The 67570-nt window shown below is 40.8% G+C and overlaps 1 protein-coding gene and 1 long non-coding RNA gene across 2 annotated transcripts; both read right to left on the bottom strand.

The window, feature by feature from the left end:
* Positions 1–12981: 12981 nt before the first annotated feature.
* SEC61A1 (SEC61 translocon subunit alpha 1) lies at positions 12982–30894 on the bottom strand. Its single transcript, XM_028523764.2, has 12 exons — positions 30651–30894; positions 30335–30402; positions 27124–27189; positions 26953–27031; positions 25432–25563; positions 22044–22153; positions 21591–21744; positions 18360–18520; positions 16681–16878; positions 16217–16408; positions 15758–15834; positions 12982–15102 (listed from the first exon to the last, which is right to left on the bottom strand). Exons 1-12 carry the CDS (start codon positions 30655–30657, stop codon positions 14916–14918), a joined length of 1431 nt encoding a protein of 476 aa, XP_028379565.1. The 5' UTR covers positions 30658–30894; the 3' UTR covers positions 12982–14915.
* A 10461-nt stretch (positions 30895–41355) lies between these two features.
* LOC118496750 lies at positions 41356–48960 on the bottom strand. Its single transcript, XR_004899310.1, has 3 exons — positions 48855–48960; positions 48174–48180; positions 41356–41367 (listed from the first exon to the last, which is right to left on the bottom strand). It is a non-coding gene; the product is annotated as an uncharacterized LOC118496750 (long non-coding RNA).
* Between the last annotated feature and the right edge of the window lie 18610 nt (positions 48961–67570).

The raw sequence follows: 67570 nt of genomic DNA, 5'->3' as shown, positions 1-67570 counted from the left end.
ATTGGGAGTTCTTTTCGTTGGCTTCTGTATCTCTCGACATGTCCCTATCACTGGTACTACATTTCTTTGTGAGTTCAGTGAAGTGGGGCTTTCAGCCATTTGAGAGGAAAGAGAAATGGCAGTGCCTGACAGATGCCATACTGAAACATTCTCGCCTGGTAGGATGAGCACCATGTTCTTTCTACCAGGCTGGTTCCTGTCTGCTAGCTCTGTGCTGCCTGAGGCAGGGCTTAGCCACAGAAGCAGTGCCTTGGTACAGGCTAGTTGTTTTGGTTCTCTGCCCTCATGGGCAGGATCTCATACTCTTATATGTGCAAAAAAGGGGACTAACCAAGACAGCCATTTTGATCTAGTCATTGTTCTAAGTCAAGTTAACCATGAAGTCCTTTAGGGGGTAAGTATAACTGTTCTCCCATTAGTGATGATCATCTGAGCGTGTCCAGGAGACTGCAGGACAGGAGGGCTGAGATAATGCTGTGGGAGTCCATCCAGACTTCTCAGAGTCTTCAGGCCCTGAGGAGGACCCAGCTAGTCCCTGCTGCTAGAATGGACCTTCTCCCGGCCTGGCACCTAAAGGAAATCCCAGCGTGGGGTGGGATACTTCCTAAAGTCGTGGCTGAGCTCTGGCTTGTCCTGGCTACTCATATCTTGTGTCTCTGGCCTCCCAACATAAGCAACATTAGAAAAAACAGAATAGTGATACCTCTGATACTAATGTAGCAAGAGCTGATTGTGGGCAAGAGCCTGTGTTAATGCTTCATATTTTTTTTTTCACATTGTCACAGCACCCCTATGATATTGGTGCCAGTTAGGTCACTTGTGCAGCTGGTAAGAGATGGAACAAGGAAGATTTGGAATCAGAGTGGTTGGAATCTATGCATATAACATTTCCCTCAGTGTGCTGAGTTGTTGCATGGGGGGAATCTTCAAGATCTGACTTCCATCCCAGGCAGGTGATGCAAACAGGGGCGGGTATTAGGAAAGTGACTTCACTAAGGTGATATCCCAGAGGAGAAGAACCAGACTCTGCCCACCTTAACCTCTTCTTCCAGCCCCCAAACCTTTCACAGTGTTTGAAGAGCAGTAGAGAAGCTGTGGTGATGGCAAACCTCTCAGTGCAGGTTGGGACAGAGTCCCTCCCACCTGCTCAGAGAACCCTGATGTCCAGAGGAGTCCTGGTGAGGAAGGGAGTGAGTGTGGTCACAGCCCCCTAGTCCTGTTCCTCAGGAATTCTGCTCCTTGGTGTTCAGGGCTATGGCTCACCTAACTGGAAGAGATGGTTCTGGGTAAGTGGGAAGGTAAGGTTATTTTAATTTTCCTCTTTTCCAGCAAGGCCTGTGGTTATTACATTAATCTTCTCGGTGAAGTTTTTATGACCGGTCCCCTCACTGACTATCAGAAGTTTTTCCATCCATTACCAAAAGGGAAACAGACCCTGTAGGGAGGAAAATATTTGTCATATCTTATCTGGCTGACACACAATCTACCAACAATTATAGCAGGCCCATTTTTTGTACTATTTCAGCTCTGGTGTGAAAAATTGTTGTAATATGAAAGTGAGGCAGGGTGGAAGTTGGTCATAGGAAATGGCTGATATTCCAAGCTCTGGGCACATGTTCTCCAGTGCCTACCCACAAACTGATTGAATGGGCTGGAGAAGAGAGTATTTGCATGTAAATCCCAGCTCCCTGTTCCTGTGCTAATGGCCTCACTATGAGAACAGGAAGGGTTCTTGAAAGATTTCCCTGGCCCTTGCTGAGAATCCACCCTATCCTTCCCTTTATTTTCTCAGTCCAAATACCTTCTCATTGCCACCTCTCCTTTGTTATACCCCCAGATGGCTTCATAGGATATTTTGGTTTTTAGGACTAAACAGAAGATGGTATCATACCAGAATTCTAGTGACTTGATTAGTAAACCTTTCTCAACCATTTTTCTAATAAAATGGAGCTGCACACTGGTGGGAGTCACACTTTCTGTTGGCCTCCATGTCTCAGACCCCAGGGCCAAAAGGCTTTTTACTGCCAGCAAAGCAGATGTTCATCATCTGGCATTCCTCATTCTCTCCCAGGGCCAGCTTGGAGGGACCTGAACAGTCCCTGATCTTGTGGGGATCCTAGGCAGAAGGTACAGGTGGGAAAGGAGAGCAACCAGGTTCCAGGGATATGGCAGTTAGGAATGTGGTTTCGACTGGTCCTTAGTCCTGAGCCTAGTCCCTTCTGGTCCTGAGCCTCCCTTTCCTCATCCATAAGATGAGATCAGTTCTATCCCATAGAGCCATGAAGGACATGGTGAGGTGACATGTGGCTGTATTGGGTACTCAAGATACTGAAATTTAATGAATAATTCCCAGTCCCTGTCCCTTTGGGGAGAAGAGGTTACTATTTGTCCAACAGGAGACAGGCTGGCTGGCTCCATCCTTTCCCATTCCAGACAGTCGGCCCTTGCAAAGGTTTAGAAAAGGCCTAAAGAGATCCGTGTTAGCTAGACCATTCCCTGTTAGGCCAAGGGACAGGCAGGCTTGAGAGCAAAGAGAAGAGCAGCTTTCGAAGGCATGGGTTGATGCTTCTTCCCAACCAAGCTTTTGATCTCTGGAAAAGAGGGCTGCTGAGAGGCAAAAGTGTCCACATCAGTCCACCTAGTCATCATCCTTCCATTCCCCACCCCTTTCCGCTCCTACAGTATGGGGCCACCCCCCCTCCCATTTATTCCTAGGACAGCAGGCCCCCTCGGGATAAGGGGTGGCCTGGTCAGGGTGACTGAACCCCTGGGGGTGAGGGGTCAGGGGAGACTCAGAGGACCGGAGAGTGGGGGAGGAATGGTTTAACCACAGATGCTGACCGTAAGCTGGCTGTCAGCAAACTGACCTTGTTGCCCCTCCCCGTCATTCGGCAGGCAAGTGCTGTGATTAATGGCCAGGCCTCTCCGCCCGTTCCGCCATCAGCACGCGTTTGGGCAGCGATGAATGTGGCTTGTCAGGCTGGCCCTGCCCACGGTGACCCTCGGCCCCTGTCGGACGCGATCAATGGGCAGCACACAGCAGGCAACGGCTGGGCCGGCGCGATAAGATGAGCCGATGTACGCCTGCTGATTGCCCGCTCCGTCACCCGCCATCACCGACAGGCCGCCAGAGCGCAGATCGGCGCCGTCTGCTCAGGCAGACGTGATTAATGGGGGCTCAGGCAAACAGTGGGAGGGCTTGGGAGCGCAGACCCCACACCAGTGGGGCGTGGGGGGTCGGGCACGGTTAGGTGTGTACTGGCCTGCGGGCGCGGACGTACGTCTGCTGGGCACAAGGAACACAGGGTCTGTGCAGGTCTGGGGCACACGCTTACGGCGCTTGTGCACGGGCCCTGGCAGTATCCAGGACTTAGGCGCAGGGTCTGGGTCATGGGATTGAACAGCGCTTAGCTTACAGAAAATGTCACTAAGGTGTGTCGGGAGTTAGTGTGCATTCACCAAGGGCCTGATTTAGGCTGACTGTGAACAGTGAGCCGCTAGGGTGGGGTGCGGGGGCAGCTAATGTGATCTCCCTACTCTGACCCCAGAAGCCCTGGCTTCTGCTCGCCAGTTGCAGGCTCCCTCACCACAGTCCCAGCCATCTTTGCAGAACCTCGATCTGACCCAGTCAGGCCCCTACCAAAAACCCTTTCCTAGGATCCTATGGCTAAATGGACAGATGGCAAGGCCCTAAGGGGAGAGTTTCACAGTCCCAGTCACCTGGCACTCACACTTCCTCGCCTACCTGGCTTGCGCCACTGTAGGCACTGCGAAGAAGAGATTGTGGGATCCGATGGCGTAAAGCACACAAACGCCCACCGAAGTGACCCCACTCCCAGACCTCTCCTTGGGAAAAGAGCCAGCCTCCAGCTCCACCACTGAAGACCTGCGCCAGGTGATAAAGGAGGGGCCCAAGAGAACTTCCCAGAGGAGGTGAGAGGAGCCCAGAGATGTTCGGCTGTTGTAGGACCGGTTGATGGGTCGCGGCGTAGACGAAGGGAAAGGTGAGGAGCAAGGCTGGGGCCTAAGCAGTGGGCCACTAGTATCAAATACTGCAGGAGCTGGGCCACTCCCTCTACTGTTCCAATCTGGGAGGTCTCTGGCAGCCTCTCCCCTTACAGATACCCCACCACCACCACTGCTAGCCAGCGGCTGGGGTGATTGCTAGGCCACCAGGTGCCCTTGGGCCTGCCCAACCACACCTCCCTTCCCTGGGGGCATGGCCAAACCTGGAGTGCAATCCTTGACCTTGCCACAGCCTTGGATCAATGCTGAGGCCACCTAGGGTAGGGAGGGAGCCAAAGTGCCCCAAGTGACTGTAGGAAAACAGCAGTCAGGGAACGCTTCCTGAGCTGGGGTTTTAATTTTAAAATGGAAAAAAAATTTTGTGAATAATTTACATCATGGTTCAAAATGTAAAAGTACAGTGAAGAATCGCCCTCTCCCTTACCTTCATCTTGTTCCCTTCTCCAGAAGCAAGCTGCATTATACTGGCAGGTGTACCTCTCCAGGGATGTCCTGTGAATATGCAAGCCAATACATAAATATTCCCAAGATTTATGAAAATTTTCAAAAGTAAGAGAAGTTACAGGAATTGCACAGGAACAATCTGTATACATATCACCCAGAACTATCCATCCTTCCCTTCCATCAGTCTATTTTTATCCAACATTTTTTTTCATTTCAAAGGTGCAGACAATAATATACTACATCTCTAAATAGTTTAGCATATACACAGTTATCAAGAGCTCACTATTTGTGGCATTTAAAAATATTGTTCAATTACAAGTATAATTTCATATTAGTTTCAGGTGTACATCAGAATGGTTAGACAATTACATAATTTACAGTGATCCCCTCCCAAATTCTAATACCCACCTGGCACCATACATGGTTATTACAATATTATTAACTATGTTACCTATAGTATATTGACTTTATATCCCCATGACTATTCTGTAATTAGTACTCAATCCCTTCACTTTTTTCACCCAAGACCTCAACCCTTCTCTCATCTAGCAATGCTCAGTTTGTTCTTTGTATCTATGAGGTTTTCTGTTTTGTTTTGTTCTTTGAATTCTACATATAAGTGAGATAATATGTTATTTGTCTTTGTCTGACTTATTTCATTTAGCATAATACTGTCTAGGTCCATCCATGTTGTCACAACTGTGAGATTTCACTTTTCTTATGGCTGAGTAATATTTTGTTGAATATATGTACCACTCCTTATCCAATTGTCTTTTGATGGGCACTTGGGTTGCTTCCATATCTTGACTATTGTATTGGGTTGGCCATTTAGCTTTTTCTGTAAAATAAAAGACACATTTTCTACTTTCACTAATAACTTTATTGATCTGGATATTTTGAGTATTTTGGCTATCCCTTGCATGGTATAATGTTGATTGTTCTCAATGTCTTCATTTGATCGCCATCAACTACAACTTATCTACCTGACCATAGAGCATTGTCCAGTGAGAAATCTCCAACACGAAACTTGGCAAACCACTCCTGACACATTCAATCAGTCACAGAACCTTCTCTATACATTGCACAACTCTTTTTTGCATTTCAGTTGCATTTTAACCTTTCTTGAAATAATAAAAAATAATATGCCAAAAATGTTGCACATTTTCTTCCATCTTTGATATTAAAATGGCTGCACAAATATTCACTAATTTGGTAAGTTTTTAAAAAATACATGTTGATATGATGACTGTCACCATACAATCTAACAAAATTGTTCTGAATGAATTTAAAGACAACTAAATGCTACTAGAGCCATTGTACAGATAAAAACAAAGTTTTTGGCCAACCCCCAAAATAATACTGCAGTGACAATAGGGGTCCAAATATCTCAACCAATTAGTCTTTTGGATTTCTTCAGATATATACCCAGAAGTGGAACTGGTCAGTCATAAGGTAGTTCTACTTTTAATTAATGAGGAACCTCCATACTGTTTTCACAATAGCTGCACCAATTTGCAATTCCACCAGCAGTGCACAAGTGTTCCCTGTTCTCCACATCCTTGCCAACACTTGTTTGTTGATTTATTTTTGATAGCCATTCTCTCATTATGGTTTTAATTTGCATTTCTCTGATAATTAGTGACCTTGAGCATTTTTTCATATTTCTATTGGCCATCTGTATGGCCTCTTTAGACAAGTGCCTATTCAGATCCTCTGTTCATTTTTAAAAAAGGATTGTTCATTTCTTTGGTGTTGTATGAGTTCTTTATAAATTTTGGATATTAACCCTTTATCAGATGTATCATTGGTGAATATGCTTTGCCTTCTGAGTAGGTTGTTTTTTTTGTGTTTTGTTTTGATGATGGTTTCCTTTGCCATACAAAACCTTTTTAGTTTTATGTAGTCTCATTTGTTTCTTTTTTCTTTTGTTTCCCTTTCCTTAGGAGCTATATCACAAAAAAATATTACTAAGAGCAATGTCACAGTTTCCTGCCTATGTTTTCTTCTAGGAATTTTATGGTTTCAAGTCTTACATTTAAGTCTCTAATCCATTTTTAGTTTATTCTTATATACAGTATAAGAAAGTGATCTAGTTTCAATTTTTTGCATGTGTCTGTCCAATTTTCCCAATGCCATTTACTGAAGAGACTATCTTTACTCAATTCTATATTCTTGCCTTCTTTATCAAATATTACTTGATGGGCCCTGGCTGGCGTAGCTCAGTGGATTGAGCGCAGGCTGGGAACCAAAGTGTCCCAGGTTCGATTCCCAGCCAGGGTACATGCCTGGGTTGCGGGCCATAACCCCCAGCAACCGCACATTGATGTTTCTCTCTCTCTCTCTCTCTCCCTCCCTTCCCTCTCTAAAAAAAAAAAAAAAAAAAAAAAAATTAAAAAAAAAATATTACTTGACTTAAGACATGGGTTTATTCCTGGCCTCTCTATTCTGTTCCATTGATCTCTGTGTCTCTTTTTGCCCTAGTACCATGTTTTCTTGGCTATAGTAATCAAGGCTATACAAGATTAATATAAGCTGGTATAATACCTCCAAATTTGTTCTTTTATCCCCCCCACCATTGCTTATGACTATTTGGAGTCTTCTGTGGTTCTATATAAATTTTTGGATTATTTGTTCTCGTGAAAAATGTCATTGGGACTTCCGGCCAAGATGGAGGCATAGGTAGACACACTGTGCCTCCTTGCACAACCAAAATAAGGACAACAATCTAGAAACAAAAACCAACCAGTACTGACAGAAAATTGAACTCCATGGAAGTCTGACAACCAAGGAGTTAAAGTAGACCCATTCATCCAGAATGGTAGGAGGTGCAGAGTTGGGTAGCCGGGCAGAGAGGGCATGTGGCAAAGCAGTGGCTGGAAGACCCTGGGCACACAAAGTGGCAGCGGGCAGACCCAGCAAGGTGCCAGCAAGGTGGCAGATTGTGGTGGGGCGCAGTGCACAAGGTGGCTGGCGGACCAGGCAGTTCCATATTTGCATGTAGATAAACTAGGCAAAACTGGGGAGCCAGACAGACCATGCAATCCAGGGTCTCAGCATGGGGAAATAAAGCCTCAAAACACTGATTGAAAACATCTGGGGGGGGGGGTTGAGGTGCCGGGAGAAACTCCCAGCCTCAGAAGAGTTCCTTGGAAAGACCCACAGGGTCCTAGAATGTACACAAACCCATCCACCTGGGAATCAGCACCAGAAGGACCCAATTTACTTGTGGGAAGCGAGGGAAGTGACTGAAATCTGGCAGGGAGCGGAGCAAGCACCATTGTTCCCTCTTGGAGCACTCCCCCACATACAACAGTGACATGGGTTGCCCCACCCTGATGAACACCTAAGGCTCTGCCCCTCAATAAATAACAGGTGTGTCAAAACAAAAAAAAATGGCCCAAATGAAAGAACAGATCAAAGTTCCAGAAAAAATACAACTAAGCGACCAAGAGATTGCTTAGCCAGCTATCAGATGCACAGTTCAAAACACTGGTGATCAGGATGCTTACAGAATTGGTTGAATTTGGTCGCAAATTAGATGAGAAAATGAAGGCTATGCTAAGTGAAATGAAGGAAAATGTACAGGGAACCAATAGTGATGGGAAGGAAACTGGGACTCAAATCAATGGAGTGGACCAGAAGAAAGAAACATTCAACCAGAGAAGGATGAGGAAACAAGAATTCAAAATAATGAGGAGAGGCACAGAAGCAGGGCACATCATAATTACATTACCCAAGATTAAAGAGAAGGAGAGAACCTGAAAAGTAGTAAGACAAAAGGAGAGAATTACATACAAAGGAGTGCCCACGAGACTGTCAGCTGATTTCTCAAAAGACACCTTGCAGGCAAGAAGGGCCTGGAAAGAAGCATTCCAAGTCATGAAAGGCAAGGACCTACATCCAAGATTGCTCTATCCAGAAAAGCTTTCATTTAGAATGGAAGGGCAGATAAAGTGCTTCTCAGATAAGGTCAGGTTAAAGGAGTTCATCATCACCAAGCCCTTATTTTATGAAATGTTAAAGGGACTTATCTAAGAAAAATAAAATAAAAAACATGTACAGTAAAATGACAGCAAACTCACATTCATTAACAACCACACCAAAAACAAAAACTAAGCAAACAACTAGAACAGGAGCAAAACTACAGAAATGTAGATCACATGGAGGGTTAGCAACAGGGGAGTGGGAGGAGGAGAGAGGGGAAAAAGGTACAGAGAATAAGTAGCATTGATAGTAGGTAGTAAATAGACAGGGGGAGGGTAAGAATAGTATGGGAAATGTAGAAGCTAAAGAACTTATGACACCTGGACATGAACTAAACGGGGAGAATGTGGGTGGGAAGGGGTTTTGCAGGGTAGAGGGGAGTGAAGGGAGGAAAATGGGACAACTGTAATAGTGTAATCAATAAAATATATTTTTAAAAATTGCCATTGGTATTTTGATAAGAATTGTACTGAGCCTATAGATTGTTTTGGGTAGTATGGAAATATTAACAATATTAATCTTCCTATCATGAGCATGATACATACTTACTTGTTTTGTATCTTCTTTAATTTCTTTCTTCAATGTTTTAACATTTTCTGAGAACAGGTCTTGTACCTCCTTGGTTAAATTTATTTCCAGGTAGTTTTTGATACAATTGTAAATGAGATTATTTTCTTTATTTCTGTTTCTGATAGTTCATTTTTGATATATAAAAATACAAGCAATATCTGAATATTAATTTTGTATTCTGCTACTTTACTGGAGTCATTTGTCAGTTCTAGTAAATTTTTTATGGAATCTTTAGGGTTCTGTCTACTTAGTATCATGTCATCTTCAAATTATGAGTTTTACTTCTTCCTTTCCAATTTGGATGCCTTTTATTTATTTTTCCTGTCTGATTTCAGTGGGTAGAACTTCCAATACTATGCATAATAAAAGTAGTTAGGTGAACAACTCTGATTCCTGATCTTGAAGAAAATGGTTTTAACTTCTAGCCAAGAGGGAGATTTAGATAGACTTGCTTTGCCTCCTTGCACAACCAGAAGAAGGATAACAACCAATTTAAAACAAAATACAACCAGAACTGCCAGAAAATTGAACTGTATGGAAGTCCAACAACCAAGAATTTAAAGAAACATTCATCCTGATGGGTAGGAGAGGTGGAGAGGATGTGCTGTGGCACAGCAAGGCAGTAGCCAGGCAGTGGTGGTGAGGCAAGAGCAGCCAGCTGTGGGTTGTGTGTGCCCTCCTGTTGTAGTTGAGCCTTGACTGCTACTGGCACATCAGTGGGTGGGATTGACCTTAGGCTGACTGGCTGTGAGGCTTGGCCATGACCACAGTGTATAAGCTGTGTTGGGACTAACCCCACACAGTGGGATTCTTCCATTTGGTTCTGGTACCTGCCAAGACCTCTCTTTGCATGGTCAACTTGTGGAGAAAATTGGGTGGTGCTCTGTTTTGGTCTGAAGTCACTCACCTGGTGTATTGGTTCTGAGGCCTCTTGGGATGAAGTCCAGTGTGGGTCAATGTCAGATGCTGCCTGTGACTGACCTGGGGCTATCTATTAGGAGTTACAAAGCAATCTGGGTTTGATAGCTACAGGTGCTGGGCCTGGATGCACATGGGAGGGGCTGTGTGTGTGTGTGTGTGTGTGTGTTTAACTTTACTTATTTTTTGAGAGGGGAAAGAAGGGAAAAAGTAGGGGAGAGAAACATCAATGTGTGGTTGCCTCTCATGCGCCACCTACTAGGGACTGGCCCACATCACAGGCATGTGCCGTAGACTGAGAACTGAACTGGCGACCCTTTGGTTCGCACTTTGGTTTGCAGCCTTAATTCATTGAGCCATACCAACCAGGGCTTGTGCTTTTTTTTTAAGGTTAAATTTATATACAGTCAAGTCCACTAAACTGAGTTTTGACCAGTGCAACTCAAACCTCTCAAGAATGTAACTGTCACCCAGAAAGTTTCCTTATGCCTCTTTCCAATCTTTACCACACTAGATGGAACAGTGTTCTGGTTTTTCTCCTTATAGATTAGCTGTGCCTGCTCTAGAATGTCATAAAAATGAAATCATGTGGTGTGTGCATACTCTGTTGTGATTTGTTTCAATCCACTTTGGACAGTGAGATTCATGCTCTCAAGATCAGACATGCTGATGTGTATCTTGCTTGTTCTTTTTAAAGTTACGTATGAAACGATTGTACGGCTGACCACCACTTTACTCATCCATTCACATGCTGTTCCCACTTCTCAGCTATTATGAATAAGCTGCAATGAACATTTAAAAATTTCTCTTGGGTAGGTGTATGTTCAGTTTCATAAGAAATTGTGAAATCTTTTCCTGATGCAGTCTATTTTTTTTTTTTATCTCTACTGCAGTCTATTTTAAAACACAAATAGTATATACTCTTCTGCTTCTTGCCTTTTAAATTTTTCCTCAACATCACATCTTGGAGATTCTTCTAACTCAGCATGTGAAGAATGTCCTACTAGTTCCTTTCCAAAAGAGGAAAGAGGTGCTGTAATTTAGCCAGCTGTCTTCTGGTGGAGCTTTGTATGTTTCTAAGCTCATTGAGCTGGGCTTTGCAGGACAGAGTAGGGAAACTGGGAAGGTCCAGATTCTTGGTGCATCCTACAGAACCCCTGTTGCAGGGACATAGGTTTCTGAGAGCAGCAGCATCTCCTGACCCATTTACTCCCAGTGGCTTTGTAATATGTATTGAATGGAAAGGAGTGGGTGATTGTGTGGATGTGCTGCCAGAAGGCTCTGCAGCAGAATGATGGGGTGTCCCAGAGGGTTTGAGGCAGGGGAATGAGTTGGGTAGTACCACTAAGGGGGTACCACTATGACTCTCCAGAACCAGGCAGTGGTAGGTGTTGAAGTTTTTTGCACTGGGGCTGTTGCTGACCCTCAGGTGGTGTCACATACCTACCTACCCTGGCCCTCGTGTCAGAGGCTCCTCGTAGTGGGTCGTTTCCTTGAACCCCTCATTCCTTTCCCAACTAGGCCTCCATCAGAGATGCCTGCAGAGAGGCCCAGCAGTCAAACAGGATCTTGAAGTAGGAAGGGGACCTTGAGTATTTTGTCCTGGCTCTGCTCCAAAGAGGCTATGTGACTTCTGGCCACACTATTATTCCTGCATCTGTAAAACGAGGAGTTTCTTCCTGTGGCCTCTAGTAGCTAGGGGGTGGGGGTGGTAGATGAGATCATGTGTAGGTGGCTGTCACAGTGCCTGACCCCACAGGAAAGAATGTTACTCCCATTATAAGTGGGAGGCACTGCTCAACTTCTAGTGCACGTTGGCAAGTGAGGTGCAGAAGGACCAGCCTGGCCTCACAATGAGCCAAGGGTGGGCCTCACACTCAAACCATGTATGTGTCACCTCAAATGTGGGCTCGTTTGGCTTTACTCCCAGGTGAGGATGGTCTGGCCGCAGGCAGAGGCAGCAAGAGGTCTAGTGCTTCCCTGGTACAGGTTTTCTGAGTTTTTTGGAGGACCAGAGCACCCTGCCTGTCTCTACACTTTGCAGAGCTTGCTTGCTGGCTCCTGTTCTGTGTCTCTGAGCCCACCCCTTTGGCTGGCAAGTGTACAGGAAGCACAGGGCAGACTGACTGCACACTTTGTCCTGGTGCAATCTCAGAGCACACTGCTGATGTATGCCTTGTAGGGCCATGCCCCAATATGGTCCCTCAAGTGGTCCCAGAGGGACATCCTGCCCTGGCCAACACTATCTCAGTGAGCCATGATGACAGGTGGGCAGGACCTTCCCCCTTAGCTAGGCTCCTACCTCAGTGCCTCCATTATGGGTCACTGAGGAAGCACCAGCCAGGGAGTCACAATGGAGGGCTTGGGGCAAGGCCTTGTCTAGGACAAGCATGTCAGCTTTGAAATCTGGGTGAGTGGCAAGTTTTTTTTTCTTACTTTACCCTGGATACATAGTTTTTAATTTGGCTCTGAGTAAAAGCTGTTAGAAGACTTTCCTGCATGGCACACTCTAGGAAAGCAGCCACCATGCCTGCCACTGCTGTCCACATGATGCCATGGTCTAGGGTGCAGTGGAGATTTTCTTGGTTTACCTACAGTTCTGACCAAGGCCAGCCTCATGATCAGTGACTGGAAGGGTACTAATACTAATGCCCTATTGTCATAGCCGGGGCAACAACATCCCTTAGCCTGGACTTAAAGGGCTATGAGGCATGGGGCCATAGGCTTCTGTTGGGAAGATTCTGTACCTCATAGGACACACTGGTCCACTCCAGAGGTCCTAGGAGGGATTCAAGCAGTCAGCACACCAACCCAGTACCAGGGCTTCTGCTCAGACACTTGTGTTTCAAATTACCAAAAGCCTGAGTGTGTGGTTAACTACAACCAGAAGGAAGTTTTCCAGGCAAAATGTATTTGTGACGAGGAACTTGCACCTAGGGAGACCTTAGGATCCTGTACAAAATCAGGACTGAACTAAGCCTCAAGTGTCTTCTCTTAATGGCCTTCTTGGGAATAAAAAACCAAAAGAACATGAGCAAATGGCTTGTAAAAAGTTGGCTTTATTTGTTACATTTTCACCTTATCTCAGTAATGCCATTTTGGCGTCCACAGTGACAGTCCCTGGAAGCTAGAGTCAGCCCCCATCCACTATGGTCATTAACCACAGAGCATGAGCATGGGCCTCACAGGCCCCACTGATGATTACAGGCTGCAGGCAGGACTCTGGGGGTCCTGATGAGGCCCAGCACTCTCCAGATCACAGCCGATAAGCCTGGGGACTGCTGCCCTGCCTGCCAGAGGCTGCAGCATTCCCATGGATTGAGCTGAGCAGATTAAGTATAGGGGAGGCGTCAGGTCTTGGCTCAGGACCGGTTCTGACAAGGCCACGTGTGATATGGTTGTACACCTTGCACTGGGGGTGGACAGACCAGCCAGGCCCATCCTGGTTCTGTGGCTGATTTGCTGGGTGGTTTTAAACAAGTTGTTTCTTGTTCCTTGGTCAGTCTGCTTTCTGGTTAACACTGCCAGTGAGGACTCCTAGGAGCCCACTTGACCAGGTGTCAAGCTTGCCACTTCTACCGAATTATGACCATGTCTCTGTGCTTTGGAGGCCACTGTGTACCCGCTATTGGTGGGACATCTCTCTCCAACAGGGCTGCATTTACCCATGGTGTTCCCTTCTTAGAACTGGGGCACCCTCTAGCAAGAGTCCTTCAGAGTTGGGCACTCCCAACTCTACTGCCCCTGCTACCAAGCACTACCAGGTTCCCATCCCCTGAGAGGGACTCCCAAAGGCCATAGAAAAGATTCTAATTCCTCAGATCTAGATCACCTGTTCTTTCAAACAGAACTTATTTTACACATAATTGTGAGTCTTTTTATATCAAACATTAGAACAGCTTACAAAAAACACAAACTCTCTGGCCCTGACTGCATCACAGCTCTTAGGGCCTGCACCCTTCTCTTCTGGGGAAGTTGAGAGGAGATCGGTAGCATCTTGTCATTTACCGTACTTGTGTTCGGTCCTAAGCGCAATAACTCCTGTAGAGGTCCTAAGCGCAAAAATAACTCCTGTAGAGGTCATTTTGCTATCTGTTCTAGAAAATACAAGTGGGAAGTTTTCAGACTAGAGGGTAGTGGTGGCCTGTGAATACCAAGTAAGTCACTGTCTTTTCATGTCTGAGCACCTGCCTCGGTGCCTCCTTTTGCTAGGGCTGAGTGAGGAGTCAAGGAACTACAGAGGACCAGGTCCACTGACAACTGGACAAACATCACTTCAGGGGTCTTCCACAAGTTTGCCTAGTTTGGCCAGGCACAATTTTATAAAGCTGAAGAATCCCAGCCTCACCAGAGGAAAAAGGAAAAGACAGACCAAGAGTGTCTGTGAGGAAATTCATCCCTCTCTTTTAAAAGTAGCTCTGTCCTAAAAAATTACTTTAAAAAGGAAAGACAACTGTATCTTCCAGAGAACAAATTTTAAACAGTTGTTCCTACCCCTGACCATGAGGCAACATGCTAGTGAGTCACCCACATCTACCAGAAAACACATGGTCAACTCCCAGCCTCACACCCTGCCAGTACAATGAAACCTAGTCCTTTCAACGTTTGTGCTTCTAACCAATAAGACACTCCCTTGTTGGGGAACAGGTGGGATCACCACAGCCACCTATGGCACTGAGAAGGGGCAAAGTTTAAAACAAATGTTACACAGACACATGAGGATATTTATCCTTTTAACCTCTGGCCATCAGCTGAATAAAACCTCAGTTCTACAGTTAGACTGCCAATGCCAGAATAAAAAGCAAAATTTCAAACTGGAAATTTCTAGCATTTTAAAGTGGAATGAAAGAATATGAAATAAAAAAAATAAACAAAGGTCCACATGCCACAGCAGCACCTCATGATGGATTCATTATTCCTCCTTCCTTGGCAATTCCATAGCATGGCTCTTCCTGGTCCAGGGGAGACATGGCTCAGAACAGAAGTGCCCCCATGCTGCCGACCTCGCTCTGTTCCTTTACAAAGATTTCAAAGTACTGGTAGATGATTGTGACCGCCAGCAGGATCCCAGTTCCAGACCCGATGGCACCTAGGAAGTCAGCCAGGACGGAAAGGGCCCCAATACATAGCCCTCCGAAGGCAGCGGCAGTAGGAATGTACCTGGGAAGTGGGAGATTGGTCAGCAAGGTGCCACCATGCAGATACCTCCAGCATGGCCCACCCTTGACTCAGGCCACCTGCCTGTGGGGCCGGGCACTCTGACATGCTTACCACTGATTTAGGAACCTAACTCCTATAGAGATCACTCCACTATCTCCTTGAAACTTCACCTTTTCACATACCTTAATGGTCCAGACTAGGGCTGCTGTCCAATTAAGTGGCCATACAAGCCACACGTGGCTAGTGAAATGTGCTTAGTCCAAGATGAGATATTAAAGATGCCACATGAGATTTTGAAGAGCATAAAATATCTCATGGTATTTCTTACATTAATTAAAAATGTTTACTTTTTTAATGTAACTACTTGAAAACTTAGGATTTCGTATATGGCTTGCATTTTATTTCTCCTGAATCTAGGGGCTTCAGTGAATTCTCACTAGGAGAATGATCAAAACTGCCTAATGCCCCTGCTAGGGATAGGAAAAACAATCTGAAATTTACAATGCTGATTTTCTTATGGATACAGGAAGCTTTTCTATCCTGTAACCAAGGGTAACATTTAATTAACCAGAAATCCGTAAGCCCTATCAAGATGTTGAAGTATAAAAAAACCACAAACAGAAGAAAACCAGTGGGACCTAGGGCCAGTACTCACCGGTTGAGTTCATGGACCATGGAAGTCTCTCGGTGGCCCCTCATCACCATCTGCTGCTCCTTCAGCTGCTTTGCAACCTGTGTGATGCCAGAGGAGAAAACAATTCTCAATTTTAAGTTGGAACTTGAAAGCCAGGTAGACATTTTATGGTGGCACTAAACACTCACAGGTTCCTTTTTTTTAGCATACTAACAATATTTATATAGATAACTTAAAAACTGCTGCAAAGAAATCACACGACAAAGTCTAGTTTTAGTTTGGCTCCAGCTCCCCAGGCAAACACTAATTACTGTTAGACTCCATTTATGACCATATACACTTTGGCCTGATGAGGAGGAAATGGCTGTGTGTGTTCACAGACTACTTTTTTAAGAAGAGGTGAAAAGTCGAGACCCCTTACACCAGTGACGGGTGAGAACTACTGTTTCCTGGTTTAATTAAATTGTAACTTATACTTACATCTTTGGCAGAGGAGCCTGAGACCTCTATCCATGTTTTGGAGAAGAACGCACATGAGCCCAGCATGAACACTATGTACACAACAGCATGGACAGGGTCTTCTAACACGGAGCCAAAAGATTCTGGAGGGGACAGGTAATAGCAAAGGCCACCAACTGGATAAGCACGTGCTGGACCCCCAGAAGATGTATCCTGGGAAGAATAAATACACAGAAAGCCTGTGAGTGCTGTTTCATTATTCCTTGGCATAAGGACAAAAGTGGTTCTGAGCAGATGAAAAGGAATACAATTTTACTCAAGTGTCCATAGTGCAGTTTTCTTACTGAAAAGAATATTTAATGTGCTGAATTTGTAAAAGACATGATTAAAAAGTAAAATGTTTGGTCACAAGCAAGACATATATATGCACACCACTGCAACCAGCCACAGAATTGAAACTGATTTCTTCAAGCAGCCATACTTACAGACCAAGTGCCCAGCAGGCTGACCAGCAGGTTGCCACTGAAGCGGGCTGACAACATCTGGGAGATGACATACAGGTTGGACACCAGGGCAGACTGCAGGATGATGGGAATGTTGGAGGTGTAGAAGAGCTTAATAGGGTAGGTGTTGTACTGGCCTCGGTAACGAGCTGACTTGATAGGCAGGTCCACTCTGAAGCCCTGAGAAGCCAAACAGAGCAGGGTGCCCTCAGTGCCTCATTCCAGTATATGTACAGACACAACCCAGCTGGGGACAGCCAGGCCTACATTGATTCCACAGCTCTTATGCCCCTTCCTGACCCACCACTGTACTTGGGGTCACTTCAACAGAAGGTTCCCAGAAAGACAGGCTTACAAAATGCACCAAAGCCCAGCACATTGAAATAATCCCATTTTTATCAAAGTCCATCACATTAAATCTGCATCGATGTGGAATATACAAAAGCCCGAAGGACATGTGCCCAAGTAAGTCTTAACAGTGGTTCTCTTTGGTAGTTCCTCTCCTATACTTTTCCAGTGGCCCCAACACAAGGACACCATGGCCTCTACCTTACATCCCAGAACAGCTCTTTACAGTGTTTTAAATCATAAACAGAGAAGCTAAGCTTTGTATGAATACAGCCTCTCCCTCTGAAATCCTTGGAGAATAGAAAGGTTTTCTTTTATTTTTACAAACATGCATTGCGTAGAACAGGACTCAGAATATAGAGAACCTAAAATAAATTTTTGTTGATCTAACCACAGATACCCACCAAGCTTATTGTGGTACTAAAGTTTATTAATTAGGCATCTTACTAAAAGTCTCAGCTGAAGAAACAGACCTGTCTTGTCCTTAGAAAAAGCACTTGGCTGGTACCCAGTACCTTTCCACAAGCACTAAACAGTCTTCTTCACTGTTATCCCTTCTTTTCAATAAATATCAGAATGCAAAGTGGCTGATAAAAAAATACAAAGACTAATGCAACTACAGAAAAGCAACTGACAGGTCAGGTCTCTTATTCAGAAGAGGCACAAACTAATCAATTTGAAAGGTAAGAGCTCTCAAGAGCCTTTTCCAAGAAGACACTGCCTACAAAGACTCTATAAATTTTGGGAAGATGGTGATGAGGCTTTAGAGCTTAATATTTTTCACTTCTCTCTCTTTTAAAAAAGGTTTTATTTATTTTTAGAGAGAGGAAGGGAGGGCGAAGGGGAGAGAAACATCAATGTGTGGTTGTCTCTTGTGCACTCCCTACTGGGGACCTGGCCTGCAACCTGGGAATGTGCCCTGACTGGGAATCGAACCAGCAACCCTTTGGTTCGTGGGCTGGCACTCAATCCACTGAGCCACATCAGCTGGGGCAGAGATTTTTCACTTCTCTTGAACAAAGAACTTGAAGATGAATCTTCTTTATCTGCTGCTAGGCCCAACCCAAAGGAGCATAATTTCATAAATGTTACATCTGCCTCAGTTTTGTTTAGTTTAGGCAGGTCCCCATGACTCAATGGAACACACATATCCAGCTTCCATGGAAACTTGCTTCTTTCAAATGCCATCCCACCAATTCATTACTATATGATGATGTACACCACTTCTGGGGTGTGGGTGGGGGTGTAACACCAAGGCATTCTAAAAATTAAATGTGGATCATCAGAGCTCACCATGGTGGGTCTGGACGCACCTGGAAATAGATGACCACTGCAAAGACAAAGATGGTGGCAATCAGATTCATTAGGTTGGGTAGGTTCTGGCGGTAGAAAGCCTCTCGAAGGGCTCGGACCTTGTCAGTGCGTGTGGCCAGCAGATGAAACAGTGCGATGATGGCACCTTCAAATTCCATCCCTGTTGGTGAAGGAGGGGACACATGTGGTAAAGAGACAAACAGCTTCTTAGTGGCCAGAGGGAGTGAAACAGAATTATTTTTAAGATTCATAGTGTCTACTCCTATAACACCAAGGGTACAGTGGTATTTTCTCATCCCTCATTTCTATTTCTTCTGTAGAGATTTCAACCTACAGAAACAGGTTCTAGCTTTTTGAGTTATTTGTTGGCATGTATGTCAATGGCCACCAGATATGTGGAATGATCATCAGTTATAAAATCATAAAAGCAGGATCTGCTGAACTCCAGCTGAAGGGGTCCTACACTGAAGAACAGGCTCAGAGCTGCTCCATTCATTTCCTTGGAAACCCCCAGGCAGTAGAGCATCCCCAGCTCTGATGTGCAGGCTGCCTCTGACAAGACAGGGCCTGACCTCTCTGCTTCTTTCATTGATGATCAAGCAGAAAGGATAACATGCATGCCCATCACAAGGCCTGATCCACACCCCTATGAAACAGTGCTGAACATAGCCAGGAAAACATGGCCAGGAAGCAAAGCAGCTTACTGAGGGACTGAAGAAATGAAGAACAAGAATGGGTGCCAGACCTGAGGATTAGGCAGTAGAGGGCAAATGAGAGGAAGCTGGGAGCACATGGCATTCATAAGGCCTAGAAGTCTTATAAATTTTTAACAAATTTATTGAAGTTTAAAAAAAAATATCCCCCAAGCCTCAGCTCAACTAAGAAACAGGAGCACTGTATTCATGTCCTTCCAGGAAAGTGTAACTATCCCACAACAAAAGTTTGGCCACACACAGTGAACCAGTGTTATGTCCAGAACTGTGTTCTGTGGGTGGGAGAGAGGTCCTGGTATTAGTACTGTGAAGTGCACCTATGTACTACTGTCCTGTGAGGGCATTTTCCTCAGGTTTCTAACACAGGTTTCTAACACATGACAGTGAACTACCTGCTGCTTCTCCCCTGGGCTGTTACTGGACCATTTGGAGATACCAGCATCACTGCTGATTTCTTTTGAAGCCTCCAGGATGGGCTTCTGTGGAAGCACTCTTTCCTAATTTACCAGCACTTCCTCAATTCCCATCCTCTCTTCCTTTTGATCAGGTGACAGCATTGGCTTGTTTATAACCAATGGACAGAACTCAGGTATCTTAAAGCTGAAGCCAGAATGAAGCCTTATTTCATAGAGGATGACACCTGGGTTGCCGGGAAAAGAAGAGGAACTTGTTCACGCTCTGCCAACTCTCAACATTCCCACATTACCTCTGTGATCTCAGCTGACTACTCTCCCCCTTACTCTATCACAGCCAAATACACTGACCTTGAACACACCAGGTACATTCCTACTTCAGGGCTTTGTACCTGCTGATTCCCCCAAATGAAACATTCTTCTCCCAGTCATAGGGCTCCCTTCCCTCTTCAGGACTTCAATTACCCAGACTAAGTCTGTACAACACTCTTGGTATTCTCATCTTCTTCCTCTGCCTTGTTCTCCTTGGTACCTGCAATAACACCTGACATACACATAACACATGGCTTATTTTGTATTTCCAGTGCCTGGCCCTTAACAGGCACCTGATAAATATTTGTTGAATGAAAGGCAATGCCAGGTTTAGGCTCTAGTTCTAATTTTTAACATCATTTCTTGAAATTCACTATTTGCAGAATCTCTGACAACAAGACAGGGCTTCTAAGTATTAGTTTTACTTCACATGGGTGTAGAATCACCTTTCCTGGTGGCACCTTTTCTCCAGGCAGTTCTCAAACATTGCCAGTTGACATCATAACACTGCATTCTCTGTCTTCCACTCGAATCTGGGGTAAATTTTTCCATCCAGACTCCAGTTCCCCTGCCTCAGTGGCCTGCTCCTAAACAGAAGTGGCTGCTTGGCTCCATCCTGGCATCACTTCCTCCTAACTCAGGATGCCCCCACACCAGTTATAGTATGATCTTGCCATATACACGAACTCCTACTCTTTATCCTCCTGCCTTTCACACCCATTCCAGAAAAGCCCTGCTTTCTGGCCCCTAGCCTCCCCATTTGCCTTGGATTTCCTACAGTTCCAGGAAGTGCCCGGGAGGAATCAAGTCTCATCTTGCCACTCTTCTCTGACATTCCCTCTTTTCTTTGCAATCTGTTTGGCACTTGTGGTCTTGATGTACCCAGGGACCTAGTTTGAGTCTCACTGAGATTATATGGTCTCTGGAGCCAAGTACTCTGTCTCCAGTATTCAATTCAAAGAAAACACTCAAACGTGCATTAAAAATTTACTTCTCAAAGGATTCTTACAAGTAAATAACATATTTAATGATGAAGAATGCTGACTGCCTTTCGTAAGAAGTCATACTTTTCTGTATGTTTAGAAATTATTAAAAACTTCTCTGAAACAAGATGTCCTTGGCACTCTTTGTGCGTATAGCGTAGAATGCTAACATTTTATAGGTATCTACTATGAGCCTGGTGTCATCTCACTTCATGTTACTTCTCACTTCATCCTGGCAAATGAGGCTCAGTGGTAGAGGGATTTGCCCAAAGCCATGTATATACTATTAATAGAAACAGCCAGGAGGTGAACTCCAAGTCCAGGCCTCTCTCACAAAGTTGCCCCTTGCATGACCAAGGATGTTGGTTCGGTGATTTCATTTTTAGAAACATATTCACTGAGAGCTACTGCTAAAATACATAACCATGAATGTATAAGGCTGTTTACTGTTTTGTAATAACAACTGAAACTAGATATGTCCTACAAGTACATTAGAAGACTGTTTAAATAAATGCTGCTTCATCCTTGCCATAAAGTCCACATTGTGCTAGGAAAAATGAGGCAGGATTCTGTATTCCGGCATGGCAAGTATCTGTGGAATACTCTGACATGGAATACATGTTATGTACCATATGAGCAGAAGCCTGTCTATGTTCAAGAAAATTCTGCTGATGCATACAGAAACATCAGAAGTAATGTACCTAAAATGGAGGTGATTTTTCCCTGAACGGGGGAACCTTCATTTTCTGCTTTGCACATGTCAGTACTTTTTACCAACTCCTATCCCCAGGAAAGCCCAGGGCCCTTACCTCGGCCAGTGTTGACAGTGGTGGGGCTGAATGCTTTCCACACGATGGTCTCACAGATGTTAGTGGCAATAAAGAGCGAGATACCAGAGCCCAGGCCATATCCTTTTTGCAGAAGTTCATCCAAAAGTAGGACAATTAAGCCAGCAACAAAGAGCTGTAAAAATTTAAAAAAAATAAAAGTAAAGAAACCCAAGTAGACTTCATTCCTTCTCCCTACAGGCATGACTCTTCCCTTCATTTTTAGTAAGAAGATTCTCTGATATAAATGCTAAAGACTGAGTAGACAATAGACAGTAAAGCCTTCTCCTAGTGAGTTTAGAAGAGTCAACACAAGGTGGTTCGTCTCCTTCTAAGTAAAAGTTTCTTTTATGCGTGGTTCAGGTTTGTTATTTGGAAAGTCTAAGTGAATATGAGGAGCTACTCAGAAGGGGCAAATGTTAGCATAATAATTACCTGAATGGTGATTAACAGGCAGATTCCAGCACCCATTTCGGAAGGGTCCCCATACATTCCCGTCATCACATACACAATAGACTGGCCAATGGTAATGATCATGCCAAATACTAGAAATCAAAAAAAACAAAAACAAAACTATGTTCTCAAAGTGGGACATTACACAGTCATAGAGGAAACAGTTATTGAACACCTACTCTGTGCAAGGCACCAAGAAAACAAAAATGAAGAATACTAATAGTGCCTCCAAGGAGCGTGGTCCAAGAAACACCCAGTAGTCAAAGTACACAATAACTCAAATGCCTGTTAACACAAGGTGAGCTCCTTAATTTCACTCCTAAATGTACTTTCCTTTCAGTGATGGGAAGAGGAAAAGAGTTGGAATATGACAAGTTAGTTTTTATGGAAGACAAATCACGGACCAATATCTACTGAAGACAGCATCCAAACTCAGATCAAGCTGCTTGGGTTCTGGAGAGCTCCTGAGTTTGAACGACACACTTGGGCCACCTCTGCAGGCTAAGTCCAGAACACAAATGTTTAACCCTGGAGTAAAGGGATCTCTTCCCAGTTCATATATATATATATATTTTTAAAGGAAAAAAACAAAAACCAAAAAACAAAACCCTCAAGATGGCATCAATATAGTCACTTGTCCCATTTTCAGAAGTTTTCTTTTTGTAGACTGTTTTTTAATATCATTATGTACCTCATTATTAGGCACAATGGAATTGACACATTTTTACTGGTTCCCCAATACTAAGTGAATCTCTAAGTACGAATTTGGGCTTCGAGTTTGGCTTTTCTGTTTAGTTTGTCAAACCTGATTAGTAAAAATAAAATTGTACTCCAGAGTGCCCATGAAATGTAGTCCCTATTTGACTTTTAAAAAATTGCTCAATGACATTGAATTCTCAAAGCAGAAGATTAAAAAAGCTGCCAAGGCCAGAGAAAAAACAGGCAATTTGTGCTTTTGAAAAATAATTAATATATATATTTTAAAACCCTGATTTGTGTCTGAAACTTATAAATTTAAATTAGATTAATTTTTTTTGCTCAATTATTTAACCTATTAACTTAAATAGATTTCTTCCACATGCTGGTGTGGAAGAAAATATGGCTGGGTAGAAAACTCAATCACATCCTAATTAATATATTTCAGTTCAGTCAGAGGCTGAACATGAATAATTTTGATGACTGGTCATTATTACTAGTGACAGTTATTTGCTATGAGGCAAATATTACTATTACCACTTGTACAAATGAAGAAACTGAGAGGTAAGAGCTGTCATCTAACTTTGTCCAGAGTCACAAAGCTAGTAAATAGTAGAGCTGGGTTGAGAGGATCACCTTTCCCCTAAGTTGAATCTTTTTAAACTCCCAGAAGAAAAACAACACCTGCACAATACCTATTATGTGCCAAGACAAAGAGATGCTTTACAAATGTGACTCCATTGAATTCTTATGACACCTCTGAAGTACATACCATCTCCTCCTACGAGGTTAAGGACATGTAGCTGGTGGAGCAAGAACTCCAAGACCTGCTCCTTCCACGCAATTATGGAGCCTTTGGAATAAGGGACATATTCCCCGCTGCCTTGTACAGCCTATCCAAGTACCAGGGCTCTTCCAAAAGTTCTCTCTTTCTCTCTAGTATTTATAAATTCATAATTGGGAAAACATCTTCTTGTCAATTTCAAGAATTAAAACCTTTAAAACAGAATAATCTACCTCTGTATATGGTCCAATAAAAGACTTTCCCTTCTCAACCAGTTTTGATACCCAAAATGGCAGCTTTGGTAACTTACCAGCTGGCTTAATTCTTTGCTGGGAACAGCATTAAGCTCAGGCAGGGAAAACCTTGGCTTGTAAGTTTCCAGCATTCACAACTTTTAAACAGTCTCTCACAGTGCTCATTTAGATTGCCAGTAATGTTTTTGGTAAAGATGAAATAATCTGGGCACAGAACCTTGTTCTTTACACTGTTTCACCATTTCTCCAACCAGGCTCCAAATTATAAAAAAAACCAACCCCACCCATCTCCCTTCTCACCCCTTCCCTCCCACCCCCAAATAATACAATAAGAAACCAAAACTATTGTGCATCCATGCTATGCTGTTAAAATGCAGTTAATACTATTGGGAAGAAGGCTGTGGGTTGTGGAGATGCTCTTTGAAGCTCTACAGTATCTTTTTGCTCTCCCATGACCAATAGAAGGCCCTTCGCTCTTCTTAGCAAAGTATAGAATGGGTTGCTTGAAACACTTATCCTCCCTCCCCTCCATTGGGATGGGTGTGCAAACTATACTACATGGAAGAGCTTTGAAGCACTTGGCCTGTTTTAGGGCACAGAAACTATCCTGGTTCTTTCAAAGGACACCTTTCTCAAGCTATCTCTGTTGTGTCCAGGCAAGAAGAACTCCCCCTCCCTACCTGAAATCCACAGTCAGATGAGACAGGCGCTGGTACCAGAAGAGTTAATCCATATCATCTTTTTTGTCATCATCTTCTGAGGGCTAGCAATGCCATGTGAGTCTTTCCTCACATAAGGATATGAAAACATGGGGTCATTTAATGCTGGCTTCCTTGTTAGGGACCAGGTCAGCCTCATCAAAGTTTTTCCATTTCATCAGGAACATGAGTTCTCCACTAGATTCTGTAGCTCTAATAATCCATCCCAGCTCCAAACCCTGGGCAAAGCCTCATGGCTGTTCTGAGTCTTCTTTCTTTTTTTTTGGTTTGCTCTCCTCTTCCTATCTTCAGCTTTGCACTTGCCTCCCTCTGATTTATCTGTCTTATGTGCTATTTTTTGTGACTGTAGAAACTCAGCAATGAGGTCAGGACAATTCAGGTTCTCTTCTGATTCCCATGTGTTGTTCTCATCTGAGAACAACTTCCACTTTAGGAATTACTCCACTTTGCTCTTTACCACTCCACGATTGAGAACTTTTCCCACCACATATTCCTCTTCTTTCTTTTTTAGCACCTACTCCACCTTCTTCTTGCTTTATTTTTTTCTCCATAGTTCCTACCAGTTTTCTGGTATAAAAAGAGGGTGCTGCTCAGAGCAGTGCCAAGAGCATGAGAGGAATTGCTGCCACTCTACTGGCATGTTGCATTAGGCAGGATGAAGAGTGGTGCCCAGAAAAACAACAGGTTATGTGACCACAGTCAAGCCCCTCACTGAAGTGGTATTAATACAGGCCCTGGCTAATGGCCCTCTCCCTGAGAAGTGCTCTGTTGCTAACACAGGCCTAGGACCACCTGCAGGATTGATGGGCCAAAGAAGTTACACTGTACAAAGAAAAACTGTTCTGATGCTCCCAACTTTATAGTGAATTCAAATTTTCAACTACAGAAATTCAAACATCATTCAAAATCTCACTTACACTTTTGGGCTCCATTGAAGAGGGCTCGGTCTTTTGGGGTGTCACCAACTTCAATTATTTTGGCGCCAGCTAAGAGCTGCATGATGAGGCCGGAGGTGACAATGGGAGAGATACCCAGCTCCATCAATGTGCCTGAGGACAGGGGAGGCAAAATACAGCCCACATTATCTTGGAAAAGCAACACATTATTAAGAAAATAAATGAGCAAAATCTGTGTACTTTTTTTTTAAAGGATTTTATTTATTCATTTTTAGACAGATGGGAAGGGAGGGAGAAAGTGAGGGAGAGAAACATCAATGTGTGGTTTCCTCTTGCACACCCTACACACTGGGGACTTGGCCCGCAACCCAGGCATGCCCTGACTGGGAATTGAACCAGCAACCCTTCGGTTCACAGACCAGCACTCAATTCACTGAACCACACCAGCCAGGGCTGACTGTGTACTTCTTATACAAATCCAGTGTGCTTTAGTTTGCTAGCAGCATTTAATTTAGAGACTAATCCCAAAATATCAATGATTACAGTATAATTCATTTCATTCTGTTCAGTCTGCCAGGCCATATCTTAATTCTGTTTTGGATGTCATATGGCTTTTAAACAGACAGCTGCATTTAAATTCACCACAAACAGATTTAGTCTGGTTTTACAGAGATAAGAAAGGTTAGTCTCTTCATCAGTTAATAAAAAGACTAACAATTCAAATGTTTTCCAGAGTTTGAAAAGGAAACCTGTATAATTATATCTAGTTGTGAATAAACTACTTCCATTATGCTAACATATTTCCAATTGATTTGAAACTTAATTTGAATTATATTTAAAACATAAGTTAATCAAGCCCTGGCTGGCGTAGCTCAGTGGATTGAGCGTGGGCTGCGAACCAAAGTGTCGCAGGTTTGATTCCCAGCCAGGGTACATGCCTGGGTTGCAGGCTATAACCCCCAGCAACTGCACATTGATGTCTCTCTCTCTCTCTCTCTCTCTCTCTATCTCTATCTCCCTCCCTTCCCTCTCTAAAAATAAATAAATACAATCTTTAAAAAACAAAAGTTAATCAAAAGCAGTACTGATGTAAACATTCAAAATCCTCCCCAAAGTAATTAGAGCATATAAAACATTGTTATATATTTTTGACACATATGTGTAACCTATAGATATGAAAAAGATGCAGCTGAGAAACAAATTACATATTCTAAAGGTTATCAAAGCACAAGAAAAGATAGGTAGAAATATTATGATTTCATTGTTTAAAAAATATTCTAGTTTTTTTTTTTTAAATTCTCTAAGACATAGACTTACGATAATCTTCTTATTACAGGCTTTGTACTACATTCACACGCAATTTTGAATATTCTATGCCTCGGTGCTGAATCTGGCATTTACTAGGGCTATTTAGTACAGCACACTAACATTCTTCCCGAACACTCTCTGAATTACACATAAAGCCAAAGCCTGTAATTTAACTAAAGGAGGTAAGTCAAGCCCACATTGTACAGAAAGAGGTGCAGCGAGCCAGAGTTCTACCTCTGTTAGAAGCTAGAATCACTCTTATCCAATAGAAAGGGTCGGCAGAATCTGAAGACATGATACCAAACAGGGGGATCTGGAAAAAAGCAGAGAGAAAAGAAATCAGCAAACTTTCTTCAGCCCTTTCTGACCCCCACCTCCACATGAGAACAGGAAACCTGGGCTTACCTGGCAGCATACCAAGAAAATAAAGAGAGTGATAGCAGTCCACAGCACTTTCTCCTTAAACTGAATCTACATAGAAGAGAATGGATTCAGTCAACAAGTTATTTTCATAAGGAAATTAATAGAAACGGACTCAGATCAGACCCTTTTGCCTGATCACCAGAAAAGTCTTGAACACTTCAAACCAGGTACCAAATATAAGTACCAAAATAAAAGAACATGCACTGCAGGCTTTCTATGTATAAGGCACATATGCAAAGACCTTGATATGCATCATCTCATTTGATCCTTGTACCACATATGAGAAACTAAATCTTAGAAGACACAAGAAATTTGTCCCAAATCCCACAAATGAAGTGAATTTGAGTCCAAAGTGTGTGCTCTTAACCACTACCATTAACAGTTTAGGATCAGACCCAAGATCACAAAATATTGTGATTGAAAGGGATTCTTAAACCAGATAAGCCCTTATAACATATGAATCATCACCATTCATTTGAAAGGATTTTGTAACTGACAAAATCTTACTCTGGAATCAACTAATTTGGAATTTGTGATTGTTTAATATGTACTATATTTTCTATGAATTAAGGGTAAAACAAGGTATAATAATAATGCAGGGTGGGAGGGTACGGAGAGTTGCAAATTTAACCTACTCACTAAAAGCATCTGTCTAAGACTTTTCACATCTCTTTGGGTATGTAAGTAGGATAGGTTACACTTCAGAATCATTTTACAGATAACTAATAAGAATTATTAGAAGTTTAGATGCCCTGTCTAAATCCCCTCTGGTACTAAGCAGTAGAGTGGGAATCCTTCTAGGTCTTCTGCCTCTAAAACTCAGCATCTCCATTAGTACTTGCTGCCTACACTGCAAAAATAGCTTTAAAGGGCTTAACAAACACAGTTATATTGTGCAGACTAAAAATTTTTATGTGGAAATGCCTTTAGAGTGACAGTATTAAGTGAACAAAACTGTGTTCTTAAAATACTTTTTAATTTGAAGGGAAGAGGAGTCTAAGCAAGCACCAAGCCAGAGTCCTGGCTCTCTGGTCAGAATAGAAGTTCTAGTCTCGCCCTGGCTGGCGTAGCTCAGTGGATTGAGCGCGGGCTGGGAACCAAAGTGTCCCAGGTTCGATTCCCAGCTAGGGTACATTCCTGGGTTGCAGGCCATAACCCCCAGCAACCACACATTGATGTTTCTCTCTCTCTCTCTCCCTCCCTCCCTCCCTCCCTTCCCTCTCTAAAAATAAATAAATAAAATCTTAAAAAAAAAAAAGAAGTTCTAGTCTCTATCTACCACTTCAGGCCATGATAACAGAATCATACAAAGGTAGTAATTCCATATCCAGATACTCCATGTGAAGTTCAGTGAATTCACAGAACTCTTCTTCCTCTTGAGAATGCTCTCCTTTTCACCTGCCATCACATCACAGCAAAGAATTAGGAGACCAAGGGGAGGCTAACCAGTAACATAACAGGCTTGTTGTGAAATAATTCTTCATAGGAAAAAAGAGAGGACAATTTTTGTAAGATTCCTTATTTGTTAATAACCTAGTCTCTCCTGTATTCAGTCAAATTCAACAGCAAAACATCAAAAGTTGTATCTAAGTCTTTTCTAACTCTACTTTTTCATGACCCCCTAAATCCATCCTTATCTCCTCCTAGCCCACTCCCATAGTTCACCCTCTAATGCAAAAGCCTCTAAACTACTCCAGTCCTCTACCCTACTTCCAAAGCAGCTTTCTAATCTGTTTGGCTTATTGCTTTCCATTACTCTTTATGTTCTTCTCAGTTCTGAACTATACCTAACATTCTCCAGCCTGCTTGTCTTCAGTGCCTTTGCACATTATATATTCCTTATGCCTGGAGTTCCTTTCCCTTACTTCAAGGAAATTTCTATTCTTCCTTCAAAACAATCATCAGGCGTCACATCTTCCAGAGTTAATTCCTTCTGAAGCCAATGATATACTCTGCACATATTTTCACTGCTCCATCTATCACACTTAAACTACAAAGCTAATGTCACAGCTAGTAAAAGGCTGAGTAAAGGGTGGGTCCCAGGCTTGCTGACCTACAGAACCATACATGCCCTTTCTGCTATGCTGGGGGTAGGGCAAGGGGAAGAGTTGTGCATATTAGCCCATCAAAGGCAGTATATATGTGGATTATTTATACAATATAAAACAGTTTTACGTCCAAAAAAGGAAAAAAGGATGCTCCAAGAACCCAACTGTCCATATTAATGTCAAGTACATATATATATGAATGTATTAATAATACTCTGAGAAGAATGTGAAATCAAAATATATTACTATTCTTTAAGAACCCAGTGAGCCCTGGCTGGTGTGGCTCAGCAGTTGAGTGCCCGCCTGGAAATCAAAGGGTCACCTCTAAGGCACATGCCTAGGTTGTGGGCCAGGTCCCCAGTTGGGGGCATATGAGAGGCAACCACACACAGATGTTTCTCTCCCTCTCTTTCTTCCTCCCTTCCCCTCTCTAAATACATACATACATACATACATACATAAATAAATAAATAAATTTTAAAAACCAAAAAAGAACCCAGTGAAACTTTTCTTCATTGTCTGACAGCTTTACTTACTTTTAGCATCACTCACTATCTTGGCCTATAGCCACACAGCAGCAGAAATTGTGACAAAGATTCAATGTAAGTCTACATTTCTATTTTTCCACGTTTTAATGTGCCTGCTGTAAAAAGCAGGGTTCACAAAATGCCTTTACTCTCAGCTAATTTGGCAGCCTACATAAAGCTCATTTGTGCAGAATAAAGTGACTGTTCTTAGCTTCTTTTAACAGCTGGCTACAAAGAGCATCTCCCATAAAAATCCAACTCATGATTTGTTCCTGTTGGAGGTGAAGATGGAAGGGTAACTCAAGTGAGTTTCCTGAGGCTTTTGAGGCCTTATTCACTGCCATAATAAATTTTGGGGACAAGGCAAACTCGAGGCTTTGTTCACTGGACGAACATTCACAAAAGATGCTCCGAGTACAGCAAGATGATTAAGGTGGAAATTCCCACACAAAAAGGTCACTTTTCAACAAAGCTCAGGAGTATACACAACTGCACTCTAGGGGAAAAATAAATGAGAGAGTTTCCATTGGCGTGTTGAAGCCATTTTTAATTGTACTGTAAACATCAAGCGCCCAGAATTTCACGAAGCCTCCTTTATCGGCAATTTGGGGAACTCACCTTTCTTTCCGGCTTCTGAATTTCAGGCAGGATGACACAGAAGGGCTTGATGACTTCCAGAAATTTGACTTTGATGGGAGAAACAAAAGGAGAATTAGAGCTGGGAGAACCTTTCGCGCCACCCAGGTAAGCCCTTCCGCCCAGACTGTGTTAGGGCAAGGGGCAGGAGAGCAGACCGAGTACTGAAATGCTTGGGTATCCCCAGGAGGGCCTGGGACTCAAGCAGGCCTGGCGAGCGAACACCTGCCCGGACCTGTGAGGGGAAGGGGGAATGTGATCCACTCCAGCGGAGCAGGGACTGCCCCGAGGGACTCACTCGCCATGGCGGTGGCTGCTTGGGCTCCGGGTCCTGCTTCTGCTCCACTACAGTCCGCGTGAGGCGACGCTGGCCTCGGACCAGTTTGCAAAGGGGCGCAGCACCTCCACAGAGAGACACGTCAGTGATAGCACTGGGGTAAGCGGGGCGGGGCGCGGTGGTTGCCTGACCGGTGCAGGCCGTAGGCCGCTTCCGCTTCCTGCCACGCACTGAAAGCTGGCCCCAATCCCACACTGCCACCGCGGAGACCACAACTCCCGGCATGCAGCGGGCCTCCCGTGGCCTGTCCTTAAGAGGTAGGTGTGGCTGGGATTGGGAGTGTGTGACAGAGCAGACTTGGTAACGCGAGAGCGCAAGGGGCTGGTTGCGTATCGGGAGGTGGAAGCAGTGCTGGCTGGTAGAAAAACGGACACAAATGGTAGATGATGCCTGCGCCCTTAGCTCTGCGAGCGAGGCAGAGTCCCGGGTCACTTTCATTCCTTTTACTGAACTTACAATATCGAATAGACTGTAAGCTCCTTTGAGCAGGCTTTGTTCCAGCGTCGACCACAGTAGCGGCACCTAGTGGGCGCTCGGCTCCAGGGACCGACACACTTGTAGGTCCAGTTATTCAGTCTTTCCTGGGCCCCCGGAAGTCACTCCTGCCTTGCCCCTGCCTTAGGAGGACTGAAGGGATGAGTTCTAGGAGAGAGAGAAGACGGTCGGAAGAGCAGGGGTCAGCTAAGGAAATGGTCAGGCCCATTAGGCAATCCCGGAAGGCTTCCTGGAGTAATTCAGTTACTTTTGTCCCAACCCCAGACTGATTCCGGCGAGAAGAAATGAGGAAGGGTGGTGCTGTATGTTGAGGAAACCCTTGTGAGGAAGACGTGGTGGTGTGACAACTTACGGTCTGTGGGTAAAGAAGGCCTATTTGACTGAGGCAAAGGTTATGTAAAAAAACAATAAGATTTAGTGTGGGTGAACAATGGATAAGAGTCAAGGGATGCTAGATGGACAGTTTGGATTTATTTTCGTTGCACCTATAATCAAGGGTAATATGTAAATAATATATTTAAAAGAAAGGGACTTAATGCTGTGCACATCAGAGGAGAAGGAAGTGGTGGGCGCTACGGGCTGGGGATTAGGGAAGATTTCATGGAACTCAGTCCTGTCCTGAACCGGTAGAAGATGGAAATGCAGATGTGTCAAGATGCTTTTTTGCAACAATAATTTGGGGATTGCTTTTCCTACTTTTCCTATAACTTCCATTTCTAGCGGGTATCCAAGATTTGTAAATCCCTTTTCAGGATTTTGGTAGGACAAGAGGTCTCCCTCTCTCTTTTTAATGTTAAAAAGATCTCTTTTCCCCTTCTTTTCTCTTTAAAATTAAATTTTAATATAAACTCACTGGTTTGTACTGACAGTTTTAGGATATAGTACCATAGAAAATGGGCCTCCTGTTGCAGTGACATTTGAGAAACATGCCATAGTTTGGTCTGTGTCACTTTAGGACTCTGGCTAAGTTGCATGTGTTAACAAAACATTGCTTTAGGAAAATAAATTATTACAATAATTTAGTTAGTACATTGGAAGAAGTTTAAAACAATTTCATATATTAAATATTTGAAAACTTAAAATGCCCCCAAATGTTATTAAAGTGAGAATAAAGCAATAAAAAGACTTAGAAAGTACTATTGGGATATATAAGTATAATTAAACATTTCCACAAAAATATTTACTAGAACTTCTAGAGGAATAATTATGGACATGGGTACTATGGACCCACTTGTTGCAGAACAGATGTGCCTCAATGAGAAAACTTTTTGGAAAACATAAGGCAATACATTTTAAATCATCCTCAAAGATGCTTCATTTGTTTCACATAAAAGTGTTTTCACCCTGATGGGTGTGACGTTCTGGAAGGTGAAGGGTTGCTGGTTCAATTCCCAATCAGGGCACATGCCTGGGATGTGGGTTTTGTTCCCTGTTGGGACGTGTACAGGAGGCAACTGATTGATCTTTCTCTCATGTTGATGTTTGTCTCCCTCTTTCTCCCTTCCCCTGTCTCTGTGAGTAAATAAATTAAGTCTTTGAAGAAAAAAAGTTTTAGTATTTTGCTTAATTTTAACCATTTGCAACAGCATGGATGAACCTAGAGGGTATTATGGTAAGTGAAATTAGACAGAGAAAGACAAATATTATACCATATGATTTCACTTATATGTGAAGTCTAAAGAACAAAAATGAACAAACAAAATAGAACAGAGTACAGACTGACAATTGCCAGAGGGGAGGGGGTTTGGGGACTGTGGGTGAAAAGGGGAAGGGATTAACCCTTCACCTTTAGTACAGATCGGTGATACAAAATAGTCATGTGGATGTAAAGTACAGCATAGGACACACATTGTCGATATTGTAATAACTATGGTGCCAGATAAGTACTGGAAATAGCAGGGAAAGCTCTTTGTAAAGTGTATGATTGCCTAACCAATATACTGTGCATCTGAAACTAACACAAAGTAATATGGAATGTAGACTGTAATTGAAAAAATAGAAATATTAAATAAAAAATAACTTGCTTAAAATACAAATTTCAAGATTTTGAAGATAACAGTTTTTGTTGATCTTATGGCAGTTAGAACCACGTTTAATACAATGTGTTGAACTTTTGCTGGTGGGCCAAAAAATTATATTTCATTGAAAAATATTTCCATAAAAATGTCATTGGGATATTTTACAACAATTTTAAAAAAGTCATTGATTTTGTACAAAAAGTGCCAGTGTTAATGCTAGAGAGAATCTTGAGTTTTAGCCAAAAGTTTAGAAAAAAATTTGAGTGTTTGAATTTGGCATAACTTACCAAATTGAATTAATTTTGGGTAAAGCAGTATAAGACCTAAGTCAAGTAATTCATATTTTTTTCAATAAACTACTTGCTATTATACATAAAAGAACTGCAAATTATGTAATGAAAAGTGAACCTTGATGGACAGCTTGAAGTGCTAGAGCTGCACAAGAAGTTTGAAAATCAGTAAGTTCTGTATGTTCATGTAATAGAAACAAAAATGGAATGGTTAGCCATTTTGAAAAATGTTTTCAAGAGTTTTATCCTTTATAAATGATGTTTTAATGGAAATGCCAATACTTATTTTAGGGTTTTGTGAAAAATGTTTATTAGAGCTCACATTATTTTGATGCACTATAAAATGATTGAACATATGTAAACTGTTGTAGTTTGTTTAGGTGGCTATAACAATGCCACAGACTGGGTGATTTATAAACAAATTTATTTCTCACAGTTATAGAGACTGGAAGCCAGCAGGGTTCGGTTCTGGTGAGAATTGTTTGGGTTGCAGACTGCTGACTTCTTGTGCCTTGACATGGTGCCTAGTTTCTATAAGCATTTTGATTTTCCCCTGCCTTAGAGTTTGGAACATGGTGGACTCCAAGCAGGATGGTTGTGTCATTTATTCCATTTACTAAACCAGGGAAATCAGGATGAGAGTAGGTGGTCCACTCTGACCCCCATGGTATGTGTGTGTGCATGCATGAGAGAAAGGTAAAGAGAGAGGGGCAGAGGCATAATTGTGAGTTCAATTTTAAATATACAGAGTTTGATGTGCTAGCAATTGGTCAGACAAGAGAGGTCACATAAGCAGAACTGTTGCTTAGAGATGAGTTAGGCTTAGAGGAATGTGAAGTCATCTTCTATAAGGATGGGTGTGATTTCCAAGGAGAAACTATAAGGAGAGACCCTGGGAGTGAAGGAGGCACCCATGTTTAAGGGCAGGAAGGAGGAGAAGCAGTCAGGACACCCAGTGGTTCAAAAAGTAGATGGTTGAGTGAAGTGGGTTATTCTTTTGATAAGCTTTGAGGTATACTGGCTAGGATGAAAATTTGTACATTGCTGTAGAGATTCCAGAAATTAGTATAAACCAGATGAAGTCCAGGTGACAATATATTTTATTGCTCCACTCCCCTAGAGGTGGCACCGTGGCCCACAAAATCCAGTATGGCTTATCACCCTTCTACATTTTGTCATACCTTTCCTTTTAATGCAGAACCTGTAAGTTGAACACATTACTTCTGTTGACATACCATTCATTGGCTATAACCTTGTCTATGACCACACATTTGAAAAGGAGGCTGAGAAATGTAGTTTGATCCTGGAAAGTTACATGTCGTTTAAAAATCACAATTACCACTGGAAGAAGAGAAGGAATATTGGGAGACAACGGATGAAGAGAAATGGGGCTGTGAGAAGGAAGAAGTGGAGGGAATATGGTAAACTTCTGGGACTGGACACAGATGAAGAATAAGGCTAGGAGTGGAGCTGTAATTGAAGAAACCAGGCTTCATTGTGGTTATTAATATTGTTAACCTAAAAATAAAAGCTCTTTCAAAGTGAGAGGAAAACAGCATTTATTTAGATCAATAAGAGTAACTGCTTGGGCACACTGATTCAGGCAGAAGCCCAAATAATGTTATGATTAAGAGACAAAGGCATTGGATATTTATGAGAAAGGGAAGGGGAACAATTACATCAACAAAAGGAGGGTATTTCTTTTGGTACAAATAAATTAACAGTGATATTAATTCTAAATGTTTTTAATTTTCAGTCCAGTAGTTATTAGTTTTGTAGTTGTAATATTTTCTTTTTTGTTACCTTTGTAAACAGATTTTGTTGTTGTTTTTTGGCAAGACACCAGCTTGCTTAGGCCCAATCCAAAGGTTATTTTGACTCTGTTTAAAACATTCCAATGATTTGATGTATGAGATGCATGAGGCAGTTCCTCTGGCATGGCAGTTGTGGCTTCATTCTAAAGTGGTTCTCTCAGTAGATATAGGCATTCTGTGTTTTTGAGGCAGAAGCCCTTCAGAAGGAAGGGAAGGAAGTTAGGAAAAGGAAGTCATACAGGAGGAGGGGATCCTCCCTTCGTCTCTGATCCCCAAAGTGATCCTCCCACTTTGGGAGAGATCAGAGAGTACCCCAGACACACTCAAACCATGACTGTTTGGATTAGCCAGGGCTCTAGTAGAACCAGTGGGAGGGATGTCTGTCTGTCTGTCTGCCTATCCATCTATCTAACTGGAGAGAGAGAGAGAGAGAGAGAGAGAGAGAGAGAGAGAGAGAGAGAGATCATTTCAAGGAATTAATTTATATGATTGTGGAATCTGGCTGGGCAAATGTGAATTCTATAAGGTAGTCAAGCAGGCCGGAAACTCTTGGGCAGGAGCAAGGAGGCAACACATAGGAACTATTTATACTCCCACAGGGAAATATCAGTTCTGCTCTTAGAGCCTTCAACTGATTGAATGAGGCCACTTACATTATTGAGGATGATCTTTTTAAATTAAAGTAACTGCTTGTAGATATTAACTACATCTACAAAATACCTTCACAGCAACGCCTAGATGAGTGTTTGATGAATAACTTGAGTACTCTAGCTGAACCCAATTGACACATAAAACTCACCATTACACTGCTTAGTCCAAATTCAAAAGCCTGGGCATAGGATGGTCACGTGGGAGTTACCACCACATACAAATCCAGGAATTAGGTTTTGGATTGCAGAGGTACCAAAAAATTTTCATTCTAATAGGCTCACAGGAAGTCCAGGAAGCTCAGAGAGTCCCAAAGAAGTTGAACCCATGGAAACACACACCAAGGCACATTATAATTACACTACCCAAGGTTAAAGATAAGGAGAAATCTTAAAAGCAGAAAGAGAAAAGAAGACAGTTACCTACAAAGAAGTTCCCATTAGACTATCAGCTGATTTCACAAAAGAAATCTTGCAGGTAAGAAGGAGCTGGAAAGAAGTATTTGAAGTTATGAAAGGCAAGGACCAGCATCCAAGATTACTCTATCCAGCAAAGCAGTCATTTAGAATGAAAGGGCAGATAAAGCGCTTTCCAGATAAAGTCAAATTAAAGGAGTTCATCATCATCAAGCCCTTATTATATGCAATGTTTAAGGGACTTATCTAAGAAAAAGAAGATGATCAAAAACTATGAGCAGTAGAATGACAAACAGTTATCAACAACTGAACCTAAAAAAAAAAAATCCCACAAAAACAAACTAAGCAAACAACTAGAACAGGAACAGAATCACAGAAATGGAGATCACATGCTGAAGGGTTAATCAGCATGGAGGGGGAGGGAGGAGAATGGGAGAAAGGTACAAAGAATAAGAAGCATAAATGTTAGGTACAAATAGGGGAAGGTTAAGAATAGTACAGGAAATGGAGAAGCCAAATAACTTATACGTACACCCGAAGGACACAAACTAAGGCATGGGGGGGGGATGTGGGGGGAGTGCTGGTAGGCAGGGGTGTACAAGATGGAGGGGAATAATGGGGAGGAAAATGGGACAATTGTAATAGCACATTTGATCAAATATATCTAAAAAATTCCATTCTTTTTCTCATTAATTAAAAAAGCACATAAAGATGAAAAGAACAAAATCTTTATTCTCACTACCCAGAGTTAACATTGTTAACAGATTGCTTAGAGACAAGTCTTGGTGCTTAAATGTATTTAAGGGCTCCCTGTATTAATTTTTTTCACTTCTCTCAGTCCATCAGGATTCTCTCAATTGTACATGACAAAAATAAAAAACCCAAAACAACAACAAAAACAACAGAAAACAACAAAAAACTACAACAGTTTGAATAGGTTTTATGAAAAAATACTGGAATTATTTACCTCGCGTAGACCTAAACAAAGATTGATCTAAGTAAGTGCTTAGAATATGTCAGACCCAATTTCTATCCATCTATTTTCTACTATCTTTTGAATATAGCATCCCTCCTCAGAGTGACACTCTAAAGTCCCAGTCTTCATAGTTTAAAATCTAGCAGGAGAGATTCCTACAGTCCTTATAAAAATTCCTTCCCACAGTCCTTACAAAAATCCTGGGATTGAGTTTAATCAAACTGACTTGGGCCGAGTGTTCACCTCTGAACCATTACTGTGACCATACAGTACAAAATAAACTGACTGGCTATTAGTTTTATCCAAATCACATTGATTGAGAATGTCCGATGGAAAGTTCTATCTATCATGGAAAATCAGGGTGCTATTTCCAGAAGAAGGAAGAGTAGATGCTGGGTGGGTAAAGAACAATGCACCATCTTCCCTCCGTCCCACTCACTGCTGCCACCTGTCTGCTGCTTGCCACTGTGGAAAGAGCATTGGATATAGAGTCCAACAGATTCACATTCTCCATTCTGTTTCCATTGTAGCTCAAATATTTAATAGTCATGTAATTTATGTAAAAATCTCTGAGTCTGAGAACTTTCAGTCAAGAATGAGGTGAGTGTAAACATGCTTCACCTCCTTGCACAAAACTACAAAAAAAATTACAACTAGATCTTGAAACAACACCCAGAACCATCAGAAAACTGGGCTGGACAGAAGTCTGACAACCAAGGGTTTAAAGAAGCCACATTTTGTCCAAATGGGTAGGAGGGTCAGAGATGTGGAGATGGGCGGAGAGGCATGGAGACATGGTGTGGCATGGATAGGCAGTGGAACAGCTGGTTCCGCATTCATGTGTGGTGGATAACAATTGGGAGGGATACCTTGGGGGTGAGGGATCCCAACTCCAGGTCAGACCACAAAGCCCAGGGTTCCAGTGCTAGGAAGATAAATCCCCATAACTTCTGGCTGTAAAAACCAATGGGGTTTGGGGCAGCAGAAGAAACTGCCAGGTTTTCAGGAGACTCTGCTTAAAGAGCCTGCAGGGACTTAGAACTTATGCAGACCTACCCCCTCTAGGATTCAGCACCAGGGCAACAGCTGGAAGGGCACCAGTCACATACAGGGAATGCCACATTTTGCTGTGTATAATATGCTCCTGTGCACACTGTGCACCTATGTTTTATGCACATTATACATGGGATCTTTATACCCATTATTGTACCCATTATGGAATTATACCCAGGGATAGTGTGCATCCTCATTTTTCCCTAAAAAATTTGGGTGACACCCCCCCCTCACACATTATACATGGCAAAATATGGTAAGTGAAATGACTGGAAACAGGGCAAGTGCCAGGCAGACCTCTGGAAGCTAGGCAGAGGCACTGTCCTCTCTGTGCCCTCCCCCAACACAGAGCCACAAAATGGTGAAGCAGGTTGCCTGGTCCTGGTGATTACCTGAGGCTCCACCCCAAATAATTTATAGGTGCGTTTTTTACAATAAGCTACACTACTAAGATAGGGACTCAAAGTATCTCTACCTAATACACAGAAACAAACAGGAAGCCTGTCAAATTGAGGAAACAAATATGGCCCAAATGAAAGAACAGAACAAACCCCCAGAAAAAGAACTAAATGAAATGGAGATAACCAACCTATCAGATGCAGAGTACAAAACACTGATTATTTGGATGCTTGAAGAACTCATGGAGTACAGCAACAACATAAAAAAGACCAAGGAAGAAACGAAGATTACATTAAGTGAAATAAAGAAAAATCTACAGGGAACCAACAGTGGAGTGGATGAAGCTGGGGTTCAAATCAATGATTTGGAATATAGGGAAGAAATAAGCATTCAACTGGAACAAGAAGAAAAAAAAATAGAAAACATGAGTATAGTATAAGGAACTTCTAGAATATCTCTAAATGTACCAACATACAAATTATAGGGGTGCCAGAAAGAGAAGAGCAAGAAATTGAAAACTTATTTGAAAAAATAATGAAATAAAATTTTCCTAACTTGATGAAGAAATAGACATACAAGTCCAGGAAACACAGAGTCCCAAACAAGTTGGACTCAAAGAGGCCCAAACAAAGACACATCATAATTAAGATGCCAAAGTTTAAGATAAGGAATCTTAAAAGCAGCAAGAGAAAAGCAGAGAGTTACCTACAAAGGAGTTCCCATAAGACTGTCAGCTGATTTCTCAAAAGAAACCTTATAGGCAAGAAGGGACTGGAAAGAAGTATTCAAAGAGATGAAAAGAAAGGACCTACATCCAAGATTACTCTATCCAGCAAAACTATCATTCAGAATGGAAGGGCAGATAAAGTGCTTCCCAGATAAGGTCAAGTTAAAGGAGTTCGTCATTACCAAGTCATTATTTTATGAAATGTTAAAGGGACTTACTTAAGAAAAAGAAGATCAAAACTATGAACATTAAAATGGCAACAAATTCACAACTATTAACAACTGAATCAAAAAACAAATTAAGCAAACAACCAGAACAGGAACAGAATTGTAGATATGGAGTAATCTATTAATTTGGAGTAGATTTTGGAGGGTTATCAGCTGGGAGGTGGAAGGGGAGAATGGGGGAAAAAGTGCAGGGATTAAGAAGCGTAATTGATAGTTACAAAATAGATAGGGGGATGTTAAAAATAATATAAGAAGCGGATAAGCCAAAAGAACTTATATGCACAACCTATGGACATGAACTAAAGTGGGGAGATTGCTGGAGAGGAGTGTGTCTGTTGAGTGGGGCAAAGGGAAAAAATTCGGATGATTGTAATAGCATAATCAATAAAATATATTTAAAAAAATATCTGAATCTTAGTTTCTTAATCTGTCAAGGAGAGGTGATAATATGGAGTTGTGGTGAAGATTAAGTGAAATAATGCAGATGAAAACACCTGGAAAAATTCCTGGCCTGGAAAGTGTAATGTTTGCTAATTTCCTTTATGTTATTAAACCAAGCCTTTTTGAAACATCCAAAGGCAAATTTGCCTTTCTTTCAAGAAAAAGTTACAACAACAACAACAACAACAACAACAATAATAATAATTACACTAGCTACCATTTATTAAGTGTTTGCTGTGTGCCATGTGTGTTGTTAGGTCGGACTGTCTGGTATGGCTGGCTATTCAGACTGTGCTGCTGCACAGCCCCACTCTAAGGGATCTTAGAATGATCTAAGGGATCACGCAGAATCTAATGAGGATGTTGCCTGTTTGACATGTACTAATTAAGTCCTCACATGGACACTATGATGAAAGTACTATTAATCTCATTTAACAAATAACTTTGTAACTTAGTTTAAGGAATTTATCCAAGGTTATTTAAGCATCAAATGATGAACAAATGAAAACCACACATACCAGGGACACTTAACTTTGGTGTTTTAAAAATAACTGATCTTGCCCTGGCTGGTGTAGCTCAGTGGATTGAGCGTGTGCCTGTGAACCAAAGGGTCACAGTTTGATCCCAGTTTAGGGCACATGCCTGGGTTGCAGTCTGGGTGCCCAGCAGGGGGATCATGAGAGGCAACCACACATTGATGTTTCTCTCCTTCTCTCCTTCCCTTCCCCTCTAAACATAAATAAAGTCTTTTTTTAAAAAAGTATCCCTTCGTCAAAAAAAAAAAACCTGATCTCAAGATACAGAATTACTATAGCCCTCCTCTGAGGGTGGGGGCATAGAATCCTGGAGCTGAGAATACCGTCAGCCCTCTCATTTACTATCCTTAGAATCTAGGAAAGGGACAAAAACATAATCAGTCTGGAGTATCTTCTACCTCTTCCAAATAATTTGAAGCAAATATAACATCAGATTTCAAATCTTGGAACCATGTGATTTATTCATTTACTTGATAGATAAGGTCTGAATGTGATAGCAGAAGTTTCTTCTAGGGTCCTGTCAAGGTCAGATGGGGCCTGTTTCTTGGATTTTTCATGTGAAAATAAACATAATTCTGGAAGGGAATTCAAGAACTTCTACTCCAACTACCTTGGTCTCACATTGAGTTAGTTGTCTTCTGTCTTTTGCTGTAGGATATTTTGATTACGTTGCAATGCCTCTCTAAAGGCCACAAGAGCCCCAACAAAGTTGTTTTCTTCAAAATAATTAACTTCAGATACTTTAAAGAAAATATTTTATAATTCACAAATAAACCAACTTTTCCATTTGATAGGCTTTCATGACAGATTTTGCCCAAATTTGCAGTAGCTATCTGTGGTCTTCAACACTGAGATGTGGAAAAGCATCCACTGTCGCTATGTCAGATTCAGGCCAGTAGGCTGTGCATGGTACTCAACATTATTCTTATAAAATACTCACTGTGACTCCTCACTTGTTCAGCTCACTTAGTGGCAACTACAGCTATCAAGAGTACAACTGAGGTTAGTAAGTCACAGGAGACCACAAGGTTGCCATGATAACTGCCTTAGTGTTAACTCTTGAAAGAATAATTTCAGAACCTATTTGCTTTTATAGATGTACAGTTGTGTGAATGTATTGCTTGTTTTGTGAGATTTCTGAATTCAAATACAATAAAATTCACCAATTTAACTGTACAATTCAGAGGCTTTTAGTATATTCACATGTCTGTCAAAACATTATGACTAACTTTAGAACATTTTCATCATCCCAAATAGAAACCCCCTATCATTAGCTGTCAATCTACCCTCACCCCTGACCAACTTCCAGCTACTGGAAACCATTAATTCTGTCTCTATGGCTTTGCATTTTATGGATATTTCATATAAATGGAATTATATAATATCTGGTCTTTTGTTACTGGCTTATTTCACTTAGCATAGTCTCTTCAAGGTTCGTCCATGGTGTAGCATGTTTCAGACTTTCCATCCTTTTTACAGCTGAATCTTCTGTTGCATTAAATATTTAGCAGTGTGTTTTACTTGCCTTTATGTGAGTTGGTGGACATTGGGTTGATCCTACTTTGTCACCACTATGAATAATCCTGCTTTGAATATTCATGTATATATTTTGTGTGAATATTTGTTTTCAGTTTTCTTGGATATGTATACATAAGTGTGGCATTGCCAAGTCACATGGTGTCTCTATGTTTAACATTTGAGGAACTGCCAAGTTCTGTTCCAAATCATTGGCACCATTTAACATTCCTAGCAACAATGTACAGTAGTTTCAATTTCTCCATATCCTCACTAATACTTGTTATTTTCTGTTTTTTTTTTTTAATTATAATCATCTTGGTGGGTACAAACTGGTATTTTACCTGGTTTTGATGTTCATTTCTCTGGTGGCTGCTGATTAAGCACCTTTAATAATATTGAGGATTTTATTTCTTTTAAAATTCATGACAGAAATTCATTACAATAATACTGTTACCATAGCATAATAAAGGCCATATATGAGAGACCTACAGCCAATATCATACTCAATGGGCAAAAACTAAAATCTTTTCCACTAAGAACAGGAGCAAGACAAGGATGTCCACTTTCACCACTTCTATTCAATATAGTACTGGAAGTTTTAGCCACAGTGATTAGTCAAGAAAAAGAAATAAAAAGCATCCAAATCGGAAAGGAGGAAACAAATCTGTCACTGTTTGCAGGTGACATGATAGTGTACCTAGAAAATCCTATAGACTCGGCCAAAAAACTGCTTGACCTAATAAATGAATTTGGCAAAACAGCAGGATACAAAGTCAATATCCAGAAATCAAAGGCATTTCTGTACACCAACAATGAAATAGGCAGAAGCAGAAATCAAGAAAAAAATCCCATTTGATATAGCCAAAAAAAAAATACCTAGGACTAAACCTAACCAAAGAGGTAAAAGACCTGTATTCAGAAAACTACATAACACTGAAGAAAGAAATCAAGGGAGGATTTTCTTTTTAATGCTTATTGTCCATTTTATTTGAAGAATCTCTATTCAAATTCTTTGCCCATATTTATTTATTTATTTATTTATTTATTATTAATTAATTTATTTATTTTAGAGCGAGAGGTGAAGGGATGGAGGAAGAGAAGGAGAGAAACATCAACATGCAAGAGAAACATTGGTTGGTTGCCTCTCACACTACCAGGAGTGCAACTCAGACATGGGCGCTGAAGGAAAAGACCTTCTGGTTCACAGGCCAGTGCTCAGTCCACTGAGACACAGCAGCCAGGGCAAATTCTTTGCCCATTTTAAATTATCTTTTTATTGTTGAATTGCAAGAGCTTTTAAAAAACATATTCTGTATACAAGTTCCTTAAAAATATATATAATTTATAAATATTTTCTCACCTGAGGGTTGTCTTTTCTACTTTCTTGATGGTGACCTTTGAAGCACAAAAGTTTTTTAAGTTTGAAGAAATCCAATTCATCCACTTTTCTTTTGTTGTATGTGCTTTAGTTGTCATAAAAATTCATGCCTAATCTAATGTTAAGAATTATATACAGTTTGATCTAAGAGTTGTATGGATTTAGCTCTTATATCCATTTTGTGTTAATTTTCATATATGATGTGAGGTGGTGGTTCAACTTCATTCATTTTTTCTTTTCTAAAAATTTATTGTTGTTCAACTATAGTCCCACTTTTTTCTCTGTTGCTCTCCCCTGCCCTGCCCCACTACCCTGTTCCCAGTCAATCCCCACCCATGGGTTGGTGCCCATGGGACCCTCTATAACAGGGTCCTTGTTATGACCCTTCCCCCTCTCCTCTGGCCACTGTCAGTTTGTTCTTTATTTCCATGTCTCTCATTCTATTTTGCTCCTTTGTTTGTTTTGTTGATTAGGTTCTCCTTACAGCTGAGATCATATGGTATTTGTCTGTCACTGACTGGCTTATTTCAGTTAGCATAGCACTCTCCAATTCCATCCATGCTCTCACAAAAAGTAGGAGTTCCCTCTTTCTGCTGCATAGTATTCCATTGTGTAAATGTACCACAGTTTTTTGATCCACTCATTTACTGATGGGCACTTAGGCTGTTTCCAGCACTTGGCTATTATAAATAATGCTGCTATAAACATGGGTTATATGGGTTCTTTTGGACTGGTGTTTTAGGATTTTTAGGGTATAATCCCATCAGTGGAATCAATGGATCAAAAGGCAGTTCCAGATTGAGGGTGAGAGGTGAGGATGGGTGGATGGGGGGAAGTGGGGGGGGGGGAAGAATGGAGACAACTGTACTCAAGTAGAAATAAAAAAGAAATAAAAAATAAATTTTAAAAAGACAGTTCCTATTTTAGTTTTTTGAGGAAATTCCATAATGTTTTCTACAGTGGCTGGACCATTCTGCATTTCCACCAACAGGGTACTAGGGTTCCCTTTTTGTACAACCTCATCAGCACTTGTTTGTCTTGTTAATAAAGGCCATTCTGACCAGTGTGTGAAGCGGTCTCTCATTGTGGTTTTAATTTGCATCTCTCTGGTGGCTAGTGAGGTTGAACATTTATTCATGTGTCTATGGGCACTCTGTATGTCCTCCTTGAAGAAGTGTCTTTTAGGTCCTTTGCTCATTTTTTAATTGGATTATCTGTCTTCCTGGTGTGGAGTCATGTGAGTTCTTTATATATTTTGGAGATCAAACCTTTGTCCAATGTATCACTGGCAAATATGTTTTCCCATGTGGTTGGCTCCCTTTCCATTTTGTTGATATTTTCTTTAGCTGTGCAGAAGCTTTTTAACTTGATGTAGTCACATTTGTTTGTTCTTTCCTTTATATCCCTTGCCCTAGTGGATATATCAGTAAAAATATTGCTGTGTGGGATATCTGAAAATTTCCTGCCTATATTCTCCTCTAGGACTTTTATGGTGTCATGACTTATACTTAAGTCCTTTAACCATCTTCATTTTACTTTGGTGTATTGTGTATGTTGGTGATCAAGTTTCATTTATTTTTTTTAATGTAGTCACCCACATCTACCAGCATCATTTGTTGAAGAGGCTATTTTTAATCCATTTTATGCTTCTTCCCACTTTGTCAAATATTAATTGACCAAAGAGGCATGAGTTTATTTCTGGGCTCTCTTTTCTGTTCCATTGATCTGTGTCTGTTCTTATGCCAGTACCAGGCTGTTTCAATTACAGTGGCCTTGTAATACAGTTTGGTATAAGATATTATGATCCCTCCTACTTTGATCTTCTTTCTCAAAATTGCAGCAGCTGTTCAGGGTCATTTATGGTTCCATATAAATTTTTCAAGTGTTTGTTCTATATCTGTCAAATATGTCATCAGCACTTTAATAGGTATTGCATTGAATCTGTAAACTGCTTTGGGTAGTATGGATATTTTGATGATGTCAGTTCTTCCAATCCATGAACACAGTATATGTTTCCATTTGTTTGTGTCTTCCTTAATTTCTTTCTTCAGTGTTGTGTAGTTCTCTGAGTATAGATCTTTTACCTCCTTGGTTAGGTTTATTCCTAGGTATTTTATTTTCCTTGTTGCTATTTCAAATGGGCTTTTTTTCCTGATTTCTGTTTCTGATATTTCATTGTTGGTGTACAATAATGCCTTTGATTTCTGGATATCGACTTTGTATCCCGCTGTTTTGCCAAATTCATTTATTAGGTCAAGCAGTTTTTGGTGGCGTCTATAGGATCTTCTACGTACACTATCATGTCATCTGCAAACAGTGACAGTTTTGTTTCCTCCTTTCCAATTTGGATGCCTTTTATTTCTTTTTCTTGTCTGATCACTGTGGCTAGGACTTCCAAGATTATGTTGAATAGAAGAGATGAAAGCGGGCATCCTTGTCTTGTTCCTGATCTTAGTGGGAAAGCTCTAAGTTTTTGCCCATTGAGTATGATGTTAGCTGTAGGTCTCTTGTATATGGCCTTTATTATGTTGAGGAATTCTCCCTCTATTCCCATTTTGCTAAGTGTTTTTATCATAAAGGGATGCTGTACCTTATCAAATTACTTTTCTGCATCTATTGATAGGATCATGTGGTTTTTGTCTTTTGGTTATTTTATATGATGTATTACATTTATTGATTTGTGAATATTATACCATCCTTGCATCCCTGGGATGCATGCCACTTGATCATGATGTATGATCATTTTAATGTATTGCTGGATGCAGTTTTCCAATATTTTGTTGAGGATTTTAGCATCTATGTTCATCAGTGATATTGCCTGAAGTGTTCTTTCTTTGTTGTCTCTCTATCTGGCTTTGGGACTAGGGTGATGGTGGCTTCATAAAAAGAGTTTGGGAGTCTTCTGTCTTCTAGGATTTTTTAGGATAGTCCATGAAAGATAGGGGTTAGCTCTTCCTAAATGCTTTGTAAAATTATTCTGTGAAAGCATCTGGTCCAGGGCTTTTGAGTGTCAGAAGCTTTAGATTACTGCTTCAATTTCATTTGCCGTTATTGGTGTATTCAGGCTTTCTGCTTCTTCTTCATTAAGTTTTGGAAGATTTTATTTTTCTAGAAATTTGTCCATTTCACCTAGGTTTTCAAATTTCTTGCCATACAGTTCTTCATAGTAAGTTTTTACAGTGCTTTGTATTTGTGTGGTATCAGTTGTAATCTCTCCTCTTTCATTTCTGATAGTTATTTGGGTCCTCTCTCTTGTTTTCTTGATGAGTCTGTTTAAAGGCTTGTTGATTTTGTTTATCTTTTCAAAGAACCAGCTCCTAGATTTACTGATCCTTGGAATTGTGCTTTTAGTCTCTATGTCATTTAATTCTGCTCTGATCTTGGTTATTTCCTTCTTTCTACTTGCTCTGGGCTGTCTTTGTTGTTGTTCCTCAAGTTCCTGTAGGCATAGGGTTAGGTTGTTTGTTTGAAATGTTTCTATCTTTTTTAGGTAGGCCTGTATCACTATGCACTTCCTTCTCAGGACTGCCTTGGCTGTGTCCCATAATTTTTGGATTGTTGTGAGTTCATTTTCATTGGTTTGCAGGAGGTTTTTGATTTCTTCCTTAATCTCATTCTTGACCCATTCATTGTTTAGTAGTATGCTATTCAACCTCCAAGAATTTGAATGTTTTGGGATTTTTCCTTGAGGTTGGTTTCTAGCTTCAGTCCCTTGTTGTCAGAGAAAATGCTTTACATGACTTCATTTTTCTTGAATTTGTTGAGGCTTGTTTTGTGTGCAATTATGTGGTCTACCTTTGAAAATCTTCCATGTGCATTTGAAAAGAATGTGTATTTTGCTTCTTTGGGATCAAAGTTTCCATATATATCAGTTAAGTCCATTTCATCTAGAGCATTGTTCAGTGCCACAATATCTTTGTTGATATTTTGTTTGGAAGATCTGTTAATTTTTGACAGCAGGGTGTTAAAATCCCCTACTATAATTGTGTTGCTGTCAATGTCTTTTTTGAATCCTCCAAGATTTTCTGTATGTATTTGGTTGATCCTATGTTGGGTACATATATATTTGCAATGTTTATTTTTTCTCATGAATTTTTCCCTTGATTATTATGAAGTGACCTTCTGGGTCTCTTTTTAAGGCTCCAATTTTGAAGTTTATTTTGTCTGATATGAATATTGCTACCATGGCTTCTTTTTCCTGTCCATTTGCTTGGAATATTGGTTTCCAGCCCTTCACTTTCAGTATGTGTTTATTTTTTATTCTGAAGTAGGCAGCATGTGTGTGGGTCATGTTTTCTTATTCATGTGCTATTTTACATCTTTTGATTGGGGCATTTAATCCATTTTTGCTTAATGTTATTATTGATAGGTACTTATTCATTGCCATTTATTTGTGTCTGTGTTCCTCTGTCTCTCACTGTTTTTCTTTTTCTTCCTGTTCTTAAAGCAGACCCATTAGCATGTCTTTCAGAGTTGGTTTGGAGGAAGTATATACTCTTTGAGGCTTCTTTTGTCCAGGAACCTCCTTATTTGGCCTTCCATTTTAACTGAGATCCTTGCTGGGTAGAGTAGTCTTGGTTGCAGGCCTCTGGTTTCATTACTTGGAATATTTCTTGCCATTCTCTTCTGGCTTGGACTGTTTCCATTGAGAAGTCAACTGCTAACCTTATTGGGTCTCCCTTGTATGTTACTTCCTGTTCCTCCCTTGCTGCCTTTAAGATTCTCTCTTTGTCTTGGAATTTTGCCATTTTAATTATGATGTGTCTTCAAGTGGGCCTCTTTGGGTTCCTCTTGATTGGGACTCTCTGTGTTTCCTGGATTTGTATGACTTTTTCTCTCATCAAATTAAGGAAGTTTTCCATCATTACTTTTTCAAACACAGGTTTTCTATCCCTTGCTCTTCTTCTCCTTGTGGTTATCCCCATTATATAGATATTATTACATTTCATGTTGTCCTGCATTTCCCTTAATCCCTCTTTGTTCTTTCTGAGTCTCTTTTACTTTTCTTGCTCATTCTGAGTGTTTTTTTTCTACCTTGTCTTCCAGCTCAGTGATCTGATCTTCTGCTTCATTGAGCCTGCGTTTGATTCTTTCTACTGTGTTCTTCAGATCAGAACTCGTATTCTTCATTTCCTCTTGGCCCTTGATTATACTTTCTATTTCCTTTTTCACATTGATATAGTTTTCAGTGAGTCTATTATATTTTCCCTGTAGTTTTTGATAACTTACTGTGAGCTCAGTGAGCTTCCTGATAAACATTGCTTTGTATTCCATATCTGATAGTTGACTTGCCTCCATTTTCTTTAGCATTCTTTCTGAGGCTTTCTCCTTTCCTTTCATTTGGGGATTGTTTCTTTGTTTTCCCGTCATTTGTTTGTGTTTAATTGGAGGGGGGAGGCAAAATTATTTAAGATTGTGGGAGCGTATTCTATGGTATTTAAAGTATCAGCCTATGGATAAGAGATAGGAGATCTTTTGGCTATGTATAGTGTTAACCATGATATTTCACCCAACTGTCCACTTTTTAGAAAGGTTGAAAAAAAATAAGACTCTTGATAGGTGGGGGAAGGACTGTGAGTTAGATCTAGAAAACAGTGAGCTTGTGGGAGGTCTGATTATGAGGTAAAGTGAGAGTGAAGGAAAGAAAATAGGTGTAGTGTATGACTGCATAGTGTTAACCACAATGGTATTGAAGTTTCAGAAACATTGAAGTGGGATAAGGTCCAAGAGGGGTGCTATATAGTATTTACAATTGTATGGAACCACATTTACAATAGTAATGGAGTGACAATCATATGACAGAATCTATGTGATCTGAATAAGAAGAATAGGAAGTACAGGACTTAGAGTAGTGTGCTATGGGAACACAAGTGAAGTGAAAGACGGAAAATTAAAAATACAATATGAAAGAGAGAACAAGGGAAACCAGCCAAACAATGCAATTTAACAAACCAAGCAAAGAAGACTAAACAGAAAGAAGAGAAATATAAAAATACTAATAAAATAAAAGGTGTAAGAATAATGAAAAAATAATCATAATACAAATATACAATAACTTGCAAGTCCTCTGGAGTAGCAAAGTAAAATTTGTCTCACTGTCTCAGTTGTTGGGATGACTTCTTTTTGGGTCTAACTCTTAACTCTGGTCCTTTCACAGCTCCAGGTTTTATTGTCTCCCTTGTGGGATGTGGGGGGAAGGAAGAAGAAATTAAAAAAAAAAAAAGATCCCTGGCTGGTGTAGCTCAGGGGACTGAGCATGGAACTGTGAACCAAAGGGTTGTTGGTTCGATTCCCAGTCAGGGCACATGCATGGGTTGTGGGCCAGGTCCCCAATTGAGGACATGTAAGGGACAACCACACATTGATGTTTCTTTCCTTCTGTTTCTCCTTCCCTTTCCTTCTCTATAAATAAATAAATAAATAAATAAATAAATAAATGCTTAAAAAAATAAGAGGTCACCAAAAATTATATTAAAAAAAAGGGAAGGAAGGAAGAAGGAATAAAAAAAGAAAGAAGGAGATAAAGGGAGCAGGAATTTTTTTTAAAAAATGAAGCCTCCTGCTGGTTTTAAACAAGCCAAACCAGTTCTGCTGATCTTCCTGGCTGTAGCAGGCTGAGGGGGGGTTGGTGGGGTTGGGTGTGAGGTGCCTCTGGGTGGCAGGGTCAAGCTTGCTCCATCCCCAGGCTGTGGGCATGAGAGCTGGGCCTCTGCCACTGGGGTGGGACTGGCAGCTGCTGGGCCTTGGGTTTGGGTGTGCACCATCCCTGGGATTGTGGATATGTGTGCTTGGCCTCTGCTGTTGAGGTGGGATATGCAGCCACTGGGCTGGGGGATCCTGTGTGCACTGTCCTGGGACTGGGCTTTGGGTGTGAGCTCATGGCCTCATTGTTGCAGTGGCATCCAGGGCAGGGTGGTGAGGTGGCTGGGTCGGTGGTACACCTCCGGGGATGTGGATGTGGTTGGGTGCCCTCTGCTGCTGGGGCTGGGGTGAGGGGTGCAGTCGAGTCCTGGCAGCTGCTTATGTGCATCCAGGGGAGGCAGAGTGGCTACCCCAGGAGATTCCCTCAAATAGGCCACAGGGGTGCCCTCTTTTTCTTCTTTTTCTTTTTGAAAAATTCCTCCTGTTCAAGCCTGCCACTCTAAACAAGTGTCTGGCCTCTCATACAGCCAACTCTCCAACCACACTGGGAACTATCTGGGTCAGAGCCTGTCAAGGCCCACTTCTTTTTAAGCCTGTGTCCACAAGTCCCAGTGTTGCATACTGCCTGGTTGTGTTTGCCAACTTGTCCTTATTCCCCCAGTGACTTTCAAGCATCCAGGCCCATCCTGGTGCTGCTCAACTGCTTGGCAGGGAGGAACAGTTATCCTGGCTCTCTCTCAAGAATCCTGTAGCAGACCCAGCAGGCACCAGGCTTGGGGCTGCAGCAGCCCTGGTCCCCACTCTGGTCCCAGGGACCTTATTGTCCTGAAGCACTCTTCTTACTGTCTGATTTTTCAATGTCCTATAGAGTTTTCCCCTCCAATCTTTATACATGCTGGGATACTATTGGCTGTTCACTCTGTTCCTCAGAAGTTTGGCTAGGTATTCTACCCATGCACAGGGGGAAGTGGACTCTGCTCCCACCTATCTTGCCGCCACACTTCAAGCTATTTTTTTCTGACTTAGCATAATGTACTCCAGGTCTATCCATTCTGTCACAAAGGGTAAAATTTTCTCTTTTTTTTGATGGCTGAGTAGTGTTCCATTGTATAAATGTCCCATAGATGTTTTATCTTCTCATCTACTCATAGACACTTGGGTTGCTTCCATATCTTGGCTATTATAAATAATGATGCAAGAAACATAGGGGTGCTTGTGTTCTTTCAAATTAGTGTTTTGGGATTCTTCAGATATATTTCCAGAAATGGAATTGCTGGGTCAAAAAACAGACCCATTTTTAATTTTTTAGGTGTCTCCATACTGCTTTCTACAAGGTTGCACCAATCTGCATTCCCACCAACAGTGCAAAAGTGTTCTCCTTTTTCCACAGTCTTGCCAGCACTTTTTATTTGTTGATTTATTGCTGTTAGCCATTCTGACTGGTGTGAAGTGATATTGCATTGTGGTTTTAATTTTCATTTATCTGATGATTAGTTATGTTGAGCATGTATTTTACTATAAAATATATTTAAATATATTTTCTTGATTATGCTGTTATAGTTGTCTCTATTTCCCCCCTTTGCTCTCTCTACCCAGTACCTCCACATTCTCTCTGGCATCCTCTCTCTTCAGTTTATGTCCATGCATCATGCATATAAGTTTTTTGTCTACTCCATTTCCTATACTGTTCTTAACATGTCCCTGTCTATTCTGTCCCTACCAAAATATACTTCTTAATCCCTGTGCCTTTTCCCCCATTCTTCACCTTCCCCCTCCCAACTGATAACCCTCCAGATGATCTCCATATTTATGATTCTGTTTCTGTTCTGCTTGATTAGTTCATTTTTTAGATTCAGTGGTTGATAGTTGTGAATTCATTGCTATTTTCATGTTCATAGTTTTTATCTTCTTTTTCTTAAATAAGTCCCTTTAACATTTCATATAATAAGGGCTCGGTGATGATGAACTTCTTTAGATTTACCTTGTCTGGGAGACACTTTATCTGCCCTTTAATTCTTTTTTTAATATTTTATTTATTTATTTTTAGAGAGGGAAGGGAGGGACACAGACAGACAGACAGACAGACAGGCAGACAGAAACATCAATGTGCAGTTGCTAGGGGCCATGGCCTGCAATCTAGGCATGTGCCCTGACTGGGAATCGAACCTGTGATGCCTGGTTCGCAGCCCGAGCTCAATCCACTGAGCTATGCCAGCCAGGGCTGCCCTTCAATTCTAAATGATAGCTTTGCTGAATAGAGTAATCTTGGTTGCAGATCCTTGCTTTTCATCAGTTTGAATAATTCTTGCTAGTCCCTTCTAGCTTGCAAAGTTTCTTTTGAGAAATCAGCTGACAATCTTATGGGAACTCATTTGTAAGTAACTCTGCTTTTATCATGCTACTTTTAAGATTCACTATTTATCTTTAACCTTTGGCATTTTAATTATGAGGTGTCTTGGTGTGGGACTGTTTGTGTCCATCTTGTTAGGGATTCTGTGTTTCCTGGACTTGTATGTCTATTTCCTTCACCAAATGATTTTTCAAACAAATTTTCAATTGCCTGCTCTTTCTGTTCTTTTTCCAGCATCCCTATGGTTCAAATGTTGGTACATTTGAAGTTGTCCCAGGGACTCCTTACCATATCCTCATGGTTTTGGATTATTTTTCCTTCTTGCTGTTCTGATTGAATGTTTCTTTGCTTCCTTATGTTCCAAAATATTGACTTGATTCTTGGCTTCTCCCCCTCCACTGTTGATTCCCTATAAGTTTTTCTTGATTTCACTTTCATTTTCAGTATAATCTTCATTTATGCCTGGGTCTTTTTTTCTTTCCACATTGCATTTTCTATTAACTATTTTTAAAAATATACTTTATTGATTATACTATTACAGTTGTCCCAATCCCCCCCGCACTTCATTCCCCTCCACCCTGTACACCATCTCCCACCCATATTCTCCCCTTTAGTTCATGTCCAGGTGTCATAAGTTCTTTAACTTCTACATTTCCCATACTATTCTTACCCTCCCCTTGTCTATTTTCTACCTATCATCTATGCTACTTATTCTCTGTACCTTTTCCCCCTCTCTCCTCCTCTCACTCCTCTGTTGCTAACCCTCCATGTGATCTCCATTTCTGTGGTTCTGTTCCTGTTCTAGTTGTTTGCTTAGTTGGTTTTTGTTTTAGGTGTGGTTGTTAATAATTGTAAGTTTTCTGTCATTTTACTATACATGTTTTTTATCTTCTTTTTCTTAGATAAGTCCCTTTAACATTTCATAAAATAAGGGTTTGGTGATGATGAACTCCTTTAACTCGATCTTATCTGAGAAGCACTTTGTCCTTCCATTCTAAATGAAAGCTTTGCTGGATAGAGCAATCTCGGATGTAGGTCCTTGCCTTTCATGACTTGGAATGCTTCTTTCCAGCCCCTTGTTGCCTGCAAGGTTTCTTTTGAGAAGTCGGCTGACAGTCTGATGGGAACTCCTTTGTAGGGAACTGTCTCCTTATCTCTTGCTGCTTCTAGGATTCTCTCCTTCATTTTAATTTTGGGTAATGTAATTATGGTGTACCTTGGTGTGTCCCTCCTTGGGTCCAACTTGTTTGGGACTCTCTGAGCTTCCTGGACTTCCTGGAAGTCTATTTCCTTTGCTAGATTGGGGAAGTTCTCCTTTATTGTTTGTTCAAATAACTTTTCCACTTGTTGCTCTTCCATCTTCCCCTTCTGGTTCCCCTATAATTCAGATGTTGGAATGTTTAAAAATGTTCTGGAGGTTCCTAAGCCTCTCTTCATTTTTTTGAATTCTTGTTTCTTCCTTCTTTTCTGTTTGATTGTTTCTTTCTTCCTTCTGGTCCACTCCATTGATTTGAGTCCCAGTTTCCTTCCCATCACTATTGTTTCCCTGTGAATTTTCCTTTATTTCACTTAGTTTGGCCTTCATTGTTTCATCTAATTTGCAACCAAATTTAACCAAGTCTGTGAGCATCCTGATCACCAGTGCTTTGAACTGTGCATCTGATAGGTTGGCTATCTCTTGGCCACTTATTTGTATTTGCTGTGGAACTTTGATCTGTTCTTCCATTTGGGCTATATTTTTTGTCTTGTCCCAGCTGTAATGTATGAGGGGCGGAGCCTTAGGTGTTCATCAGGGCAGGGAAACCCAGTTGCTGGATTGTGAAGCTGTATGTGGGGGTGGGGTTCGAGAGGGAACAATGGTGCTCCACTCTCTGTTGAATTTCAGTCCCTTCCACTGCTTCCCCCAAGCAAACTGGGCCTTTCTGGTGCTAATTTCCATGTGGGTGGGCTTCTGCGAATTCTAGGACCCTGTGGATCTCTCCAACAAACTCTCCAGTGAGACTGGGAGTCTCTCCTGGCACCTCAACCCCTACAAGTGTTTTCAATCAGTGCCCCGAGGCTCTATTTCCCAGAGTTGGGTTGTGCAGTCTGTTTCGCTCCCCAATTTTGCCTGATTTGTCTGCGTGTGAATGTGGGACCGCCTGGTCAGCCTTGCGTGTAGTGCCTCACTTCACAGATGCTGCCTCACAGGGTCTGGTCATTGCCACCCTGTGCCCGGGGTCTGCTGGCTGCTGCCTGCATGCCTAGGGTCTGCCCGTTGTGGTCTTGCCTGCCTGGATGCCTTACACGCCTGGTGCCACCTTTTTTTGTGCTGTGACCCCTCTCTGCCCGGCTGCCCAACTCTGCCCTTTCTACCAGCCTGGATGAATGTGTTTTGCCACGTCCTCTTCCAACCATGTTGTCTGACAAGGTCCAAACATGGAAAGAAAGAGTACAAGGAATCTATCTTCCTGGAAGAGAATGTGGCATACAAAGTGGGGTAGTAATTTTCCTGGGGATTGCTCTTAATAATTTCCTTGCTAATATTAATCATGGTCTTACTTTGTACCCTGATTCCCATAAGAACAGGCCATGAGAAGAAAGAGGCTCAAAGAGAGTCAGTGATTAACTATAAGGGAAATTCTGAAGGGACAACTAGCTCTCCCCAGACTACTGAATCATGCCCAAATTGTTTAAACAAGGTGTTTATAAACCTGAGTAAGAAATTATCCCCAACTGTTCCCATAAAAGAACTTACTGTGGCTGGATCTCCTGTTTGTCTCTCCTTACATGTTTGTTTTGGTGATCAAAAGGTGGTGAGATTGTTAGTCCCTGTATTTCAGGTTTATCGATTCGCATAATTCCAATGAAGTTGTACAAAATAATTTCTTGACCAGAGAATAAAATCCCCTCTAATGAAATAGCCCCTGAATGTCTAAAAGTTGTTGGAGTAATAGCCCCTCCTTTACCTTGAATAGGAATATATATCAACTAGAATTAGACAGGCAAAGAAAATAAGAAAAGCTGGTTAGCTATCACAAACTAAGCACGTAGAAACAATTACCAGGGAGTCAGAAAACATAGTACATAGAGAAACATTTTAGACAGAAAAGATAGATAGCTAAGTTAGACATCACAAAGGCCTTATAATAAATTTCCTATAACCTCTACTCAATCTAGCGTATCCTTTTTCTGAGAACTTTAATAAACAATAAGACATTCAAACTCTGTACATATAGCTATTTCTAACTGTCTGATTTAAAAGGTCACTAGACTAGTGTGACCTGATATCTGGGTAAAAAATTTCCTGCTTTGCCTAACCGCAAATGTTAATCACTACCAAAAATGAAAAATAGAAAACCCTGCTTGTACTTGCAATAAACGGAACAGAGCTTCACCGTCCTTTGAGTCATGTTGTCGTCTGTCTCCCATCGCCGACTCCTTACCCACCTTTCAGGAACCCCTGGATCCAGCTGCAGCTGGACCGTGGCAGTGTCTATTTTAACTTCTTGGTTGTCCAACTTCCATACCATTCAATTCTCTGCCAGTTCTGGTTGTTATTTTGTTTCTAAATTTTTGTTGTCCTTATTCTGGTTGTGCGAGGAGGCACAGTGTGTCTACCTATGCCTCCATCTTGGGTGTAAGTCTGCCTGGATCTTTTTGATGCTGTTGAAGTACCCAATGAATTTGTTTACCATCCTAATAACCAGTGTTTTGAATTCTGCATCTGATAGATTGCTTATTTCATTACATTTAGTTCTTTTTCTGGAGTTTTGTTCTGTTCTTTCATTTGGGCCATATGTCTTTTTCTCTTCATTTTGGCAGCCTCCCCATGTTTGTTTCTATGTATTAGGTAGAGCTTCTTTGATTTCTGTTTTAGTAGCTTGGCCTACTGTAAAAAATGAACCTGTAAGTTGGATGGGGCAGAGTCTTAGGTAATTGACAGAGCTGGTGAACCTGTGTGAACCAGGTTGATGGAGTCTCAGATATGGTGTCATTGCTCTGTAGGTTTATGTTGGGGAGGCCTCAGAATGTACAATAGCAGCTGCCTGGTCTTTGGAGTTTTGTCCAGGAGAAAGCTGTCCCCTGGAACTTGCCCTGATGCCACAGTCTTGAGCTGCTCTTCGTGTGCTACTAGTGCCCTTCCAGCTACTGTCCCAGTGCTGGACCCCAGAGGGAGTGAGTCTGCTTAAGTCTTAAGTCCACTGTGGGCCCTTTAAGAGGGGATTCCTGAGAATCCTGCAGTGTCTTCCACTGTCCTAACCCTCACTGGTTTTTACAGCCAGAAGTTATGGGGACTTACCTTCCTAGCATTGGAACCTTGGCTGTGTGGTCTGGTGAAGGGCTGGAATCCCTCGATCCCAAGACATCCCCCCCAATTTTTATCCACCACACATGGGTGTGGGACTGCCTGCCCATTACATGTTCCCACCTCTGCCTTCCTGTCTGGATGAATGTGACTTCTTTAGTTTATTGGTTGTCAGACTTCCATACACCTCAATTTTCTGATGATTGTGGGTAATAGTTATTTTGTAGTTTAGTTACAATTTTTGCCATGGTTGTGTGAGGAGGTGAGCCATATTTACCTATGCCTCCATCTTGACTGGAATATCTGAGCATCTTTTCATATGTCTATTGGCCATTTGTATGTCCTCTTAGGAGAAGTGTCTATTCAGGTCCTTTGCCCATTTTTTAAGTTGAATTGTTTGGTATTTTGCTGTTGAGTTTTGTAAGTTCTTTTTTTTTTTTTTTTAAATTGTTGTTCAAGTACAGTTGTCTCCATTCTCCTGCCACCACTTTCCCCCACTGAGCCCACCCACACCTCCTACTCTCAATCCTAAACCCTATGGTTTTGTCCATGGGTCCTTTATATATGTTCTTTGATGACCCTTGCCCTTCTTTCCCTGTTATTGCCCTCCCCCTACCCTGTAGTCATTGTAAGTTCATAAATTTTTAATAAATTTTGAATATTAACTCCTCATCAGTTGTAATGGTGTATATGTTCTCTCATTCAATGGATTTTTAAAATTTTGTTCATGGTTTTCACTGCTGTGCAAAAACTTTTTAGTTTGATGTAGTCCCATATATTTATTTTTTCTATTGCTTCCACTACCTGGAGAGATATATCAGATAAAATATTGCTATGAACAATGTCCAAGATTTCCTGCCTATGTTTTCCTTTTAGTTTTTTTTTATGGTTTGAGGATTAACATTTGAGTCTATAATCTGTTTTGAATTTATTTATGTGTGGTGTAAGAAGGTAGTCTAGTTTCATTTTTCTGCATGTTTCTGTCTAATTTTGAGAGTACCATTTATTGAATAAACTATCTTCAGCCCATTGTATGTGCTCGCTTTCCCTATCAAATATTAATTGACTATACGGTGTGAGTTTATTTCTGGGATCTCTGTTCTATTCCATTGATCGATGTGTCTGTTTTTATGCCTGTACCATGCTGTTTTGATGCTACGGCCTTATAGTATAGTTTGATATTAGGCAGCCTGATTCCTCCAACTTTGTTTTTCATTTTCAGAATTGCCATTGCTGTGTGGGACTTTTTTTAGTTCCATATATATTTTGAAATATTTGTGTAGTTCTGTGATATATGTCATTGAATCTTGAGAGGAATTCTGTTCCTCTCAACAGAGAAAGGAACAGAATCTATAGAATCTGTTGAATCTATAGAGTGCTTTGGATAGCATGGACATTTTAATGATGTCAGTTTTTTCTATTCATGAACACGTATGTGCTTCCACTTACTTGTATCTACTTAAAATTTTTTTTCAAATTTTATTTATTCATTCATTCACTTATTTATTTATTTTTAGAGAAAGGGGAAGGGAAGGAGAAAGAGAGGGAGAGAAACATCAACGTGTGGTTGCCTCTCATGCTTTCCCTGCTGGGGACTTGGCCTTTAACTGAGGCCTGTGCTCTGACTAGGAATTGAATTGAGAATCATTTGGTTTGCAGGCCTGCTGTCAGTCTACAGAGCTACACCAGTTATGGCCATTTGTATCATTTCAATCTCTTTCTTAGTGTCTTATAATTTTTCCAAGTACAGGTCTTTTACATCCTTGGTAAGATTTATTCCTAGGTATTTTGTTCTTTTTGAAGCAATTATGAATGGGATTGTTTCCTTAATTTCCCTTTTTGATAGTTTATTATTGGCATATCAAAATTCAGCTGATTTCTGGGTACTAATTTTGTATCCTGCTACTTTACTGAATTCATTTATCAGTTCTAATGGTTTCTTGATAGAATTTAAGGGCTATCTACGTGCAGAATGATGTCATCTCCAAATAAAGATAATTTTACTTCTTTCTTTCCAGTTTGGATGCCTTTTATTTTTCTTCTTGCCTGATTGCTATGGCTAGGACTTCCAGTACTATGTTGAATAAGAGAGGTGAAAGTGGAAATCCCTTATCTTGTTCCCAGCCTTAAGGGTAACACTTGCTTTTGCACAATGGGTATGATACTGGCAGTGGGTTTGTCATACATGACCTTTATTATGTTTAGGTATGTTCCTTCTATTCCTAATTTGCTGAGATTTTTTATTTTTATCATAAATGAGTGCTGGGTTTTATCAAATACTTTTTCTGCACCTATTGATATGGCCATGTGGTTTTTATCCTTCATTTTATTTATATGGTGAATTATATTTATTGATTTGTGAATGATGTACCAACTTTGCAGTTCCAGAATAAATCTCACTTGATCATGGTATATGATATTTATAATGTATTGCTGTATTCAGGTTCCTAATATTTTCTTGAGCATTTTAGCATCTATGTTCATCAGGGCTATTGGCCTATAATTTTCTACTCTTGTAGTGCCTTTATCTGGTTTTGGAATTAGGATACTGTTGGCCTCATATGAGCTTGGGAGCCTTCTGTCCTCTTGAATTTTATCAAATAGTTGGAGAAGGAGAGGTGTTATTTCTTCTCAGAATATTGGATAAAATTCACCTGTGAGGCCATGCATTCCAGGACTTTTGTTTGCTGGGAGTTTTTTGATTAATGATTCAATTTCACTGGGTGTAATCTGTGTATATGTTTCTAGGAATTTATTCAGTTCATCCAGATTGTTCAATTTAACATATAATTGCTCATAGTATTTCCTTACAATCCTTTATATTCCTTTGGTGGTGTTGTTATTTCTGCTCTTTTATTTATCATTTATTTATTTGAGTCATCTCTCTTTTTTCTGGATGATTCTAGTTAAAGTTTGTCAATATTGTTTATTTTTCAAAGAACCAGCTCTTAGATTCAATGATCTTTTGTATCATTTTTAGACTCTTTTGTTAATTTCTGCTTTGATCTTATTATTTCTTCCTTCTATTCACTTTTAGCTTTGTTGTTTTCTTCATGTTTCTTTAAACATGAAATCAGATTGTTTATTTAAGCTCTTCTTGTTCTTGAGATAGATCTGGAATGCTATGAATTTCTCTCTTAAGATTGCTTTATCTGTGTCCCAAGGATTTTGGGTTGTTGAATTCTCGTTTTCATTTGTTTTAATGTGTCTTTAAATTTCTTCTTTGGTCTAGTTGTTGACCTATTCATTGTTTAATAACATGTAATTTAGTATCCACATCTTTGAGTGTTTTTCAGTGTTCTTCTTGTTACTGAGTTATAGTTTTGTAGCATTGTGGTCAGAGAAGATGCTTGATATAATTTTAATCTTAAATTTACTGAGATTTGTCTTGTTTCTAACATGGTGTGTTCTAGAAAACATTCCATGTGCACTTAAAAATTATGTATAGTCTGCTGTTTTGGTGTGTAGTGCTCCAAAGATACTGGTTAAATTCGTTTGATCTAGTGTATCATTTAAACCCACTGTCTCCTTGTTGATTTTCTGTCTGAAAGACTATCAATTGAAGTTAATGGGGTGTTAAAATCCCCTACTGTGACTGTATTTCTGTTGATCTCTCCCTTTATATTGATTAAGATTTGCTTTACATATGTAGGTGCTTTTATGTTGGGTGCATAAATATGTACTAGGGTTATATCCTCTTGTTGGGGTGTCCCCTTTATCATTTTTCAAATTACTTTACTGTTGTTCAATTACAGTTGTCTGCATCCCCCCCATTCCCATGCACCCCAGCCAAACCCAACTCCCTCCCTTGCTTCCCTGAAATTCCCTCTTCTCTCTCCTCTGGTCACTGTCAGGCTATCCCCTATTTCAGTGTCTTGGGTTATATTTTGCTAGTTTTTTTGTTTTGTTGTTTAGATTCCTGTTAAAGGTGATACCATGTGGTATTTGTCTTTCACTGCCTGGCTTGTTTTGCTAAGCATAATGTTTTCCAGCTCCATCCATGCTGTTGCAAAGGGTAGGAGCTCTTTCTTTCTGCTGCATAGAATTCCATTGTGTAAATGTACCATAGTTTTTTGATCCATTCATTTACTGATGGGCATCTAGGTTGCTTCCAGCATCTAGCTATTGTAAATTGTGCTGCTATGAACATCGGGGTGCAAATGTTCTTTTGTATTGGTGTTTCAGTGTTCTTAGGATATAGTCCCAGCAGTGGAATTGCTGGGTCAAAAGGCAGATCCATTTTTAGTTTTCCGAGGAAGTTCCATACTGCTTTCCATAGTGGTTGTACCAGTCTGCAGTCCCACCAACAGTGCACTAGGAACCCCCTTTCTCCACAGCCTCTCCAACACTTGTTGTTTGTTGCTTTGTTTATGATGGCCATTCTGACTGGTGTGAAGTGGTATCTCATTGTGGTTTTAATCTGCGTCTCTCTGATGGCTAGCGATATTGAGCATCGTTTCATGTGTCTTTGGATTTTCTGTATGTCCTCCTTGGAGAAGTGTCTGTTCAAGTCCTTTGCCCATTTTTTAATTGGGTTACTTGTCTTCTTAGAGTGGAGTCGTGTAAGTTCTTTATATATTTTGGAGATTAAACCCTTGTCTGAGGTATCATTGGCAAATATGTTTTCCCATACAGTTGATTCTCTTTTTATTTTGATACTATTTTTTTTAGCTGTGTAAAAGCTTTTAATTTTGATGAGGTCCCCTTTGTTTATTCTTTCCTTTATGTCCCTTGCTCTAGGAGACAAGTCAGTAAAAAAGTTTCTGCGTGAACCATGTGTTCTTTATACTAGTTACTGAAAACCCTTCCCCTCATTATCCCCTCCCACCTCCCCTCTGGTTAATGTCAAATAGTTCTTAATTTCTATGTCTCTGGTTATATTTTGTTTTCCTTTTTCTTTTGTTGATTTTGTTCCAGTTAAAGTGATGAAATTATATGGTATTTGTCCCTCACTGCAGGCTTACTTCACTTAGCATAATGCTTTCCAGTTCCATCCATGCTGTCACAAAGGGAAGGAGCTCCTTCTTTCTCTCTGCCTGTGTAGTATTCCATTTTGTAAATGTACCAGTTTTTTGATTCACTCATTTACTGATGGACACTTAGGTTGTTTCCAGCACTTGGCTATTGTAAATTGTGCTTGCTATGAACATTGTGGTGCCTAGGTTCTTTTGGATTAGTGTTTCAGGGTTCTTAGGATATAATCTCAGCAGTGCAATTGCTGGGTCAAAAGGCAGTTTCATTTTTAGTTTTCTGAGGAATTCCATAGTGTTTTCCATAGTGGTTGCACCAGCCTGCATTCCAACCAGCAGTTCAGTAGGGTTCCCTATTCTCTGCATCCTCTCCAACACTTGTTTGTTGCTTTGTTTATGATGGCCATTCTGATGGTGTGACGTGGTATCTCATTGTGGTTTTAATTTGCCATCTCTGATGGCTAGTGATGCTGACTATCTTTTCATGTGTCTCTGGATCCTCTGTATGTCCTCCTTGGAGAAGTGTCTGTTCAAGTCTTTTGCGCATTTAAAAATTTTTTTTTTGGTCTTCCTGGAGCGGAGTCATGTGAGTTCTTTATGTATTTGAGATGAAATCCTTGTCAGAGGTATCATTGGCAAATATGTTTTCACCATATAGTTTGTTCTGTTTTCATTTTAATGCTGTTTGGCTATGCAGAAGCTTTCTAATTGATAAGGTCCCATTTGTTTATTCTTTCCTTTGTGTACCTTTGCTTTAGGGGACATATCAATGAAGATGTCCCTGCGTGGAATGTCTGAGATTTCCCTGCTGATGTTTTTCTCTATAACTTTTATGGATCATGACTTATATTTAAGTCTTTTATCCACCTTGAATTTATTTTTGTGTATGTTGTAAGTTGGTGGTCGAGTTCATTTTTTTTTGCATGTAATTGTCCAGATCTCCCAACACCATTGTTCAAGAGGCTATTTTTACTCCACTTTATGCTTTTGTCCCATTTGTTGAATATAATTGACCAAAGAGACATGGACTTATTTCTGGGCTTTCTATTCTGTTCCATTGGTCCTTGTGTCTGTCTTATGAGAGTACCAGACTGTGTTGATTACGTGGCCTTGTAATATAGTTTGATGTCAGGTATTGTGACCACTCTTCCTTTGTTCTTCTTTCTTAAAATTACCATGGCTATTTGAGGTCATTTACCATTCCATATAAATTTTTGAAGTGTTTGTTCTATATCTGTGAACTATGTCATTGGTATTTAATAGGGATTGTGTAGAATCTGTAAATTGCTTTGGACACTATGGACTTTTGATGATGTTGATTCTTCCAATCTATGAACATGGTATATGCTCCATTTGTTTGTGTCTTCCTTAATTTCTTTCTTCAGTGTTGTGTAGTTTTCTCAATATGGGCCTTTGACCTCCTTGATAAGTTTATTCCTAGGGTACTTTCTTTTTCTTGTTGGTATAGGAAATGGGATTTCCCCCCTGATTCCTGATTCTGAGATTTCATTGTTGGTATATAAAAATGCCTTTGATTTCTTTTCCTTTTTTATTAATTTATTTTTTCTCTTTTTAAAATTTTTATTTAATTGTTGATCAAGTACAGCTATCTCTCTTTTAAACTGTCCCAACCAACTCCCCTCAGCCCTCTGCTCCTCTCTCCAATTTCTACTTCCCTAGTTTTTATCCATGTGTTCTTTATACTTGTTCCTGTAAACCCTTCCCTTTTTCCCCTGAAATTCCCTCCGCTCTCCCATCTGGTCACTGTCAGCCTGTTCTGTATTTCAGTGTCTTTGGTTATATTTTGCTTGTTTGTTTGTTTTGCTGTTTAGGTTTCTGTTAAAGGTTGAGATCATGTGGTATCTGTCTTTTACCACCTGGCTTATTTTGCTTAGCATAATGCTTCCAGTTCCATCCATACTGTTGCAAAGGTTAGGAACTCATTCTTTCTTTCTGCTGCTTAGAATTCCATTGTGTAAATTCACCATAGTTGTTTGATCCATTCATTTACTGATGGGCATCTAGGTTGCTTCCAGCACTTGGTTATTGTAAATTGTGCTGCTATGAACATTGGGGTGCATAGGTTGTTTTGGAATGGGGTTTCAGGGTTCTTAGGATATAATCTCAGCAGTGGAATTGCTGGGGTCAAAAGGAAGATCCATTTTCAGTTTTCTGAGAAAATTTCATGCTGTCTTTTATAGTGGTTTGTACCAGTCTGCAGTCCCACCAACAGTGCACTAAGGTTCCCTTTTCTTCACAACCTCTCCAACACTTTTTGTTTGTTGCTTTGTTTGTGATGGCCATTTTGACTGGTGTGTGAAGCGATATCTCATTGTGGTTTTAATTTGCATCTCTCTGATAGCTAGTGATACTGAGCATCTTTTCATGTGTCTCTGGATCCTCTGTATGTCCTCCTTGGAGAAGTGTCTGTTCGAGTCCTTTGCCCATTTATAATTTGGTTGCTTATCTTCTTAGAGGGGAGTCGTGTAAGTTCTTTATATATTTTGGAGATAAACCCTTGTCTGAGGTATCATTGGCAAATATGTTTTCCCATATGGTTGGTTCTCATTTCAATTCAATACTGTTTTCCTTAGCTGTGCAGAAGCTTTTTATTTTGATGAGATCCCATTTGTTTATTCTTTCCCTTGCTCTGGGGGATGTATCAGTAAAAATGTTGCTACATGAAATAGCTGAGATATCCTGCCTATGTTCTCCTCTGGGATTTAATGGTGTCACAGCTTATATTTAAATCTTTTATCCACCTTGAGTTTATTTTTGTGTATGGTGTAAGTTGGTGCTCAAGTTTCATTTTTTTTGCATGTAGCTGTCCAGTTCTCACAACACCATTTGTTGAAGAGATTGTTGTTGCTCCATTTTATGTTGCTGCCCCTTTGTCAAATATTAATTGACAATAGAGACAGGTTTATTTCTGGGTTCTCTGTTCTATTCCATCAGTTTATGTGTCTGTTTTTATGCCAGTACCAGGTTGTTTTGATTACAGTGGCCTTGTAATACATCTGGATATCAGGTATTGTGATCCCTCCTACTTTGCTCTTCTTTCTCACAATTGCAGCAGTTATTCAGGGTCGTTTATCGTTCCATATAAATTTTTCAAGTGTTTGTTCTATGTCTGTGAAATATGCCATTGGTACTTTAATAGGTATTGCATTGAATCTGTAAATTGCTTTGGGGAGTAGGGACATTTTGATGATGTTGATACTTCTGATCCACGAACATGGTATATGTTTCCATTTGTTTGTGTCTTCCTTAATTTCTTTTTTCAGTGTTGTGTAGTTTTCTGAATACAGGTCTTTTACCTCCTTGGTTAGGTTTATTTCTAGGTATTTTATTTTTCCTTTTGCTATGTCAAATGTTATTTTTTCTTTGATTTCTGCTTCTGCTGTTTTATTGTTGGTACACAAAAATGCCTTTGATTTCTGGATATTGACTTTGTATCCTGCTGTTTTGCCAAATTTATTTATTAGGTCAAGCAGTTTTTTGGTGGAGTCTATAGGACTTTCTATGGACACTATCATGTCATCTGCAAACAATGACAGTTTTGTTTCCTCCTTTCTGATTTGAATGCCTTTTATTTCCTTTTCTTGTCTGATCAAAGTTTTAGGTGTGGCTAAACTTCCGATACTATGTTGAATCCAAGTGGTGAAAAGTGGGCATCCTTGTCTGTTCCTGATCTTAGTGGAGAAGTGTTTAGTTTTTGCCCATTGAGTATGATGTTGGCTATAGGTCTCTCATATATGGCCATTATTATGTTGAGGAACTCTTGCTCTATTCCTACTTTGGTGAGTGTTTTTATGATAAATGGGTGCTATACCTTATCAAATGCTTTTCCTGCATCTATTGAGATGATCATGTGGTTTTTGTCTTTGTTTTTGTTTATGTGATGTATTACATTTACTGATTTGCGAATATTGTACCATCCTTGCATCCCTGGAATGAATCCCACTTGGTCATGGTGTATGATCTTTTTAGTGTATTGTTCGATGGGGTTTGCAAATATTTTGTTGAGGAAATTAGTGTCCCTGTTCATCAGCCATACTGGCCCTATGTATATCAGTTAAGTCCATTTCATGTAGGGCATTGTTCAATGCCACAATATCTTTGCTGATATTTTGTTTCGAAGATCTGTTCACTTTTGACAGTGGGATGTTAAGATCCCCTAGTATTATTGTGTTGCTGTCAATATTTTTTTGAAGTCCTCTAAGATTTTCTTTATGTATTTGGGTGCTCCTATGTTGGGTGCACACATATTTACAATATTTATGTCTTCTTGGTAGATTATTCCCTTGGGTATTATGAAGTGACCTTGTGGGTCTTTCTTTATGGCCCTTTTTGGAAGTCTATATTGTCTGATACGAGTATTGCTACCCCAGCTTTTTTTTCCCTGTTTGTTTGCTTGAAAAATTTGTTTCCAGCCTTTCACCTTCAGTCTGTGTAGGTCTTTTGTCCTGAGGTGGGTCTCTTGTAGGCAGCATATGTGTGGATCAGGCTTTCTTATCCATTCAGCTATTCTTTGTCTTTTCATTGGAGCATTTAATCCATTTACGTTTAAGCTTATTATTGATAGGTACGTATTCATTGCCATTTTTGTACATCTCCCTCCCTCTCTCCCTCTCTCTCTCTCTCTCTCTCTCTCTCTCTCTCTCTCTCTCTCTCTCTTTTCCTTCCTTTCCTTAAAGCAGTCCCTTTAGCATCTCTTGCAGAGCTGGTTTGGTGGGGGTGTATTCTTTTAGACTTCTTTTGTCTTGGAAGCTCCTTATTTGGCCTTCTATCTTGATTGAGAACCTTGCTGGGTAACGTAGCTTTGGTTTCAGGCCTCTGGTTCTCATTACTTGGAATATTTCTTGCCAATCTCTTCTAGCTTGGAGTGTTTCCATTGAGAAGTCAGCTTCTAACCTTATCGGGGCTCCCTTGTATGTTTCTTCCTGTTTCTCCCTTGCTGCCTTTAAGATTCTCTCTTTATCTTGGAGTTTTGCCATTTTAATTATAATGTGTCTTGAGGTGGGCCTCTTTGGGTTCCTCTTGATTGGGACTCTCTGTGGTTCCTTGGTTTATGTGTCTTTTTCTTTCATCAAATTAAGGAAGTTTTCCATCATTACTTTTTCAAACAGGTTTTCTATCCCTTGCTCTTCTTCTTCTCCTTGTGGTTATCCCCATTATATGGATATTATTACATTTCATGTTGTCCTGTTTTTCCCTTCTCCCCTCTTCATTCTTTCTGAGTCTCTTTTCCTTTTCTTGCTCATTGTGAGTGTTTTTTTTTTTTTTGTAGCTTGTCCTCCAGCGCGGTGATCCAATCTTCTGCTTCACTGAGCCTGCTTTTGATTCCTTCTACTGTGTTCTTCAGTTCAGAAGTATATTTGTCATTTCCTCTTCGCCCTTATTGATAGTTTCTATTTCCTTTTTCATGTTGATATAGTTTGCAGTGAGTTCATTGTAGTTTCTGGTAATTTACAGTGAGCTCATTGAGCTTCCTGATAGCCATTGCTTTGAACTCAATATGTGATAGTTTAGTTGCCTCTGTTTCATTTAGCATTGTTTTGAGGCTTCCTCCTTTCCTTTCATTTGGGGATTGTTTCTTTGTCTTTCCATTGTTTGTGAGACTCTTCTTGTTAGCCACTGCTTCTTAAATTGATCTGTTCTGGCTCCCTGGGTTTATGGTGTGAACTTCTGTGGT

Source organism: Phyllostomus discolor, chromosome 9, assembly GCF_004126475.2.
Source record: "Phyllostomus discolor isolate MPI-MPIP mPhyDis1 chromosome 9, mPhyDis1.pri.v3, whole genome shotgun sequence".
Classification (NCBI taxonomy): domain Eukaryota; kingdom Metazoa; phylum Chordata; class Mammalia; order Chiroptera; family Phyllostomidae; genus Phyllostomus; species Phyllostomus discolor.
The sequence above is the reverse complement of the archived record's forward strand: the minus strand, read 5'-3'. Positions and strand labels throughout refer to the sequence as shown.

Excerpts from the sequence above, each read along its gene's own strand:
- SEC61A1 (XM_028523764.2), bottom strand. Across the intron at positions 25,564-26,952 it reads GATTCTAGCTTCTAACAGAG|GCACATTGATGGAGCTGGGT; the intron begins GTAGAACTCTGG and ends CCCTGTCCTCAG. Across the intron at positions 22,154-25,431 it reads CTTCAATGGAGCCCAAAAGT|TATTTGGCATGATCATTACC; the intron begins GTAAGTGAGATT and ends TTTGATTTCTAG.